The 72,089-nt window shown below is 32.5% G+C and overlaps 1 protein-coding gene and 1 pseudogene across 1 annotated transcript; both read right to left on the bottom strand.

Annotated features, from left to right (window-relative positions):
- Window positions 1-887: 887 nt before the first annotated feature.
- LOC128209959 (muscarinic acetylcholine receptor M2-like) lies at window positions 888-49,300 on the bottom strand. The gene is made up of 2 exons (XM_052914237.1): window positions 49,259-49,300; window positions 888-3,747 (listed from the first exon to the last, which is right to left on the bottom strand). Exon 2 carries the CDS (start codon window positions 2,784-2,786, stop codon window positions 1,335-1,337), a length of 1,452 nt encoding a protein of 483 aa, XP_052770197.1. The 5' UTR covers window positions 2,787-3,747; window positions 49,259-49,300; the 3' UTR covers window positions 888-1,334.
- LOC128209960 (nematocin receptor 2-like) lies at window positions 41,840-44,413 on the bottom strand (annotated as a pseudogene).
- Window positions 49,301-72,089: the final 22,789 nt, after the last annotated feature.

Consider the following 72,089-nt stretch of genomic DNA (forward strand, 5'->3'; position numbering starts at 1 on the left):
AATTATAACATGAATTGATAAAGCATTAACCATTTCTTTATATGCATTGTTCATAATTTATTTAATTTTTTTTTGTGTGTTTGATCATTGAATGCCAGCATAATCATTAAGTTAATTTGTGTTACTTACATTTTCATACTGGATTTTTTATTTTATATAATACTATAGGAACATTAACCTACAATTGTTATGACATCGTTTAAAAACAGCATAAGATGTTTTTGCATTTGTATGTATAAAAACATAATAGTAATCTTTTTTAATCTTTTAATACATTTTTCAGCCTGGATTGTCATCTTCGCCAGCTGTTGCGCTGGGCATTTAAATAGCCATTAGCCATTAGTGACACAGATAAGCACCGTCCATCCATTTAAATGCACAGCGTGTCGCCTTTCTATTATTCTGTATAAATATACCAAGTAGCTCACACTATGTCATGAATGTAACACAAAGACATCTATATTTTTGTTTTCAAAGAAACACTCGATTAGTTTTGTAGTGTGGAACCATTTAAATATGGCATTTATGCAACTTGAACATTTATATGACAACCTTAAGGATAATACAAAAAAGGTGCACTATCTAATAAAATTGCCTTTTAATAATTATGTTTTATTATGTACAAATTATGTTGTCTTGTGTCATTCTTTCAAAGTCTCGTCTGCAAAATCATTAACAGTAATAATTAAATTGATTCGAGAACAGTATAACCGTAATCATGTAATTGATACTTTAAACAAAAACAGCCTTGACACTTCATACAATGAAAACTAGAGGAAGAAGCCCAGGCGGTACTATAGACACTGTTTAAATGTTTCAGAAATAAACATATAAGCAATAAGTTATTTTATTATTTTATTTCAAATAGGCCATACATAAACATCCACAGTGCCGTCATAAATCGAGCTGTATTAACTGTTGAAAGCGTAAAACGAAATACATTCAACACAAAAACCAATCCATTCGTTAGCTGCTCGATTTTAAAAGTATACAAGGTAAAACGGTATACGACCGTTGAGAATAATGACTATAAATTGTCGGCACAAACACAAAAGCATGTTTATCCTGTGCATTGACATATACGGCCTTTCAATTCGAGGTGACCTAAACTATCAATTTCGCCTCGAATACAAAAGCATATTCATCTTTCGTATTTAAATGTACTGCCATTGAATTGAAGTTGGCTCTAGTATAGATTATGGGATGCAAAATAATCATTTATCAAGATAAATATTGTATTGTAAAAATATGTCGATATAGAACATTCCAAGTAGAACGAGGTGGCCTGTTTGGATATATAAATCAAAATCTACAACTAAATCGTGCACCAAATGTTACAACAAGCTTCTACTGCTTAGACGTTTTTGTTTCTTCATCATATCAAAACAGAATATCCTAAATTGAGAATTACAGAAGGAGTATATTATTGGATTAATTGCACTGGACAACAAGTAGGACCTCAGACACAAATGATAAGCCATGTAGCCAGCGCCGTCCATTCGTGATACAAAAGTACTGTCAGTCTGGCGAAAAATTGCTATTACATAAAACGGTAAGAAACTAACAATATACGCTAAAGTGATGAGAAACAGCATTAAAGTCGAGCGCCCTATTCGGACACGTATATGAATGCACTGGGAGCCGTTCGATTTAGAAAGAGAGTCTCGCAAACACATTTTCTTCTTGGTAAATCCGTTTTTATTGTGTTTTTGTCTTTCTTTATTACATAAAGATTTTCGTTGCACCTCTGGAGTGGATCTAACGGCAATTCTACCATCACTGTTCACCGTACTTTCATCTAACGTTACTACCGACAGATCGTTGTTAGATGTTCTTACAGGTAAGGACAATAGCTCTATACGATTATGTGATTGATGTTCGATTAAGTTTCCTGTTTGGTAAGTGTCATTGTTTCGATTTTCTGACTGCTCCGTCGTGTTATTCCTTACTTCTTTTGAGTCTGAATCTTGCAGTAAGGTGTCGTCTTTACTAATGCTTGGTTCACGTATCACTAAGTTCTGAGCAGCCGTTTGTTCCCGTTTTCTCTTCAATCTCATTCTTCTATGCCTACAAACTTGAATGCCGACAAAGTAATATAACACAGACAATGTCGTAAATATAACGACAGTGCTTGCCATCATCACGACGAAATAAACATGGGGATATACGGAATCATCGAATTTATTCTCCAATAAACAAGCCTTTCCTTCAACATTTCCTAATTTGACACTACGCGTGCCATAAAATAGTAATGATGGCCATGTTAAAGACAATGCGAGCGCAATACAGCAAATACTGATGTACTTTGAAGCTTTCGCACTGAATTGTGGACCGTGTGGTCTACAAATACGCCGATACCTGTCAACAGCAATCGCTACCAAAAGTGCTGCTGATGAGCTATTCATGGTGTAGGTTGAAAATCTAGATATCTTACACAGCCAGGGTCTGTCTAACATTACCGAGTATCTCATCATAAATATCTCCATTGGGAGAGTAGTAATGCAATTTACCAAATCCAGTGATGTTAGAAATAGGATGAACATTCGTGACGTGCTTTTCCTCCATTTGAAGAAATACACATATAAGACAATGGCATTCCCTGGAGTTCCAATCATCATTAATATGATAGTGTATATTATTGCCGGAAGTTGAAACTGAAACTGTTGTTGATTCACTGATTCAATCATCGCCAAATCGTCGATATCACTCGATGTATTTGTCAGCGTCCCATTCAAAACCACAAACTTGGTTAGTTCTTTAGTTTGCGCATTCATGTCGGTACTCATTAATAATAATAAAGAAAATTAATAACAATAACCACAAATAGATAACGGATGATAATATGTATATTTACTCTGGTTTGGTTTTGGCAAACAAAACATAAACAAAGTGATTAACAGTTTCTTCTGCTGTTGTTTATATTACACTTTATTTTGATTTGCCTTCCGAAGAAAATATCCCAAAATATTCCTCGTAAATTATATCGATAAATTAGACACTGGATGTAAACAAAAATGTAATCCTCGCTGATAAATTGTTAGTTTACATTGCAATTCTATCTTTATTATCTGCGTTCTTCATTAGTTCAAGGCAACACCTTTTTCGTCCAGATAAACTCTATAAACTTTATGCAAATGATCAGAAGGCTCTTTGAATAAAGTTTACTATTCACAATTTCTAAAACTTGGACATATGCGCGTTACGTGTTGGAACGTATATGCCGTAGATGAACAATGCGCAATTTTATAAATCAAAATCTGCATGTAATGCAGAGGAATATGTATCGTATTTCTTGATGGGATAAATTAAACATTCATCTATAACTGTTATAAAGTATTCTTAAGATATCAGCTTTTCAATCCTGCTTTATCCCGAACTGTCTTAAACGTTATTTGTTTCCATAGCAGTTGATGATTGAAGATATAACATCCTATGGACACTATTTTGTTATATCATTTTGGATTGTTTTCTCATATACCACTCGTCAGAATAGTCATTTTCTATACAGCCATATGCAAGTCCGCCTCTTTAACTTTAGCAAGTCTTCAATTTACAAATATCAATTCATATAGTTAATATACTATTAACTATATCCACCTCGTAAAAATTTGAAGCTGAGTCCTTCAAAGACGTCGCCGGAATGAAACAACGTGCACATAAAGCTTCTGTATAATGCTTTTCTCAAAGGTCACTTATTGCCAGTTTGTTGAACGGAGATTTATATTTCATAATAATGGGTCCATTTACCTGAAAAACAGAATAAGCATGGTTTTAATTGTGTATATATACATATTACATAATCTGGTCGACTGTAGTTAATCATATATAACAGGAGGAACAGAAGTATAAAGTGAATGGATTATCATCAAAATTAAATATATGGTTCTGTTATAGCTCCGAATCGTTTAATAAAACTGGTAAAACCATTTTGCCAGCTCTGTATTATCTGCAACATGTAGATTATGTTATCATTGAAACTGGAATGATAATTAAAAGTAGCTTCTAATTCAAGGAGGGTGAAATAATGAACAATAATTAAACAGTTTATAAAGAATGCACCACTGCGTTCAAATTCAGGAGTTATATAGCAATGTATTTTAAAACTTAAAGTCTTAGATTTTTCTTCTGAATATATATCCTACAATTAATTAAATATTATTTTTGTTCGCAGTCAAAGATTGTTCCGACAAATTAACATGCTCTTTAATATTGATACAGAGATCTAATGGTTTCAAGCAGTAAATGTAAAACTAATACTCTCGGTGTAAAATCAATTGTGCGTTATATGGCATGACATTAAAAAGAGGAGGCCGGGAAATTCATTCCATCTCCGCAAATAGTGCAATTTTGCACCTATGAGTTTTTGCGTTTAACGCACATTTTTGTCATGGAATGTAAATATCTCTTTTTGTTTTGTAAAAGTAAAATTAAATATGTTATTCAAAAATTAACGTTATAGATCATAAAAGTAATAATAGAACCATTATAATCATACAGCAGCTTAACCGAAAAAAACCTGCAAAACTATCGACAGAGATATACGTTAAAAAAGTATAAATCACTTACACCCTAGTAAACATGTCTTTAACAAGATTGAAAAAATGTTTACCACCTTGCGTGTCATCATAGTCCTAGTGTCTAGTGAAATGGACACAACACACACCTCGCTCAAGTATTTTCCTCAGAGTCTTCTGATTTCTAAACAATGTTCATTTTTTAACTGTTCATGTGCTTGAAGTTTGTAAAATATAACGATAAAAGGAGAAGTATTAAATAGTATTGATGTCATTTAAAGAAAAATAAATATATCCTCGAAACGTTTAAAGGGAACACGTTTTGCATAGTTAGAACTATTTTTAATAACCTTTTAGAAATATTTATATATTCGGTTGTGAGAGAAACTAGTTTAATCCAATAAAAATAATCCAGTAGTTTTGCATTCAATCGAATAAAATAATATTTACATAGACGCATACTAGTCCCATAGCGATTTCACAGTTGAAGGATGAACTGGTTTGTCTGCCATCTACCAATACTACAGAAAAAAAATCTCACCACTTCCCACTCTAGTAAACAGACTGAGGTTGATCATTGAGCTAACCAGCCTCCGTTTACCCAATAACCATACCTTCCCCTGAGTAGCCAATAGCAGCGATTCCCAACATTGGCGGAAAGTATAATTCGATATCTGAAAACACTCAGTGCACACTTCGTTTGTGTTTGGCAAGTCATTTACGTCATTTTATAACACTATTATAAAGAAGTGCGAAACCATAGTGATAGAGACACCTTTGGCGTATGCTTTATTTATGTGCTTCGTTGTGCAAATGGAACTCACTTTACTTTAAGTTTTTTTTGCCATTTTGATTATATTTCTAACTTAGAACAAGTTATTTAAGATAAGTATATTAATCAGGCCCGAAGCGACCATGCTATATTATTGTGTAAATCAAACTATAGCACTAAATGTGGCCAGCAACCAATCTCACTTACATTCAGGAGGAAACAGCTTGGCGAGAAGAAGAACCGGAAACTTTAGTGCCCGCTTGACTAAAAGTTAATGGGGAAAATGATAACATTGCTGTTTTGACCTATTGATATTCTACAAGCCATGCATAAAAGATTTTTATTCTGAACTAAAAGGGTTTAATTACCCATTATACATACGCGGTATTTGCCTTATAACAAGAGCTTAGACAGGCTAAGCTCTACTCATCGTCCAGGAAAGGATTTTTGGCAAATTAAATAAACGCCTGGTTCCAATATTATTTTTTGTTAAGAAGACATAATAGACGCTAATATAATAACACTGGCCTCAAGTTCGGCTAAGAATGTCAGTGATAATATTTTGAAATCGTGATTTTGATCACACTATCTATTAAGGGTTGGACTAAAGACACTATTCTGTCAATCTTTTTGACGTAAGAAGATTGAAAAAAACAGTCTAGTGAATCACAAATGTGTAGTTACATTGTATGTTTAAGTTCAGTTTAACTACGATATGCTTCGAAATTAAAAAGTCATTAAATCTACAGAAAGGTCCCGTATACATGGATTCAAATATTAACACTGTTTAGAGTCGCAAGGAAATGGTCTAAACGTAAACGAACATTAAACCTTACGAGCATTCCATAACAATAACAGAAAACAAGTTAAAGGGCAGTAGGGGCATGCCATTTTATATGTTCTAGTATATAGTGACGGTACGTTTAAGTCATAATAACAATAACGTTTCAACATTGACATTAACTTACTAGCAAAAAATCAAACAATGTGCTTATGGGTGAATATTGTTCTTAATCGTACCTGGAAATCAACCAACACGTTCACATGATTTATGTTGGCAACATTTTGATACGGGCTTGTACAAGCCCTCTTACGGTTTGTACGTGTATGCAAGTGACTACTTCTTTTTTGCCGGAGTGATAGGCATTAAAAAGTTTGGGCACCACTGAACCGTGAAAATGAGAACCAGAAAAGCTCGTCATACATTGTTCATATAAAGCGCGTGCATGCCGGCAAGCAAATTGTACATGTTAAGGGCGGGGTTTGACCTCCGTTAACCAATGAAAATCAATACGGAAATACCCGATGTACATATACAATCCACCTTCGGCACTTCCATAAAAGGAGTGGAGAACACATATAATGAATACACGTCTAAAGAGTACTTCTTTTAACCGGAAATAATATTTCATAACTCTACAATTATAATACAAAACGAACAGGGTTAGTCATTACAATTGTTTTTTTAACCCCACATCTTAAAAAATACCGTCTTAACCGAATATCTAAATAATTCAGATAAATGTATTTATGCGCATTTTGCGCAGTTGATGTAAACAATGATTTGCATATATCAATATCATGATGCAATAACACGGATTTAACATTGTTTTCACTGTGAGTTGAACTAAGAATTATACTTGTTATTGTAAATTCAATCGCTCATACGTTGCTGTTTGGACATCATAATGACATAACGTTGTTTTTTACGTAATGAACAAGCTAAAGTGATGCAAACGGTATCCACATCAATTCCAAAGTGGGTGGGGAAGGTCAAAATCTAAAACATTAAAAATGGTTGTTTTATTTAGATTTAAGAAACGATCTTTTTGGGGGTTGAAACATTTATTTTTGGCGAAATGTTTGGGGTTATTTAGGAGTTGAACAAATTTTACAAAAAAACGATTTGAAAGGATTATGGATCAAAAAGCATTCACATCATTACGAAAAAGTCTGTCAACATAAGTACTTCGTCATTATGTCAAAATGCCACAGAATACTTATCCAACAATGTCCTGAGAGATCCTGATAATATTTTGTCAAATAAGAATGTTATTCAGAAAAATGATGAATTTTCGCGGTTGAAATTCGTTTCCGGGTTACAAAAATGCATAAATCTTTTTAAAAATAGATGCAATCAACACAAATCCACAAGACATTGTTGATTAGGAAGTCCCGATAAATTTGACTCTCAAACATATAAATTTTGCTTTACGACATTTCCGGGAAAGCGTAAATTAATGCTTTTTGAATAGAAATCTAATAAAATATTATTTTCATAAAAATTGTTCTACTCCTAATTACAGTTTTTTATGTTGCATCGGATATATAAGCCATGCTTGCTAAATATTGAACCTCAACACTACATAGAACTTAATTTTTTCAATATTTTGGATTTTTGGTCCTTCAATCGACATTTTCATCGCTAAGTAGTGAAAATTAAATCTAAAAAAAACATTTGTTTTTTCATTAAAAATCGTTATGCATGATTATGGTAAACCTGAGAAGAAAATTGTGCCTGGTTTGGGGCACAGACCCACGGCCGCAGGGACACTAGCACGGCGCTCTTCCCAACTGAATTAAACGAACAGCTGGTCACACAGGCTAGACTCGTCCGCCCATTGAAGGGGCAGTCTCACAGATGATAAAATAAAAAATAATATTTTTGTCATGACAGAGTGGGGCAGATTACTCGCGAATACTTTAAGCGATAAAGATGTATGAATGAAATTACAGAAAACCACTTCAGCACATATAATGAAATCAAATGTTTAGTAATTCATAATTTGTTTTTCAGGGGAGGGTTCGGGAACCCCTCCAACAACCATCAAATTTGGCATGTTTGACCTGGTTTCAACAAGCATAATAATGTGAGTATTACAGATTATGAACCCAGGGGGAGATTTCAGCATAAAAGGCAGTGTTTCTTATTGGCAGAATTGCATGATAACACTAGAGCTACAGCGTCGTACTGGTGATTTTTTTACCAAGGTTTTCAGAAGGATACCTTTAGACGAGATGAAATGTATTGACATGTCTCGCTTAAACTTGCACATGTTTACGCACAAAATTTCTTTAAGTTAACATATTTTCAAAATTGTTCATCTGAAGGCATGTATAAGCATGCAAGACAGTTTAAGACAAACTCTTTCCTACAAAGTAAAAAAGGACATTTAAGTAATTAATTATTTAAATGGGGTGGGATCGGGAGGGGTTTCACCTCACGACAAGCAATGTTTATAATACCTTTTTTATTCTGCATATAATCAGAAAATGCGGGGTCATCAGTTCAGCACAAAAACAATGGCGGTTTTCGCAATATTGTTCAGAAGTTTTTAACATGCTTGTAGATAAGTGATTTTTCTTCGTGCAGTGTGCAATTTACTTTTCTTTTTTGTTTCGACTTGAGATAGAATATGGTTGATAAATATTTTCTCCTCAATTTAAACTCTTCAAACACAATATATATATGAATTACTTAAAAAGCGATATTGTTCATGTAAAATTAACAAGACATTTACAATGCCAGCTCTAACTATGACTAATAGAAAAGCATAGGCATAGGAAAATTCAAAACATTTTTATTATATATATATACTTTGTGGTGATTTATAGACATTTATAAACAATAGTAAAACAATCTTTCACTGTTTCAAACATATTGATATTTTTTTTTATGTTTGAAATTTCAGCCAGCTCTCAAATATATATTGAATGCCAGTGCTAAGAGGGCTGGGACACAATTTGAACAACTTCATTACCAAAATAATGTAACATTTCCTTACAAATTATAATTTGTTGCCCTACTTCAATAATTATAATTGAATGCCATTAAATACACTTTTAGGATCTAAAATTAAATTATTATGTTTGTGATAGATCGCAAAATATTTCAGTTCGTTACTCTTAAAATATAGCTTTTGATTCTCACTCAGTGAAATTCATGTACATCAGGATTTTACACTAAAACAAAACAAATTCCCTATTTATTCTTTCTTTAAGTTATAGCACATAGGTTATGGCATGGTATCAGCCTCTTTATTTAGATTGACAGAAAATGTGAATGCATCTCAGTAGCTCAGTTGGCGAAGAACTCGCCTTGTTTGCAAAGGGGTCCCGGGTTCCAGTCCCGCAATTGTCGTACATTTTTCTGTCCCAATTGTACTTCAATGGATAAATTCAAATTCTGACAATAAATAATGACAATTTAGCAGATGGAGCTATGATCCTATTCATGTCATGTGTTTACATTTCTCAGTGATTGAATTTAAAGCTGCACTCTCACAGATTTACCGTTTTTACATTTTTTTTTTTTTTGGCCTTGGAAAGAGTAATTTTTTGCGTAAATATCTGCAAACCAATGATAAAAGATTGCTGATAAAAGATCTGATTGCAGTTTTTAATATTTCCTTTAAATTATGCACCAGTCAATTGTAACCACGCCCACCCACCCCAGGTCCGGGGGTATAACGGGGATAGCCGGGGAAATGGTCTGTGTTTTTACTTTCCAGGTGGCCCCGCAGGGCCGGGTGACTGTGGTGGTTTTGTCTTAGCGCTAAATTTAGGGGAAATTGGGCCTTATATTGAGTCTTTTGGTTGCGGGGGCATTCGGCCGGGGTTTTATCACCAGTTTGTTTCCCCAGAGTGGGGATTTTACCCGGGGTTGGCTGGACCGAAAGTCAAATTCCACGCTATTCCCCGGACCTGGGAGGGGGCGTGGTTACATTTGACTGGTGCATTAATGTTTTATGTTTTTAAAACGTTACTAACGTTTAAGAAAAATGAATAAAAAATCATTGTTTTAAAAAAAAGATATATTAAAATCTGCGATCAATTTTTTTGTCAGCAATGTTATATAATTTGTGTCCATGCATTTACATAAAAATTGGCTCGTTAAAAGACAAAAATAAGAAAGTTGTCAATACGTTATAGCTGTGGGAGTGCAAATTTAAGGGACACCAGATTGTACAGTTGCAAGATAAAAGAAATAGTGAAAACCTTTGCTAATGGTGCAATGCTTCTTTCGCTGTTTTTTTTTTGTGTTTTACCTATTTAAAGTTTAACTGTTTGTGTACGATATAAATACCTGTTGTCAGTATATGGGTCTCTTCTTATCAAGCCACTTTTACATGCTAAATATTCACAATATGAACTGGGAAATAATATATTTGCTTATTTTTGGACCATCTAGTGTCTAGCCCTTTCATGAACCATCTAGCTGTCAATGTGAGGTTTAGATACATATTGGACAGTTTCATTGGAATTTATTTAGTATAAAAAATATGTTTCATGGCTAAAAGCGTAGTACTTACTAAGGGCTTTTTCTATAGTACCCACGGGTTCGACTTTCGGCCCCATTACCCAAGCAAAATATAAGATGTTTTTTCCAATCTTCAGATTATTATTTTTAGAAAGTCTTTTAAAATGTACTGGTTCATTTTCAACATCCTAATAAATTATGTGATGTATTTTTTTTTTTTGATAATTGTACTCGGAAATCATTGATTTTCATCACATTCATATATATCTGTATGAAATATTATCTGTCATGATTGATTAACTGCAATAGATATTTACACACAAGGACTGATACTTCAGCCATTATGGTTCTATTAAAGGGAAATAAACTAATATACAATCATTTCCTAATTCGCAGGAGACTAGACAGCTTTTTCTTTTAACAGTTCATTTTCCCAATTTCAGCATTTTCACGACGCAAACTTATCCAAAATGTCTAGAGCTTTTTCCCAAATTGGGTAGAGACAGGCCTTTTACTCAATAATGTTTTAGGAAAAGTGTAATTCAAGGGACAGTTTCATACACTTGAGATCTGTTTTTTGTAATGATACAAAAATAAGCTGATTCTTTCATCTAATAAAAAACTAAATAATGTCTAAACTGTCAAATGTGAGGTTGCATCTGTAAACTTCATATTTGTTTAGAAAATCTGTGAATATAACTTTCACCACCCAGAACAATAAGTATCAATATAAGAAGTATATAATATTCTAGTTACTATTTCCTCATGTCAGGGACAATTCAATTAAAAAATCGATGGAAAAAAAATACTATCTGTTTAATACTATCATTCCCTGTGGTCGGTTGGTTTGTCGGTCGTTGCAACTTTGTCCCAAGCAAAACTTAAAAACTACTGGATGGAATTGGATTAAACTTCATACAATGGTAGAGCATAATGAGAGGAAGTGCCGTGTACAATAACAATAACTCTATTCTTGCTTAATACTGAGTTATTGCCCTTTGTTACTTTTTTGTCTGTAGTATAACTGGATGGAATGCATTGGAATTTCATACAATGGTAAAGCAAAATGAGAGGAAGTGCAGTGTTTAAGAACCATAACTCTACTTTAACTAATTACTGAGTAATTGCCCTTTATTTGTTTTTTTTTGCTGTCATTTTTTTCCAGACATTAACTTGCAAACTACTATACGGAATTTATTGAAACTTCATACAATGGTAAAGCACAATGAGAGGAAGTGCAGTGCAAAAGAACCATTACTCTAATTTAGCTTATTACAGAGTTATGGCCTTAAACACTTTTTTCTTGTCCCGAGCATAACTTAAAAACTATTGTATGGAATTTAATAAAGCTCCATACAGTGATAGATCATAATGAGAGGAACTGCAGTGTATAGGGACCTCAATTCTATTACAGCTAATTACAGAGTTACTGCCCTTTGTTATTTTTTTTTGTCCGGAGCCTAACTTGAAAACTATTGGATGGCATTTAATAAAATTTCATACAGTGATAGATCATAATAAAAGTAAGTGCAGTGTATAGGAACCGCAATTCTATTTGAGCCAATTACAGAGTTATTGCCCTTTGTTACTTTTTTTTCCAGAGCATAACTTGAAATCTACCGGATTGAATGTAATAAAACTTTATACAATGGTACAGCACAATGAGAAGGATTTCAGTGTACATGAATCATTACACTATTTTAGCAAATTACAATGACAATAGTCCATAAAATAAAGCTGTCATTTATAGGTTAGCTTTCCAAATATTTCATATCAGGGCGGCGTTCGTGGGTATTAATCACCTTCAGTGATAGCTCTAGTTACCTTTCAGGTGGCCCTGCAGTGCCGGGTGAATGCGGTGGTTTTGTCTTTGCGCAAAACATAGCGGGGAATGGGCACACCAAGAGTCCCTGGGGTGCGGGGGCATTTGGCAGGGATTTTACTATTTGTTCGTCCGCGCAGTGCGGAGATTTTAGCCGGGGTTGGCTTGACCAGAAGTCAAAGTCCCTGCTATTCCCCGGACCTGGGGAGGGTGGTGGTTACAATTGACTGGTGCATAAATGCCAGCTTCATAAACCCAACACGAAGCCTTTAGTGAATGTCCTTATGAAAATAAGATTTTTAGTAATTACATCAACCAGGTATAGTGGACATTTTTTAGTAATCCATTTCCTTAATAACTTAATATTAATTTGTTATTATTTGCAACAGGTTAGAGATGGGGATGATGACAGACCAGCCAGCCGAACTCAAATTGGATAAGACATCATGCGGTAAATTATTAGTATTTCACAATCACTTTATGAAAATGTATTTAAACAGTAGCGGGTTTGAATCTTTTAAGTTTATCTTTTCTGTTTGTTTCATTCCTAAATAACATTGTTTCATGCTGGTTGTAAATTATTTCCGGTCACGCCCATGAGATTATATCATTTTCTAATGAACTATTTTGTTTGCTTTTTTTATAAATTTCAGGTGTTTGACTTATCCCTCAATACTTCTTAATGCATTTCAACATTCTGTAAAAGCACAAATGTATTTGTTCATGTTTTATTGCCACCTGGTTGCTGAAGCTCGAGAGGACCTTTATGGACCAAAAATCCTGTTCAAGATAGTTCTGTCTGGAATTCCATACCACCTCCAGAGAATGGAAAATGTCTTCAAGTAAGAAGAGATTCTAGGCAAGTGCATTTCTGACTACTCCAAAATGCTTCTTTGTAGTCAATTACCTTGGAGTTGTTTAATACTCGTTGCAAAATATTCAAACATAATATATTTCATATATTTTGTCTTGATCTTTGAATCCGTCAAATTACACCATGACTATCATTTTGTGACTATATCAGCGTTATCAACGTTGACGCCATTTGATGTTGATGTCATTTCCTGTTCATTACATACATACAACCTGATGAAGGCTGAATGGCCGAAACGTTGTTTCATAAATAAATAATTTGTGTTGAAGTTGGACTTCTTTAATTATCACCATATGTGACTATATCAAATTTATGACTACATAAAGAAGTGTGTATGCCTCAAATGATTGTTAACTGGTATTCCTTCACAGTAGTAGTTAGTACTTTTATTCATTCTGTTAAAAACATTGCATTTATGTTATTTGCAGATTCTGATGTGCCAGCAGCCTGAAGTGGTCAAACAATTTGAAACTGGATTTCGCACAGAATCCCATATTTCAAGAGAATGTCACCCCTGTCAAACTTGTTTGTGTGAATAATACAAAATGTGACATTTACAGCAAATATGTAATAATTGAGCAACGTATAGACAACTGCAAAACTCTGTTCTGTTAATTTTGTGCCATATTCAGCATTTAAACCAGATACTTTCAGTTTTGCCGGTTTGTTCGGTTTCTTTTATTCATGATTTTTTTCAAGAAGACACAAGTTCAGTGTATAGTAGTTATGGTGTTTTGACTGTCAATGAATCCAAGATCACTGTATGTTGTTGAACTGATATATATGTTAAACATTGAAGACCCAGCTGTCAGTACAGAAAACATTGATTGTGCTTTTGAGAACACTGAATTTTATCAACATAATTTGACACTGTACATATGGCAGGCATTTTTTTTAAATCTATATAAATTAATAGCAGATAACTGTAGCCTTATGTTGTGCATATTAACATATGTGAATAGTTGAATAGCCTCATGATGTCATTCTGTATAAATTATATAATATAATCATTTTAATTGTTTCAATTGTTTTCATATATAAATGGTTTACACTCAACAAATATAAAACATATATGAAATAGTGCTTATTGAGCTCAGCTGACAGTTTTTTACTGGGTTCTTATTTGGGTGTGTTCCAACAATATCACTGACTTGATTACTTTTATTGTATATTCTATATAGATGCTAAATTTAGAATATATTTTCAGCTCTGTTGAATGTTGACTGTAATTGCAATTTATCATTTCTGATTTTTTATCATTCCTGTGGGTTAAACATTATGTGAGGGTTAGAAGTCATTTGTTTGTAATTACACCTTGATAAGTTTAATCGTTAATACACTGTGTCTTGAAAGTCCCATGATATGAACAATTGGTTTTGACTATTTTTATGCTTCATTTAGAATATTCCTCATAAGAGGTCATAACATATTGGGCCTTTAAAAATTAGAAAATTTTAACATCAATTTATTTATACAAGTTTATTTCCCACCAGATGTAAAAAAAACAACAACCTTTTTATCAAAAAGCAAGACAAAAAGGTCACTGTTGGTGATCTGTAAAGAAATACATGTGTTGCTGCATATTTAACTGTCACAGGTCTTTTGGTTTATACCCGATTTTAGCAAAGCTGTTTACAATATTCATCAATTGTAATTTAGATAATTTTGATCATTAGACATGATGTTTGTCAGATTTGCCATTGCAGACACAAATTATTTTAAAGTTTATTGAAAGCAAGCAGAATTGTATTTGCCCTTAAGATCTAAACAACACATTTGTTCATAATTAACATTTTGCAACTTTTTTAGCGGGGGTGTGGTGTGCTTTTGTAACAAAAAAAATAAGAAAATAATTTGTATTCTCACTGAGATATTTTGCAGACAATTTTCCAGAGCTGCTTGGCTACATATTGTTCATATACAATCATAATTATTAGTAATTGATTAAATGTTTTGCCATGTTTTACCATCATATTTAAATAGATTTTTGCCCATTCAATTCTAGTTAAAATTATAATTACACCTGCTTGTAATATACTTCAGTGCAACATTATTGATATGTGATCATTTTTAGCTTGACTAATCGATGAATAAGGAGAGCTATCCTAGTCACCCGAGTGTCAGCGTCAGCATTAACACTTATGTTAAAGTTTGCGTACCACCTCAAATATTTTCAAAGTCCATTGACATACTGTTTTGAAACTTCGCACACTTGTTCACCATCATTCTCCCAACCTGTACACAGGAGAAGGTCACTGTATCATGCATCTTGACAGAATTATGCCCCTTTTTTACTTAGAATTTACGTGTAAGTACTTGATCTCAAATGCATAGTAGCTTTATTTAAGTTAATTAAGAAAAATAACTCTTAACTTCATATAAAATATAAAATAATGCATTATATATAATGTATACACTATTATTGAAGATTGTTGCGTATACACTAAATAAATTCCTAACAGCAACAGAACTGCTTGTTATTTAAAAAGTTTTATTAACATATACAAAAAATAAAACGTTTTCCCTTTTACTCCTAGTATGTTTCACTTAGTCATTAAGTACACTTAAAGTGTCCGGCAATAGCACTTCAAGCGTGTTCATATTATTTGATAAAACTTTGCTGTCCAAATGGAGTTCTTTTATTGAACTTATAATACACCTACCGCATAAACAATCATTACCATGTGTTATTTAACTGTATCACGCCTCCAACATAAATGACGCGACGCTATTGGTCCAGAGCCGGGGCATCAAATTTATAACGTACCAAAATGGCGTCTATTTTCCGAGCCTTATGAATAAATGAAAAACGTAAACAAGTATACAGGATGTCGAAGTGATATATCCGTTACAAGGTTAGTAGGTGACCCGATATGGGATAAACTGGGCGCAATAAACCATATTCGGGTGAGTCAATAAATACGTGAAATAAAAACGGAAAGTTTATTTGAGGGTTGTTGTTGTGAGGTAAACTAATCAACTGGAATATGAATAAGTGTTATAAAAGTCAAACTGTTCCAAGCAAAGATTGGTATTATTATTAATTTGACACAATCAAATGTTTGTAACATAACAACATATAATTACATTCACTGTTTAATAGACTCTACATTGTACATTGAAAGACAACGTTCAACAACAATTACAGTCGACTGTAAAATCGCTATGCTGTTGAGATCGATACACGGTAGTCAACAATTAGTGGATAATAAAAAAAAACAATACTTAAGACGCAGGCTTTGATATTAACATTCCAAGAGATGATTGGCCCATAAGATCAAAGGCAAGATAACCTTGTCTATTGAGAAACAAAAATGTGTACCAACAATTGAGAAATAGCATATTTGATTGTTTTATGTTTATCTCATATGGAACATAACAGAGTCAGGCACGAGAGTTTTTCTTTACATGATACACAAACGGGTATTCACTGAGGGTAAGTCAATGGATATTTATTAAAAATCAAATTCATTGATGAGGCCGGCCTTCATTGAATCGGGTTCTTAAAATGATCGGGTGTGTTGCCTTCTTTGTCTTTCACTTCGAAGTAGGATAGTATGCATATCTTCAGCGTATTTTCTTGTTTATGATTCCAGTTTGCAGTGAAATGGTTGAGTACAACAAATGTAAAATAACACGTATACAAGGGTGAAAGCCCGAGATAAAAGAGATAGAGAAGGATCAATTACCACATACAAGACAGACTCATTAGTGAAAATGTTATTTAGCGCACGTTCTTTGAACTATCAATCTTCATTACGCAAAACTTCAAGAGAATACAAAACAGTTATATTTCCATTTGAATATCACATACATCAGTATAAAAATCACTGTCTAACGGGTTCTTGGAGTTACTTTTAAATTTATCAATTATTATGTTGCCAGAGAAATGTTTATTCATTCGGGAATATGTTGAATTGACTACAACAATAGTAATACAACAAATAGACAATACGTTGGCTGCGAAAAAAAGTAAATGCATAATAATTACTTCATTAACGTGACCATCTTTGCAGAAGCAGCATATTTTCGCGACAGCGTTATGGTGGCATATATGATGCTCATATATCTTTATATTTAGGACATCATATTTACAGAAAACTCAAAATTAAATAAAGTTGTCATTTTGTTTCTTAACATCGTTTCAATAAGACATAGTATCATGTGCGTTCTTACTTATTCCTAGAGTCCTTTTGTGATTGTTTTGTTTACACATCGTAGACGTTAACGAGAAAGATAAACAAGTTCATTTTATGTCTATTTTGTCGCTATTTGTAGCAGCAAAACATAACTAAAAGTTTCGTTTAGATACAAAAGAAGATGTATTTGCTAATGTAAACATAAATAAGTATTTATAATTCGATATGGCGTAAAATCAAAACAAACAAATATTAACCAATATTTATAGGAAAAAAATAACGGGAACAAGTGCAGCAGTCGAAAATTTACATAAATTAACCCTGTTTAATTGCACAAGGTGGATGCCAAAGACAAAGAATGCGTAAACAAACAAAACAAAACAACAGCGATGTTTATCAAGGATTGATGATATTAAATTGTTTTACGTATTCACTTTTTCTTATATATACAATGACAATATGTCAATAAGCTTTCAAAACAAGCGATATATGTCAATGATTAGAACAAAATCACTTCCAAATTAAGGTAATGTGCACTAAATGTACCATTATGTCATGAAAGTTTCTTCATCATATTAACTAATAGAACCATAATAGTCTAAGTTCTTTTCAGTACGTTAACTCGAAGAACTATAATGCCCTCAACACTTCATTCAGAACACTAACTTGTTGAACAATAATGCCCTCAATACTCAATTCAGTACATTATATATCAATGCGTGCATCCCATCGATGTAATCTTTCTCATGTTTACTACCAGTACCATGATGACTTGATGACTTCCTTCAGTATGAACAATTAAAAGAGTCATGATGCCCTCGACAATTCTTTAGGCCAAATATTAGTAGCATCATGATACCCCCAATGTCTCGTTTTCAATCAGGAGAATGATACATTCGTGTCTTTCATAGCACGTTGACTAATAGAAACATAATGTTATCGTGACTCAATTCAATATGGTGACTGGCAGGAGCATGGCGCCCTTGAATCTTTTAAAATATGTTTACTAGCAGGAACATGATACCCCCAGACGCCCTTGACCTGCTGACTAGTAGGAGCATGATGCCTTCTAGACGTTATTCAGCATGCTGAATAGCAGGAACGTGATGCCCTCGAGACCATTCATCAACATGTTGATAAGCAGGAGAACGATTCCCCGCGACTTCCTTCATCCTGTTAACTAGTAAAGGCATTATGTCATCGTGACTTCATTCATGTTTACCAGCAGAGCATTATTAGGGCGTGGGGGTGAGCTCCCTTCATCCTGTTGAGTAGTAGAAGCTTCAAGGTTATTTGCAGGAGTTTGGTACTCTTGTAACGTATTTAAGAATGTTAACAGAAGGCGAATGATACCCTCGAGACTTTCTTTGGAAATGGGATATTCGATTACGGTCATTTCAGACTAGACTACAAATATTGCATCTGTATAGTACTTCATATGTTGATTGAATGTTTTTGTTTGATACTTTATGTTCTTTATTTTGATACTACCTCGAATCTGGTGTATATATGTACAATCGTGTTGAATTTAATTTTCGAAGAATGTTTCAATGGGGATACCACAGTATTTTGTAATAATAATAAAATCAGTTTTTACTTAATACTTATGTGTGTGTGTGTACATGTGATCTTTTTTATGACTTGTTGAGTGTAGCTGATGCAGAGATCCTACTAGTTATAAACCAAACAACGATTTGTATTGTCTTTTAATTCCGCCACCCGTTTAATCCTATCTTTGCATAACTATAAATGCACCCGAACGAAGGATGGTTAATTTAGCTGTCATTCTCAAACAAAGAATGTCTACCAAATATGTCATGCTCAAAGAAAGGATGGCAATCTTCAAAAAAAAAAACATTATGGCAAGATTCTACACGGGGGAAATGTGTCCAAGAGCTGTTGTTTTGGTATGTTATAGCTTCCCTAAAAGTTAAATTAGGAAATATATGCATTATCGTCGTGCTTCCTTGCAGAAAAGACCTAAGGTATCTAGCATTTGTATATTTTGTGTCTGTCTTGTCATTTCTTTCATGTTTTTCAGTTGATTGCAATGCTTTGTTAGGTTAACTAATGCAATAAGTTAACATAAACTAAGGTAATTTGCTGTTATCATGCAATCTGTCTCAGTTGTACTTTTTGTTATAGATTTTTGATTCGTTGGCCAGGAATGAAGAGTGCAGTCGATCTTGTTTTTAGTTTATAATTATACTAATTTCTTTGTAGAGGGAAGTAATATAGAGAACATCGTTTTCTTTTATGATGCCAGTTATAGCATTATCTTAAAATATTATGAAGAAAAAGAATGTAAACTTTATCTGAATATCACTTTGGCAGCAAAACTGATAGTATTCTCATTTTACAATTGTATTTCTATGTAAATGTATAAGCTAACTACAGTTTCACATAATTTATTTATGTCATATACGGACATGTTTATTTCCCTGACCATAATAGGAAGTTGTAAAGATAATATTTAACGGGGAAACAATCTAATTTTACAATTTTCTCATGCTAAAAAAACGTACTAATATTTATGCATTTTTTTGTGTAACAAATATGAAAAAAAAAATACGATTTATGTACAGATATCGCTTTGTTTCTCTTTCACCATTAAAGTCAATTGAGTTTAACATAATAATGCAATTAAATTAAAAATGTTTTTTTAAAATAATACGTTTCTTTTATTTCACGTAAAGTTTAAGGCTCATGAATGCATTTTTTTCGTTCTTGATACTCAAACCTTTATCCATTGTGTTATAACGTAGTTTTATAAAAGACAATAGAAATGGAAGGAATAATAACAACAGCCAATTACGTATTTTACTTTAAAAAAACAACAACAACATCAAACGTAGGGCAATAAAATCGGAAATCAATTATATGAGTTGGTTCATCAAAACATTGAGTGAGACTATATTGTTGACACAATTTCAAAAGTTTAGGATTACCAATTTGAGGAGAGACATTTAGGTTAAAATTTCCAACAAGTATGACTTTTTTACCAGTTTTAAGAGAGAAGTCGATTGGTTTTTCAAGGCGCACATCTTTTGGAGCTGTTATGTTTCGTGGTCGATAGAATAGGCCAATCGATGTTTTGAGGTTGCGTTTTAACACTAGTTCTGTCCATATTCATTCGATACCCAAGACCTGGATATCTTGCTTTCTCCTATTCGATATTTTTTCTTTAGTATACAAAAGTTTTGCCTTGATAAGAAATAAACTGTTGATTACATACATTGTATTGAAATACTTCAATAATGACAAGGATTTCAAGAATGGCAAAATAATTGGATCTTCTTGTCTAGGGTGGGAGAAAGATTCATCAGTCGATCAATATAAAAATGAAAGTAGCTTAGTGTCATAATTTTGTTATCTACTTACATAATTATGTGAATTGAATTTGAGTATTTATAGAAAAAAATGAACATAAAGTTAAGGAATGAAGATAAAAATATGTGGTTTGTGACCTTTCTTATATTTAAGGTAATAGAAGTTCAGACTAAGATCCTATGGAGCATGCTTTTAAACACTGCGCTGTAAGTAAATTCCTTTTATTTTTTGCAAATGATCAACATGATATGAAGATCAAAGGCGAGGGCATTCTTTTGAAATCTTGTTTGTTTAAAGGAAAAGCATAATTCAACTTAATTTACTAATGAAATAGGCTATTAGTTTCTCCGATGTTTGTAAATTTCCCATTTTCTGTTGTCGTCATTAGTAAGTATAGCTATAATGTAAGGTAGAATTCAGAAACTAGTTATTTTATGTTGAACGCATGCCTATACTATTAAATGTAGAATGATGTTCCTTTTGTTATGCAATTAGAGTATCCGATACTCAATAATATTATTGTTAGATGCGTAATGCCAGGTGAATATTATTGGCTACAGGTTATCGTTAGGCTCGTGTTCTCATTAAGATGATTTAAAAAAAAAGATTAGTTGGCTTATTTGTATTTTCGGATAAATATTGCCCAGTCAATATTTATTTAAGACAATTTTAATTTAACAAAGTATTTAGCCAGTTTAAACAATTAAAAGCTGGTGACAATAAAGCCAAAAATATGTAATACATATTTTTTGACGTGGAAACAAATCCAAAAGGGTGATTTCAGGTTCGATTGCAGTTAAAAAGAAAATAACATTATTATCTTATAACTTTGAGTTTTATTATTTTGATAACGTTCATTTTTTACAGATAATTAATCAGCGACCATCATAAATAATATGACGTCACCAGGGATAACAGTTTAACATTGAGTTAATCAGGCTGACATAAAATAAGCTTCATTGTGGGATAGATTCCTAACATTGTTTTCGATGACTAAATATAAATCGTATTTCATAGATCAAAGTACTTCAAAAAACTGCTAATTCAAATAATGGTTGAAATTGACAAATGCTCTTCCGACAATGAAATATACAAGTTGATTGTAGCAATATTAAACATTGTGCTTGTTCTAGAACAAGATAATGTTTGAAACAGCACTTCAGTCAGGTTTACAGATCCAATGTATAATTTTGAAATATTGCCATAATACAGTTGACCATGCTTTAACTTTTAAACTGTAAATACGTAACACCGATTTTGAAGAAATTTATATAAGCATTTTCTTAGACACTCTCGTCACGATATTACCAGAGAGTGTAGTTTTGTACTTTGGGGAAAAACTGGAGGACCAAGAGGAATCCAACTGGTCCGGCCAGACGACCATAGCCCAAACTCACAAATAACGAGTAGCGTTTAATATACTTATAGACATTATTACACAGAAACACACATTTACTCAACACAAACCTCAATGTGTCTTAATATGCTGACATTAGATGGAAAATCGAAAGCTCCAAACGTGTGCCTTTTTGAGTAGTATCAACATTTTCAAATGGCGTTACACGCATATTGTGTCTTAACTTATTTCCGCTAGGATATAGACTAAAATGCAGTAACGCTTACACAAATAGTTCTCATTCCATGTTAAATAGTCATGGAAATTTAGAAATGTTTAACGTACCAATCAAGGGAGTGTAACGATAAGAACAGAAATCCACGTTACTTACATTAATAAAAATCTTTCCCTCATGGCTTGGAACGGTCGTCAAACCTCTCTGCGTAAAACAATTTTATATGATGTAAATGGTATGAATTTCCTCGTTACATGTATCATTTTGCTACGTAGCAAAGACGACAGACACATTATGTTTAACTCTTTATTAGCGTATTATCTATTAACAGGTATTCAATATATTACATTATCTCAAAGACATCAATAAACATATCAAATGATGTCTTTAGCCAATAACGGGGCAAGTTGTTTATCTGCATGATTCGACAATAGCAACAAGAAATACGGCAATTTTAGTTTGGGGTTGATGTTGTGAGATAGCAAAATTTTATCTGGAATGTCATAGTTGTTATAAAGGGCAAATTATTCCAAGCAATTCTCGTAATGATATTGGGTATTCTTATTTATTTGACATTTAAAACACTTCCACTCGTGTTAAAACCTGAATACTTAAGCTGTTAAACAATTCAATAAAAACAAAAACACAATCTTATCCTATATATTTGTTTAAGATAACACGTTTACATTTTAAAAACGTTAACTGTTTCCTATATTTTTAGAGCGCATTGAATGGAATTAAATAATATTAATTCATTGAGCGAAATGAATTAATAACAACCATTTCCCCATTTTTTCGGTGATAAACCTACCTCTCATGTTTCCCGTAAGCAGAAAAATATGGAACTTTTATTCGATATTTAGAGTTTTTTCTTAGCAATCATATTTTATTGAGAGTTCTGATATTGACCGAATACAAAGAAATTGAATATTATATCTTTTAAAATTGAGCGAAGTTTAAACAATGTAAAATGGAGCGTTTTACGGTGTTTGCGACCTCGACGTTAAATCTGCCTGGTTTATTTACAAAGTCCAAAATTGAAACGAAGAGCTATGACTGAAATATGTTATACATGTATACATAGTATATAAAGAACGTGAGCTGGATCTCGTGAACAATATGTTTTAAGACGAGTATCATAGCTTTATAATGGTATTACATATTTCTGTGAATATAAAACGATTTTTAAAAGCAACACAAAGGTGTGGAGAAAAAACAATCAATGCGTTGTTATTTGTGACTTTCTTTCAGACTCAAAGACGCTTTTAAACGGGCCTTATGAGTCTACAAGTCTCAGATTCGCGGAAGCGCAGCAATATACGATGAAGTCATTTGTACCCTTGGAAAAAAGCAAACCCCTAACTTTCCTGTGTGTATTTGATAAGGCAAGCCTTTTTCAAAGAAATTAATAAACAAGTTTACGTTTAAAAACCGTTCGTTCTTTCACACGTATCAGCGAAGTAACATTTCGAATAGGTTTTTGTTCAAAATGATTCAAACAATGATATTGCAAAAGGAATCAGGAATAGCTAATTGTAAACAATATTCTGATGAAATATCTGTAAGTCAGAACATGAGTCGTTCAAACACAGGTTTTAGCTAAGTTCTTTTGCGAAGTTTCTCATACAACCTGTGGTTGTAGTTCCGTTGATACTCACATTCATCATTTGTCTCATATAATCATCAATGCCATACTCAAGTTAAGATGTTTATCACGTACATCTATCTTAACGACGTATTCCAGAAAAAAACAGATTTGCGTGTTCCGCAACCCTTCTCCTGTTGAACATACCTGGATAAATGTTTCATACAGTGCAAACATTTTGAGCGTTTAAATCGTGTTTTTTGAGACTATTAAGTAAGGCAACGTATATATATTGTAGTTTTTTTATTGACTTATTTGAACCATTCTCTTTAAATACAGATATGTGTACGTTTTACGTAGTTATTGTCCTGATTAATCATGTCGACATGTCGCCTAGTGCCTTAGGAGATTGAAACATGTTTCCGTCAAAGTATTGATTATGCTTTATCACCTAAGCATTAAAAATATAAGTTGATGTTTTTTTTTGTTAAGATTGGAATTTACTTGCGAGCAGTTATTGTTAACATATTACGGGGGATCGGGGGAACAACTTGTTTCATGGTAACTTGCGAATAAATTGTGGGAGATCGGGGAAATCGGTTGTGTTAAAGCCAATTTCCGAAGAAGCATTATTATTGTTTTGCGGAAGTCAGGGGAACTCCTTTATGGCCTTTTAAACGACACTGATGTTACTGACGGTAGAGCTATATTTCCTGGGATACAGTCATTGATTTTCCTAACGGTTTATATCATTCGACCTGTGTTTTATTAACAAAACAAACACAGGTCGAAAGAAAAGAAGTCTAAATATCAAGTCTAAAAGCTCAAATATAAAAGCAAAAAGCTCATAATACTATGTGGAATCTGAAATAGTCATCAATTACACATTTAACGCATCAATATTCCACAACAGCATCAGTTACTAATACCATCCCTAAGCCATAGTCTGAATGTTTTGAAGGCTTACAGACTTTCAAACCCCCACTGTTTACTGATAAAAGAAGAGGACAAATCAAGGCACCGCCTGAGGGACCTGAAACAAAAAGAACCATCGAACGTTATTCGATAGACGCATCTTTTTTAAAGGACACACTGAACTGATGCCATTAATCTTCGTATAATGCTCTATCATATTTTACAGCACGAGCATTCATATACTTTCACATACAGGAACCTTAGCGTTACTCGTATTATCCAGATCAAAATAGATTGATTTATATGTACGATTTAGATAAAAAGGCCATTACCAATTGGCATTACCATTTTTTATAAGAAACTCATGTCAGATTTAAACCACTTTTATTTTAAGTTATAATTATTTCGAGAATCTTACCATATCGGTACACGCAAGCATATCCGTATTGAACGCTAAGAAATCAACCAGTGTTTCAATGAAGTGAACATTGTTATATAATTAGGCTGAAACAAAATCAGTAAGAACAGACACTCACTTCAAATAGAAAATACCAGCCTGTGATTAGTCTAGGTTAATGTTGTCTCAGACTTACAGAGGCTACAATGTGATGGCAGTGCAGTTATCCCTCGAAATTGGAAACAAAGAGGTATGTGCATAGTTAAACTAGAGGTTTAATCTTGAATGTCAATGAAATTTTAACTTATTTACAATTAATCATTTCCTTGAACCGTTGAACAGGTTACCGCGATTTAATTCATGTTTGAAACCTACCATCAGATAAGAAAAATAGTAAAGAAAAACCCTGCTCTTCAGCGATACAAGTTTCTTTCGGCCTTTTTAAAATATCATTTGGTTAGACGGAATGGTTTTTATTGAAAGTGTTATTTTGAATTATGCATTCAATCATATCATGAAAAGGAAATTAACACTTTTCAATATGTTGATTTAAGTTTCTCCTGGTCTGCTGACACACAATGACAAGATAAACAGTTTTTTTTTATTTTAAAGTATATTTATACGCGATCTGAGCATATCCGAAGATGGTGCGTTCATCGGATGATAATCACAATACATGTATGTTTATGTGGTTTACTGAGTTGCCTTGTCGGTTTCATTTTGAATGTTCGTTAAGTGGTCTTGCCCATGTAGTTCCGTTGTATAATTGAGACTGAGATTGAGATCAGACTAAAGTCATGTCTGGAATAAATGCACATGGCAAATACTGACATGGCCGAATAAATATCGTTTGTACAATTTTTAAAAACGTGTATGACAAACAAAGCAATGCGGAGGCGTCAATCATTGTTATATTTATTATTATTATTATTATTGCTAGGAGCTTTGTACTTATATTATGAGTGATACTGTTTATTTAATATCTGCATAAATCTTTGATGTACCACCTGTTATATGTAACTTAGTCCTCTAGAAACTGTTCGGAATAAACAATTAACCCTGTGTTTATTCTATTTTTCAGGACAGTCGGTCTCATCATTATTGACGATAAATCATAGGTCAACAAGCTGGCAATTAGTGAAACGTTGATAGAACTTCTACGAACTTTTGCCTGGAGCTTAATTATTTCGTTATAATTTTAGACATGCTGGCATCATCTTTGAAAAACTCAACTTTATTTTCATATTTTTACAAGATGGATATTGCTAATTATCTGTGAAGTAAATGATATGTTGTGAAAAAAATGAAGCCTTTGAAAAGTTAAAAAGAAACACTTGCAGATGGGAGGATAGAACATAACTCTATTGAAAACTGATTTACGAAATAGTCATCGCGTCAGTAATTGCAAAAAAAGAAAGAAGTGAATATTTGTATATTGCTTCTTCAATCGTCAATTGTAATGGAATAAGTAGTGCTGCAGATAATTTCCCACTGCAGAGGCGTTATGCACCACATTGTTTGACGCGAGTATTCTTTGAATACTTCATTCGTACTAGAATAACGACAGCCAACACGTTAATACATACATATCAAAAGGTGAAAGTGACGTTTTTTATGGGAATTAAATTGCTTCATGAAACGTTTTGAAATTATGCTTAATTTCATGACGTTGAGCATCATAAAATGTATGCTCTAGATCAAACACAACTTAAAACCTAATGAAGAACGCAAATGTACAAGTTAAAATTACAATGCAAAAACACCGTAAAGATGTAAGAATACACAGGTAATCTACGTTCAGTGTCGGATTTACTGATGGTTTTGAGAAGCAATGATTTTCTCTTGAAATATGTTTTTATTAAAAGACATCAAAATGGAGAGCAATTTGATCAACTGTAGAAACAATTCAGAAATGCCATGTTATTTTCAAATCAGTCGTTGCAATTATTTTTGCTATAAGTTCAAAGTGTGCTTATTCCTTTGAGTCTAACAAATATAACATATTGTTCTGAAAGTGTGGCAAACTATGTCTTTTTTATTGAACACGTTAAATGCGAGTGACCGTACAAAAAGTGTTATTGCAGTCCGATCATCTACGACTCTTCTCAGGAAAGATATACATTTTTTTGCAGTCAAACGTACCTCGATACCAAAGCTACTGCGAATCATTGAATCCAGTATAGATTTTTTTATTCTTTTGCTCTGAATACCGTTTATTTTATTATGTGTTTGATAATATCATATTAGTGTGTTATTATTCAATTGTAATAGTCGATGTCTCAAGAGTGATAATATATATGTATGTAATTATTCACGTTTTGAAAAATATTAACTTCCTTGATTTCAGGAGATTGTTTCAAGGACGTGTAGTACTTAAGAACGTTGATAAGTTTGGCGGGACACCAGTCACATGATTTCCTCGAGATTTTGTTGGGTATATGGAGAAACTAAATAATTCTGTTTCCGTCACTCGAGGTTTTGTGTTTTGTGAACTAAGAAGTTATTTTGAAATATTTGAAAGTGATTATATAAATTGTGTAATATAGCCCTCCCATCCCATCCATATATTCAGGTTAATTTGTTACATGTGTTATATTACTATGCATATTTATTTTCATTTTCAGAGATCCACTGTATGATTGCCTGACATAAGTCAGTAACGTATTTGTTACTTTTATTATTTATGATTTACCGTATGTTAAGTTTCGTTCCATTTGTTTCATGATGTTTTATAAAATACCAGTCGTTATTGATGTTGATGCTTCTTAGGACGGACGTGGCCACGATTACGATCCGGCTGTACTAAGACGCTGTAACCAATCTTTCAACATCCGAATACTGCCTTTTCCTGTGTACATGTTCACAAAATACATTGGCAATTCCTAAACTGTTTGTGATGTTGTATTTTGAGATAAGTGAATAATTAGTTTAATAACGTATTGAGAATGAAGTACACTTATTCCTATAAAGACAAATTTCGAGTACTTATAAAAATAAACGATTTTTTGATTAACACAGTATGTATTCATATGATGTTAATATATCAGCACTTTACAAGTAACCAGGAAAGAGGTTGAAGAGATAGTTGAGAGCTTATATTATACTAAGACTTCTCTCATTTAAACTATACTGACATATAGAGATATTTGTTGAATTCAGTGTAAGATCGTATTTTATCCAATAGGCCACTAGTGAAAATATTTTTTTCTGAGACCACTCGTGAAATAAAATACGATCTTACACTGAATGCAACAAATTTTCTTTTTATTTCATGCATTTACCGTGGCCTCTTTATGAAGGAAAGTAACCGCTATGTCAAGGTTAAATCCTATTCGCGCGAGCAGTCCGCCCACTAAAAGAGTTTCACACTTTATGGGAATGGTTGTCACAATTGAACTATTTTTAGATAAACCCTACCATCAACTAAACCTGTAAGTTTTAACATTTTATTGAGGCATACAACAAGTGTTATTATTATTATTATTATTATTATTATTATTATTATTATTATTATTATTATTATTATTATTATTATCTCACGTTTATAAGGTTGCCCCTCTGCGTTTAATATGTGTCAAAATTACGTACAATTAATATATGCTATTTGACTTCAGATTGCTCTCTGTCTTAGTTTTAAAAAGTGGTGTAGTTAAATTTATATTAATGCTGTCCGGATTCATAATGTTAATTTTATGTGAATTAATTGCCTGGTATAAGCATATGCCAGGTTATCATAAACAAAATCGTTCTACAAGGTACATGACCCGAACTGTTGCTATTAGCAGGTCCGTTTATATAATATTGGCAAGATACTGCAATATATAAACAAAGTAAATCCTATTTTTCTGTGAAAGACAGCACTCATAATTATGGACTATTGGTTTATTAGCGTAGCTTTGATGGGATAATAAAACAAGCAAATACCTTAATAAGCTGGCGACGACTTTAAAGAACTCAACATCAGATCAATATTCTAACAGGATGTATACAATTAATATTATATTCAGTTATTAATGAATTGTTGTTAGACTAATGCAGACATAAAATGTATTAGATTAGTATGATTTCTCTGAAGAGTGATTTTAAAAACATTCACCTCATTAGTAAATGAATAAAATAGTTCGTAAAAGTATGGACATATATTGCACATTTATTTTAATTCTTCAATCGTCAATTGCCAAATAAAGCAGCTTTTGGACAGCTCTATGTTATTTAATCTTACAGTTTCCTTTGAATTGTTGGGCCAAGAAATACGGTACATAACGCCTCTGTACGTGCAGTTAGAAATAATAAATGCATAAGTATCAAACTCGCATTGTAATCTACAGAAAACACATTCAGATAGAATATTATATAGATTTAGAAACAAATAAATGTGGCATTTTTGCGACATTCAGAACGATTTATGAGCCGCCGCGATATTTCGCTTTATTTTGTAGCGTTCAATTTGGTCATTAATAAATCATGGTTGACACATTAAAACATATTTTTAAATGAAGAACACGGATGTTAAAGTTAGAATTAATATTCAAACAAACAGTCAAGCTAATAGTAATTAAACATATACATAATGATTCCAGGTGTAATTGACAAAGGGGAAATCAGTATATCTTCTCAATATAGACATACAAGTGTTTTTTTTTTATCGAAACACGACTTTTTAGACATTGAAACACATCCATTCTGCTTTCCGATAAACAAGGAAGAAGATATGAGTATTTGACTTGTATAAACTGAGGGGAATCTTTTTAAACACATTTTTTTGCGGCTAACTTGGCGTACATCTGGAAATTAAAGCATATTTGGAAATTGTTTATTCGGAGACCATCAGAATAGTTCCGCATTAAAGGGCAATGGCGTGATAAAAAGACGTACGGATACCTTAACATGACATTTATTATTAATATTAAATTGTTCGTGACAATATTTGCGCACATTCAGTTGTTACCTCTACCTCAATATCGAAATGATGTCAGTGATTTTTTGTCACAAAACTTCTTTTGCTTCTATTCAATTCGCCAAAACCGATACTTAAATTTGATTTTGATAAATAAAAACAGTTTATTGCGATTAGCAAAAAAGAGTATTCGTAATTAAAGTGTAAAGACTTCTAAAGAAGCAAATGGTAATTATCTTATATTTAAGTAGGCTTTGCTTAATTATGTTATAATACACATAAGAAGTTTAATAAAGCTTGGTCTATAACTTTTGATTTCTACAAACTTTCCAAATGGTATCACAATATCCTTTCACAATTTTAAACACAGCTATAGACCACAAGATTGCTTATAAGATAATTAACTTTGAAAACAAAATACTGTCACAAACGTTTGAAACTTTAATAGATTGCCAGAGATCGTCTGCAAGAAAACTTTATACAGCTTCATCTGGAAATGCCACACGTGATATATATGTAAAACTGGCCTTTTCTAAAATGCAAAAAAAACAACATTCAAGATGCGTCGACTTTTAAACTCAGTACTAGTCATCTCAAAAATGTTAAGTTTAAAATACTGACCTCAAGCTTAAATATAAGTGTATTAATTCTACTGGCATATGCCATGTATATTTTATGACACTTTACGGACCGTAAGAAACTCGAAAAGCGCAGAATTGTCATATAATATTTTTCAGGTTTCTCCTTATCAACTATCCCGTTCATGAATATGACGTGTTAACTATCATACAAGTGCAAATGAAAGTGTGTGTGTACAAGGGACAAAACTTGTTCACTGAGGTCAACTCAAGACCCATATTAAAAACCAATTCTGGTTAAATACGCATACAGATAGTAATGTGCGTCTGATAATAATAAATTGACGCCAACACTTGTTGGATATTAAGTGTTGTTATAAAGTAGTCATAACAAAGATGTTGGGGAGCTAAAAATATCCTCTATATGTAGCTGTCAAAAGTTAATAGATAGTTTGCAATTGACAGACAGGTGATATTTAATGTTACCTTCCAATTAACCATAGCATCAAATATTTGGTATCGCTTTCGCTGATTTCGTTGGTTCAACAATTATCATACCAAAGCGTTACTTGTAGGCAGTGCTCTTAACGTGCAATTAAAACTGGACGATGCCCTTGACAATACGGTGTAAAACAATTACTACACACACCAGCCATTATACATACCGTATTTCGCTTTTGTGTATAATTGCAGTAGCTCGGGAAGTGGTTGCAGTTACTATAATCTGCATTGCTTGTTTCATAATATTAACCAGAGTTTTCTACTTGATAAACCAAAGATTCATGTTAATATGTCGGATTGAAAAAGGACAGTTTTGGTATGTTTTAAGTGATTGGTGCTGATCATATTCTCTGTCGAATAAATTTTAATTACTGCGTTTACACATTAATAGCGCAAAGAAACGACGCCAAAAAAGTTCCATTTTGAACACCCTGCCGTGAATTAATATAGGTATCTGTCTTTCGGTTGCTCTCTATTCTCTGGTGTGGAACTGTTTATGTTTATTATTAATAACATGAAGGTTGTTTCCTTTACATAATAGAAATTGGAATGCTTGCCAAGCGCTTATTGTTTATTTTGAAAAGCCTGTCAATTCCAACGGCCTGATAAGAATATTACAGCGAAGTTTGCATTTGCATACTTGAATTGTCTGTTTATATAATGATTGAGGGACATCAACATTAAAGTGTAGATGGAATCGGTTGAAACAGGCATTTGTTTGCATATCTAAATGATAATCATGCAATTGATGTAACAATACATTTTTCAACCCATAAGTGAACACATCGAAATGTTAGTTAAATAGCAAATTATGGAACATATCTTTCAGATCAGAACTTATAATACATGGCAAAAGAGAACCAAACTGCAATACTCATCAGACACTTAATTAAACGAAGTCTTGTTATTGCAGTCAATAGTGAAATGAAAAGTTCACAATATGGTGCTCGGTAGAGATGAACAAGGTTTATCACTGAAACAATAACACTTAAAAGCTCAACAATAGCTCCGAGAGCGATTGGGTCACACTGTGGACATATAACTAAAGTCAGTGTTTTGGTTTCTTCATTTAACAAATAGCCTATATAACGATGAAAACAGTTGGGACTTGATATGATGCTTATCTGATTTGTTTCAATACTTAATCGCTTGCTAGAAAAGATCTGCAAATCCTAAACGCATACCACTTACGAATCTTACGAATGAATTATAATACATTTGAATTGTGATCGTACCTTCTGTGAAGTGCGTTTGAAATACTTTGGTTTATACAAACATTTGTTATTAAGAAGTCCATGATAACGGTTACAATGCATAAGGTTAAAAACAATATTCAATATTTCAAAATGTATGTATTCGAATTACTACTGATAAGCGATTAAGCATTACAAAGGTTTACTGAACAATGTATAACTAATCGAATATGACAATATTTATTTATACAGACATCGAAACCCTGAATATTGGAGACATAAAAAACTTTTAAATTTTGAAAATTAAGTTAAAACATGTTTTTTTTGTCTTTAAACAAACATTAAAAAGAATGATCTCGTCTTTGATCTTCAGCTAGTCGTCAATATCATATACAAGCAAACGCACTAAAAGCTATTCAAAGGTATTTACTGCGAAGTTATCAATAGTTTATGCACGAATTTTAAACTAAGCATTTCAAGAAAGTATTAAATGCATATCTTTATTATTTTCAGATATTTGATACCCTTCAACTTATGTTAAAAACAAGAATACTTTAACTGATAAACAATGCAATAGAATTAAAAACACACGCTCATAAAACTCGTGCTTGTACTGCCGGTGGTAGTCACATTAATCGTTTGTCTAATCCCATACTAAAATTAAGATGTGTATAACGAACTACAAATCGGGCCTGTGCGCTTCCTCTCTTTTGTTGAACATACCTGGATAGATGTCAGACATTTAAAGCCTTTGAATAGTGTTTTTTGAAACTATCAAGTAAGGCATCTTTCTATTCTAGTTTTTCATTGACGTCTCTGAACTATTCTCTCTAAATACCGATATGTGTACTTTTCCCGCAGTTTTTGTTTTGGTGAATCATGTCGACATGTTGCCTAGTGCCTTAGGATTTTAAACATATTTTCGTCACTGTATTGTTTAGGCTTTATCACTTAAACATTCGAACAAATTATAGTTGTGTTGTTTCCAATACATTTTTAATGTGAAAATCATGTGTCTTCGTTAATAATTCAGACCCACTACTGAAACGTAAAAAATCAACTACAGTGACAAATTACATAGATTAGGTCTTGATAAGAACAAAATACTTCTATCATATTGGAAAACGTTTTCTTTGTTTACTTTCATTAATTAATGCTCATATCGCATCGGTAAACACCAGACAGTGCTCTTGTCGTGCGAATATTAGATTGCAGAACTATTGCAGCGGTATTCACTATTATATTAACAAAATGGTACAAAACAAATTATACAAACCAACACATAATTTCAATACTCCGGGTAATGGGTGGAATAAGCGGTGACCGTTACATTTGACGTGATATTTCGAGTAAAAACAAACACTGAACAAGAGCGCATTACAGCACAATTCAATACACACCGACTACATATAAATTTAAATAACTTCATTAACGTCGTTAATAAAAGTGTGCATTTAATGTATAGATTTGTTTTCATTGGAATTGTATGTCCATGATAATCACATACAATAGCTAAGAGTACTGAACATGTGTTTGTAAATTCTGGAAGAAATCAGATGTTATGTAAACATATTAAGTTCACAATGAACAATGTATTTAAAAATACATATGAAAACGATAGCAAAAATAGAAGCTTTAAATATGAAACGATTTTGAGGGAGTTCTTCAAAACAATCTTAAAACGAATGTGTATAGCACACTTGTTTATTGCAAAGAACAGACCAGAGAATAAAACTTTTCATGACCACTTAACATCTACGCAAACGTATGCTCTTTCCAAGACAAAAAATAAAGGAGTTGTGAAAGTGTTATATCTGTGAGAGTGCAGCTTTAAAGGTAAGAATGAAGTCATAACATAATGTTGAACTATTCTATTTAAAAAACGTGGCCTAAGCAGATTGAAAAAAAACAATAGCCTAGTAAAATACATATTCGAGCTTCCAGTGTGTGCTGTTTGTTTAGTAGAGTTACGATATTCTTCGAAATAAAAACAAACTGATAAAATTAACAGACACAAGCCCAGTATTCATCGATTCAAATATAATAATTCCACACTTAATAACATAATTATATGTCCAAACCTCAAAGCGATACAGTACGTGATTTTATAGGACGAATTGAAAAAGTCGAATCCTGATGTGTTACCCGTTGTTTTTCCTTCATGTAGGCAGCTACTTAGCAAAATAATCATATTTCCACGTACACCAATAGCATGTAATTTAGACAGAAGGTCTCCATAGCAAACTCGGCGGATTGCTTTGCAAATATCGCAGAGAACAACTTGAACTTTCTTCCTATTATCAAGATCCTAACGATATGCATAACATAGAAGCTAAATTGGTTAATATTTGAATCTTAAGTTCTAAAACCAGACTGGAAATCAGTCAGAATATTTGATTCTCACATTAATAATTTGCCTCATACTATCCTAAATTCCATACTAAAATTAAAATGTTTATAAAGCTCAGCTATCTTAACGACGTATTCAAGAAAAACAAATCAGACTTGTGTGTTCTGCAACCTCTCTCCAGCTGAACCCGGAAAGATGTGTCATACAGTGCGAAAACTTTGAGCTTTTGAATTGTGGTTTTGGGACTATCAAGTAAGGCAATTTATTTCTATTATAATTTTTATTGACTTACTTTGAACTATTCTCTCTAAATACTGATATGTGTACTTATTCCGTAGTTGTTGTTCTGATGTATCATGTTGACATGTTGCTTATAGCCTTGAGATATATATATGGGTGGTCTGTTTCCAATACATTATTCAATGTGAAAATCATGTGTCTTCTTTAACAATCCAGACCCAATTATTGTTACTACTACAGTGAAAGCTTTTACCCATTAATAAGACCAAATACTTCATTCATATTGGAAAACGTTTTCTTTGTTTACTTTCATTAATTAATGCTCATATCACGTCGGCAAACACTAGACAGCGCTCTTGTATTGCAAACATTTGATTGCAGAAATATCGCAGCTGTATTCACTAATAATTAATCAAGATTTTAGAAAACAAATTCTACAAACCAAAACATGATTGCAATAACTCGGGTAATGGGTGGAGTAAAGGTTAACCATTGCATCAAATATCCACGTTAGGGCTCTCGCTTCTCCCCTAGTCAACCGAGAAAGGATTCCCGGCCTGAGTGCATGTCAGTTTGGTTATTAGTCACCAAGCCGGACATGCGGGTTTCCTCAGGTTTCCCGAAAACACAGGGCTACACTCACGCGTTACATATTGCCAACAAAAAATAAGCATAATGTTGTTATATTAACTTGTCTCACATTTTTTGTAAAATAAATAATATTCATCTAAACATCAACTATCATCTTAATTATATCCGGAATTTGGAACGCTTGAGACATGCTGCTTTGCGGCTTATATTGAAGGTTTGTTCATTAATAAAACTTTTAAAATGCAAAATAAAATTGAACCAGATTGGATCTTTATGTTTGTGTGAAATCTATAGTTTTTCTTTTGTTTTTGTTTATTCAATACAGTTGCTAGACAAAGGGTTCTTCAACATTAAATGTTAAGGGTATGGTCTTTTGTATTGGTCTAATTTGTTGAATATGTTAAATTGTTTATGGCAAAAGATGATTAATTCATTTTTCTTTAATTGTAAATGTTAAGTATTTAGTAAAATTTGACGTGATATTCACAAGTGGAGGCATAACTGATTGTGTCGCTATCCCAACAGCTAACGGTTTAACAATAATGCTTTAAGTAGGTTCAACGTTCGAGTCAAAACAGACATCATCTCTAAGACAATTTGAAAAAAAGACAGTCTCATTACTTTTGAAACTACAATAAATAGGAACAATATTGTATTAAAAGACTTAATTGCAAAGCTTTAATTGGAAATGCCTTACTCTATATATTAGTAACACTATTCTTTTCAATATGTAAATCACATTCAAATCAATACAAGTCACTTGAAAATTATGGAGATTTTAAATACTGTTCTCACGCTTTCATTTTAGTTTATTATTATTACTGGCATATGATATGTATTTTTATTAAACAATACCGACCGTAAGATTCGAAGAAACTCCAATGGCGCACAACTGTCATATCAATCGTTCACATTTTTCTCCTCATCGACTATTCTCTTTATCGATATGACGTGTAAACTACTATACAATTGCAAATGAATGTTCAAGGCCCTGTCTACAAGCAACAAGAGTCTTACATTAAGATCTATATTGAAAACACTTCCTTGATATTTACGCAACAGAGTAATTATAATTATGCGACTGAAACCATTGTGCTGTTTGTGGAGTTTTGTGCTGTTCTACCATGGTTTTTTTATGTTTTTTGTTTTGTTTTATGTATGATGTCTTTGGCGTTTACCCAGTGTCATTAAACTGTATTTATGTTTAAACCTTTTGCATCTGAGCTTGTTTCTGTAGTTTTTCGCAAAAATATCTATATTAAATACACATCATTGGTATTAACACAACACAGTAATGAATGTACGACAGAAACCATTGACGCCAACAGTTGCGTAGAATAATTAGTGAGGTTAGGAAGTCATTATTACACAGATTTTGGATAGCTTAAAACATATCCCTTGATGATTATGTTACCTTGCATTTTACCCTAGCAACGAATGTTTTATATCGCTTTCTCTGATTCCGTTCGTTCAACAATTATCATATCAAAGTGGTATTTGTAGGCAGAGCTCTAACTAGAACGGAACAGAGCATACCAGTTTTTTATTCACGAAAAATACATAGTTCTATTTATATATATGTACAATGTAAATATATTTAGATAAATCAAAAGATATATATTTTTTTTTCATATTGGTTGGGAAACATGACAAACAAAGTTAAACATGTAATTTATCTTCAAAATTTGCAGTTCAAATCTGGCAGACAAGCGAAAGTATTTCTATTGTATTTTGGCCATACCTTCTTGTATGTACTCATTGACTATGAGCACGTGTAGTGTTGCAAGGCCAACTCTAAGTTGCATTGAGCTATTTTTTTCTAAGTACGGTAGTGTTTGAAAATCGGACTCCATTTGCTATCGATAATCGAATAGAATCGGACCAAGCATTTCGATTTACTATCGGAAAATAATCAAACGAACATTATATAAGTAAGGAATGCATTCTTAAATACTTAGTATCATCGTGATCATTTAAATTGTTGAACCTGTAATGCTATGGACATGCATTTTGCAATAGAAAGTAAATTTCCAAAATCTTTTTCTGCCTTTAATAACTTAACGAAAAAAATATGAGAACACAACACATACTTAATAATTGCACATCGATTGCAAAATGATGCACACCACATCATGTAAGTTATCTTAGATAGAGACTGGATATTAAAGAAGGTTTTATGAAATATATAAACAAAACAATTACTTATTTTGAGAGAGTTTTTTAAGCTAAAGTGTTAACATTCACCGCATTTGTATAGGAGAGTGACCTTCCATGTTAAATTGAACTCAACTAGACGGAATATAAAACATTGACTTTACTCGACTTTTACCACAAAAAAACGTACTTACCGGAAGTAACATTAGCGACATCGATTTTGGACACCCACTATCGATTGCCGACTACATAGCATTGTCAGTGACGATTTTTCGATTGTACTCGATAATTGTTTCATCTCAAATATTCAGTGAAAACGCCCGAACTCTTCGTGTACACTAACGTTGCTAGCGGATTGCCTTATACCATGTACTAATTCTAACAGGACGCTACCTCTTGCAATACGGTAGAAAGCAGTATCTTACGCATCAACCATTATGCAATTGTGTATAATTTTAGTTACTCGAGAAAGTGTTGATGTATTACCTGTAATACCTTTTCATTACACTAAGCAGACTTATCTTCCAGAGTTATGATAAGTCAAAGAATCCATAATAATGTAATTATGGCGAATTGATAATGGCAGTTGTGGCTAGTCTTAAGTGAAAGGTATTGGTCGTGATCTCCGTCGAAGAATGTGTAATTATTGCGTCAAAACATTTATAGCGCAATAACAAGACGACAAAAATGTTTTATCTAGAAAAGCCTGCCATGAATGAATTATCTGTCTATCGCTCTCTCTCTTTTCTCTAGTCTCAAACTGTTTATGTTGATTAACATGCACGCAAGACAAATTCATTCGTCTTAACAATAACCACATTTCTTTCTAAATTCTTTTAAAGATTAATGTAAAGTTGGTTTTCTAATGTTTAAAATGGAAGTAAGGGAATGTTTGCAAAGCGCCACTAGTCGAATTCGAAAAGCCTGTCGATTTCCCTTGGTTTTGGCCAGTGTATTTGTGTATATTATTCACTAAATCAGAAACATGTTAATTTCAGCAAAGTCACCACCATTGTTTATTGTGTAAATATGTTACATCCAACCATTGCCTTTCGTTTTACAGTAAATATAATCCTCGAATGCATACAGAGAATGTTAACGTTCTAATCCTTATATTTACTCAGTACCTTTCTAATATCCAATACTACTTTAAATCAACAAATTCATGTTTTTTTACACCACCGCCTCTTAAAAGCTTAGCTAGTAGCCAATACAGTTAATATTGTGACCCGACTACGTAATAAAATATACCAATCCTTGTTTTTAAGTTACCTATTACTGGTTGAATCATGTGAAATGTGGCTACTGCATTAAACTTCCATTCAGTAATTTAAAAATATTTTGTCATCACCGTTGGCAGGTCTTGATATAGAAATGTATTATACCTTGCCTTTTTTGGAGTAGCATATACCGCTTACATTTATCAAATGTAGCAGTATATTGTCATTTATGACTATGACAATAGGTTTGTTGAATATACATTTTAAAAACAAGTTAACATAATATTAAACATGCTATTTTCTCCAATTTTTGCCAAAACGACGCTTGTTTAACCCTGATCACCACCATTTCCTTAAAAGTGGAAAACCCAATGGAATGCAATAGCTGTGTCTGTCTTAACATTGAAAAGACAGACGTTAAGTTGAGAAGCCAAAAAAACGCATGCGCAAAGGTGACGTAATCAACACGAACGATTCCGACTGTCAACAAGATTGAAAATACTGTTCTGATAAATTTTGATGTAATAAAGGTTTTTTTTTTACCCTAAAGAGCTACATAATTATTGAAAGTTTAACGTTGACATAAGCCGACAGATATTGTAAACGAATGATATCGTAAATTATCTTCATGAACTAGGTATTCGGACTATTCGGATCGGTTACCATTGTTTTTTGTACGTTTGGGATAATTAAAACATTTTCGTCAAAATTGAAGAAAGGGTATGTGTACGTGAATTATTAAAATAAGGTTGGTTGTTTTATCTCAAAGGTTATAGCCTGCACAGCCTACGCTATTTCAATATGCCTTTTGAGAACGTTATCAAGAATTATTCTTTGCATTTTGAAGGTTAACTCATAATTGAGTCACTATAACCTCTATTGAAAGTAGAATACGAAACATTTTATGCATATGCATAATATGGGGATACCACTTGCAACTTGTAAATATTTTTTTTGAAATTGAAATTGTCTTAAAATACCATTTTTCTACAGATAAAAGGCTAGTGTAGGCGTTTGCTATGCGGCGCTCCTCTTTCCTTCAACATTCAACATTAATTATTTACGTCATCATTGTTAACTTTTAAGTCCTTACTACTTGTAGTATATTGTCGTTAAGTAAGGGAACTACCTCTGTATGTTATAATGACGTATGTATCCTTTAAATATAGCTTGGTGAATAAATATGGCGATCTTCAATTGTGACTTATTTAATGAGTTTGTTAGTAGAAGCTAATTGGCTTCGAGCCAAAGAATAATGTTTATTTTGACAAACATAAAACTAAAAAAAATACATACAATTAAATATAGGAAATATAACAATAAAACAGTTTTTTGTCATTTCATGTTTCTGTTGTATGTTCGTTTGAAATTTGATGAATGTGTATTATAAAGTCATGTACAATATCTAGATTAACTAATATATTGGCAATTACCCTTTGAAATATATTAGCCTAAAAAACTTTCCCTGCCATGTATATTAACCTGTAGTAACTGAGTATATCAAGTGCATAATTGCCCATGATCGATACAATCGATTTATTGATTATTTATTGATAATGGTTATTTCAGCAGTTTGTCTTTAATTTGAGGATATTTGCACGCTACATATTTAATCCTGAAATAGAATGATTAAGCATTAACCATTCTTTTGTATGCTATGTTCATAATTTATTGAATAAAACGACTAGTGTTTTTGATAATCAGTAAGTTAGTATGTGTTAATTTCATTTGCATACTGAACGTGTTAGATTATATTATTACATAGGAATATTAACCTAAAACTATTATGGCATCGTTTGAAAAATGGCATCGGATTTCTTTTGCAATTGTTTGTATAAAAAACATGATAGTTATATTTTTGAGCAAATAATACAATGTTCAACCCGGATTGTCATCTTTACCAAATGTTGCTCTGGGCACTTAAATATCCATTTGTGACAATAAGGACCGTTCATACATTCAAATGCACAACATGTCGCCTTTCTGTTGTTCTGTATGAATATACGAAGTAGCTCAGACTATGTCCTGAAAGTAACACAAAACAATTTATGGACATTGGTTTTCAATAGAAACAATTGATTATTTTTCTAGTGTTGAACCATTTAAACAATTATTTCTGCAACTTACACATGAATATGACAACTTTACGGATAATACAAAAAAGTGCTCTATCTTTTATAATGTCCTTTAAAAAATATGTATTTAAATTTTACAAATCATAGTGTTTCAATTTCTACATAATGTGCATAACTTTATCAATCTCGATTTACTTTATATAAGAAAAGAATATGCTTCGTCGATAAGATTCATTCTCGGACCTGAACTAACCAAAGAAAATGCAAAACACTTGCCAGGAGTATTACCACTGTGTTATGATTGAAATATATCAATAATGCAATAAGTGTAGAGCAATGATATACTTTTAAACCTGTTTCATCGTAAAGTTCGCCGCAGCCTTCGCTATTCTTTTGTAAGCAAATTACAGCTACGAAGAAATATTAACCAGAGTGAGACTTGACTCATTATACAATGAAGATTATAGGAAGAAGCCCTAAAGAGCCTGTTTAAATATTCATAAATAAGCAAAGTTATTTTAACATTTATTTCAAGTTAGCCGTAAATAAACATCCAAAGTTACAACAAAAACGTAACAAAATGACTGTTGAACGTTTAAAACGAGAATCATAAAATGCAAAAACCAATCAATTCGTTATCTGCAGATTTTTTATTATTCTTAGTACACAAGGTATAACGGTGTACGACCATTGAGAATAATGACTATAAATTGTCCACACAAACACAAAAGCATGTTTATCTTGTGTTTTACTGCCTTACAATTTGAGTTGACCTAAATTATAAATTTCGCCTCGAATATAAAAGCATATTCAACTTTCGACTTAAAATATATTGCCTCAAAATTGAAGTTGGCTTTATTCTAGAATAAGGGAAAAAAGTATTTTGTTTAATAATATATCTGTTGTAATTAAAGAATAACGTAAATTATGTCGATATAGAATATTCCAATTAAAACGAGATGGCGATTTATCGATACTGTGATTATTCCATTAAGAACGAGATGGCCTTTTTTATTTATAAATCTTCCAAACTAAATAGTACATCAAATGTTATAACAAGCTTCTTCTACCGCTAAGATGTTTTTGTTTCTTTATCATATTAAAACAGAATATTCTAAATTGAGAATTACAGAAGGAGTATATTATTGGATTTATCGCACTAGACAACAAGTAAGACCTCAGACACACATGGTAAACCATGTAGCCAGCACCGTCCATTCGTGATACAAAAGTACTGTCCGTTTGGCGAATAATTGCTATTACATAAAACGGTAGGAAACTAACAATGTACGCTAAAGTGATAAGAAACAACATTAATGTTGAACGCCCTATGCGGACACGTAAATGAATGCACTGAGAGCCAGTTGATTTAGAAAGAGAGTCTCGCAGACACATTTTCCTCTTGGTAAATCCATTTTTATTGGGTCGTTGTTTTTCTTGACCACATTTAGATTTTCGTTGCACCTCTGGAGTGGATCTGACGGTAAGTCTACCACTATCACTATTCACCGTACTTTCGTCTAAAGTTACTACCGATACATCGTTATTGGATGTTCCTGCAGGTAGTGACAATAGCTCTATATGATTCTGCGAATGATGTTTGGTTAAGTTTTCTGTTTGATAAGCGTCGCTGTCACGATTTTCTAACTGCTCTGTTGTGTTCTTCCTTACTTCTTTTGAGTCTGAATCTTGCAGTAAGGTGTCGTCCTTACTCACGGTTGGTTCACGTATCACTAAGTTCTGAGCAGCTTTTTGTTCCCGTTTTCTCTTCAATCTCATTCTTCTATGCCTACAAACTTGAATGCCGACGAAGTAATATAGCACAGACAATGTCGTAAATATAACGACGGTGCTTGCCATCATTACGACGAAGTAAACATTGGGATATATGGAATCATCGAATTTATTCTCCAGTAAACAAGCCTTTCCTTCGACGTTTCCTAATTTGACTCTACGCGTGCCATAAAACAGTAATGATGGCCATGTCAAACACAATGCGAGCGCAATACAGCAAATGCTTATATACTTTGAAGCCTTCGCACTGAACTGTGGACCATGTGGTCTACAAATACGTCGATACCTGTCAACGGCAATCACTACCAAAATTGATGCAGATGAACTATTCATGGTGTAGGTTGAAAATCTAGATATCTTACACAGCCAGGGTATGTCTAACATAACCGAGTATCTCATCATAAATATCTCCATTGGGAGAGTAGTAATGCAATTGACCAAATCCAGAGATGTTAGAAGAGGATGAACATTCGTGACGTGCTTTTTCTCCATTTAAAGAAATACACATATAAAACAATGGTATTTCCTGGAGTTCCAATCACCATTAATATGATAGTGTATATAATAGCCGGAAGTTGGAACTGAAACTGTTGTTGATTCACTGATTCAATTATCGCCAATTCATCGATATCACTCGATGTATTTGTCAGCGTACCATTCAAAACCACAAACTTGGTTAATGCTTTAGTTAGCGCATTCATGTTAGTAATAATGAGGGAAATTAATCACAATAATCACAAATAGATAACGGATATGATGTATATTTACTCTGGTTTGGTTTTGGCAAACAAAACATAAACACACTGATTAGCAGTTTCTTCTGCTGTTGTTTATATTGCACTTTATCTTGATTTGCCTTCTGATAAAAATATCCAAAAATATTCCTCGTGGATTATATCGATAAATTAGACACTGGATGTAAACAAAAATGTAATTATTTCTGATATATTGTGAGTTTACATTCAATTCTATCTTGAACATCTTCGTTTTACATTAGTTCCAGGCAACAGCTTTTTCCTCCAGATGAACTATATTAAGTCTATGCAAATGGTCAGAAGGGTCCATAATAAATGATTTCTATTCACAATTTTAACACTCGGATATATACGAGTTACGTGTTTGAACGTGATTATTGCAGATGTACAATGCCAAATTTTATCAATAATGATCTGTATTTAATTCAAAGGCTTTATGTATCGTATTTCCTGACGGGATGAAATAAACATTATCTATAACTGTTATATACTATATTTAATATAACAGCTTTTCAATCCTGAAGTATGCTGAACAGTCTTCAACGTTATTTGTTTCCATCACAATTGTTGATTGAAGAAATAACATCAAATTGACACTATTTTGTCATATCATGTTGGATTGTTTTCTCATTTACCACTCGTCGGTAGAGTCCTTTTTTATCCAGCCATCTGAAAGTGTTCCTTTTATAATGTACGAAGCCTTCAATCTACACGCAACAACTCATATAGATGGTATAGTATTAACTATATCCAACTCGTAGAAATCTGAAGCTGAGTTCTACAAAGACGTTGCCGAATTGTATATTACTACAACGTGTTGATAAGGTTTCTGTTTAATGGTCCCCTTATATGTTCTCTAATTGCCAGCTTGGTGAACGAAGACTAATAGTCCATTACAATGAGTCACTTTAGCCACAAAAAGCATAAACATGGTTTTAATTGTGTGTATATATGTATATTACATTATCTGGCCAGCTTCGTATTATCTGCGATCTTAGCAATCTTTAGTTTAGACAGTTACAGTAATCAGATTGTGTTATCAAGGAAACAGAAAATGTTAGAGGAGAACTTAAATTAAAGAATTCAATTCCAATCAAATTCGCAAACTTGAATGTGTGAAGAGGATTAATATGGGGGCGTTTTTTTTAAACATTGATGGATAATGGTTACTATCAGAGAATGCTGTCAATGAGTTTCCTCACTTTGTTTAAGGGATTTTGTATTATTTCCTAAAGCGCATCCTGACATTAATGGTGAGACTCATTAAGACGTTGATTTTTTTTATGAAAGCAATGAAATTTTACATTCAATTTTATAAATACAAAAGACTTCTTATATGTATTCTTTCTTTCTTCCTTTATTTTATTATGTTATGGGTAAACGTGTAGAACTAACAATTTCAAACAATCATAATGATGTATATTAAAATGCAAACATGTCTCTCTTTTCACTGAAGGTGTAGACAACAATATGTAAAATCAAATTCCCACAAACACATTTCACGATAATGTCACCATTTTGGAACGTTTTCAACTACGTAACCACTTGATTTTATTTTTTAAATCGAAATTTTGCCATATAATATTTTTTTCATTAATGATGTATTTCGTAAATTAAATCATGTAGACACTATCCATGATAAACAAGAAAAGTCCAAAGTGTAAACAAATAGTATTAAGCAAAATGGCCTGTACTTAACAAGTTAAATTTAAAAAGGATTTCGCAAATGGAGAAAATAAAATCAAAGGCGAATAAAATCAGTGCATATTTTCTCCAAGAGTTACTTTCAATTTGTATTTATCCTCTATAGACAATTACAACCTACATTTTCAACCAATGAAGTTCCAGATCATTGATTATAAGGCTAATTCATTAAAAACTTCAGCTTTCGAGGCTGTTTAAAGGTCTGCCATCTGCCTACTGTCAGATAATATCTGTGTGTGTCAATTTTCGTTTTAAAATGAGGTTGCAAATGAGATTGTTTTATAGTCAATAAGGGCCTTAATGTAAACTTGCTACACTAAATCATCCCAAACTTTATCGTTATGATTTAATTTGATATCAACTAACTATTTTGAGATAAAACGATATTTTGTTTTCATTCTATTTCCAATATAATATTAATGCGTATACTAGGAGTATATAAACGTATCACCACAGGGCTGTATCGCAGTATATTGGTTTATCTCATCTCACACCCCTACCTTGATTATTTGTATTATATATCTTTTAGGGGAACACCGTGATGCTTGTCGAAAGGTTAACATCGGAACAAAAACTAGTTTACAACCAGAATCAAATGTAAAAAAAAAACTACTATCACTGCCAAATATCAATATGGTATTTTTGTTTACAGATCCAAATAAAGTTTTTGAAATACAACCAATATACAACCAACGACATCATTGAGACAGATGTGTCTTTGTGAACAAATTCCAAAAAGCAAGTTCCTATTGACAAAATCCAATTAACGGAGGATGAAATAATGAAGAATAATAAAACAGTTTATAAAGAAGACTTCACTGCGTTCCAATTCAAGAGTTATATAGCAATGTACTTTAACGTCTTAGGTTTTTTTCTGAATACGTTTCCTACAATTAATTAATATATTTTCGTTCACTGTCAATGATTGTTTTGTAAACAATGTTCAGATATTACATTTATATTAACAAATACTCAGTAAGGTTGTACCAATCAATTTCATGACATCTGCTGTCAATCGATTTCCCGAACTGTATTGTCTTCGCCTTTTATAAAATTCTCTCAAGACCTTCCAAATAATGGCTGAATAAAATACGATTATCAATAAAAGAACGTCAAAGAATTGTCTTCTACCTCTGACTGAACAAGCAATTTGTCATTGTGATTTCTCAATAGAAACAAAAACGTGACACGGAGCATTGGGAAGTTCTTTTAAAATCGACGTTGGGAGTTTGCTGTTGTTAGACAGAAAGCCATTTATCGAGGTTATATGCTAGTACGTAATTAAAGGACATCATATCCCGAGCACATGTGGAAATAATGTAATATCTTAGGATATCTACGATCATGAGCATTCTGATGTAAAAGGTTAGTAATACCCTTGACGTCTTTCGTCTGTTTGACGTATGAGAGTGTTAGTATATTGTCGATATTAACTTTTATAGCATAAGTATATATGACTTTATCGCGGAATTTAACGGCTGCACACCTATTTCCTTCTGTTGGACATGGAATGTATCCATGTTGTTCGGGTTTCGGATATTATAGGGATAGTATTATATATTTCTTTTCAACGCTTGAGTTGAGCTTAATACAGGTCCCTTATAAATTCCTACATTGTAAATACAACAATAGAATATGTATTACTCGGCCAGTGCATACAATATGTGTATCAATTATCATTTTAATGATGATTGTATTAAACGCATGATTTGGTGTTAACAATCAAAACGTTTAGATTGACACTTTTTTCAAAATCAACACATAAACATGTAAAACAACATAAATATTTAGTGATATAACCTTAACATTTAACTAAATAATTCATTTATTGAAAATATAAGTTACTTTAAACAATATTACAACTGTGTGTATAATAGCTGAAAACGCAAGAAAATTAAATGATTGGTGAATGCTAAAAGATTTACTGCGATTTACTTTGGTCTCACAAAGTAGCAATACCGTGATTTCTGCACATTTCTTTTAAATTAAACTCAGTATTCTTCATACGAACCATTGTTTTTGACAAAAAAAAAATAATATATATATAGCAAATATTGATAGATCATATGTTGAAGTATAAATATTGAACATGTATAAAACTCGCATTCTATCTGGTGAACTTCTGATATGCTTTTACCTTTAAAGTATAATTGGTTTTGACACTAAACAAAAGCAAAAAATATTAGTCATTATAGTACTCGCTATTAGTATCAAGTGAACTTGTTATTTTAGACCAAAAAAACAAACAAAAAACAACAACAATTAAACCTAACAGGACTTAACAGGCAAATAATGTACAAAAAACAAAAGATGTTAATTGAATTCAATACAATTTTTAAAAAAAAAATCAAATTTTGCTTGAACACACAATTTAATATGGCAAAAAAGTGTGCCACTACGATTCCAGTGCACTCCATAATAAATTGTGTTTGGAAGTTTATAATAATTATTATGTGGAAGATCCTGCGTACACAATCCCGGAGACTTATTTTATGAGTATTTTTACTGGCATATGTTCTTATCATCACAATTGTTGCTTTCTTCTTCTTATTTTTTTTTCGCTCGATATTTATTTTCTCTCGCTCGTTTCAAATATAGAAGCTAATCTTTCAATAGTTGCTGCTTTTACAGATGGGTGAGATTTTGACAAACAGGCAATATATTAACACTTTCCTTAAAGCTGACATTGACTTTTACGAGAAGTCACTGTTTTATGTCCATTTGCTCATGAGGTAAATTCACCTATGTTTTTTGGGGAGATGTTGTACAGCAATGAGAACCATATTTTAAATAAAATGGCAGTGGTTTAGGTTGAAACGTTATGGAAAACTAAATTAGATTTTTTTTCTTAACAAAATACTTATATATTTCGCTAAGCGATATCAAAGCATAGTAATTTCGGATTTTTTCTGCGTCCTCCAACTAAAATTATAACATATATGATATATTTTAATTGTGTTTTTAACTCTAATAAAAAACTGAAATGAAGATAAATACAAGTGTACGGTTTAAAACTCATCCCTTTATTGTACCCGCGTAAGCAGTGTGGAAAGTTTTAATTTAATGTAAAATTTGTTGTCTTGGGCCGGTGGCCTTTAGCAAATAAAAAAAAAATAATTTTTTTTATTGAACTTGTATTGTGAAAGCTTAGTTATCCATTTTGATATGCATATCAGTTTCAAGAATACCACAAGCCCATTGTTAAAAACCTTTTAAACATGGGATTAAAACGTCATTTAAGCGACAGATTGCGCGAGACTTTAACTTGTTTAAATGAAATCAACATGTTTTTTTTTTAATATTTATACAGAAATCTATTTTTCAAGCATTATGTATCAAACCCAGAAAAACGCGAAATACTGTCGGTGTTAAATTAATTGTGCGTGGCATGACATCAACAAGACGAGGCCGGGAGATTTATACCATCTCTGCAAATAGTGCAAACTTGCATTTACCAGATTTTGCGTTTAAACGCACATTTTGGCCAAGAAATGTAAATATCTCGTTTTGTTTCATAAAAGTAAAATTGAATATTCTTTTCAAAAAATAATGTTATAGATCATAAAAGTAATGACAGGAACATTATGATGCTACAGAGGCCGAACCAAAAAACTCCCTGCAATTCTTTCGACAAAGTTAAACGTTTAACAATGTATATATCACTTACAACCTGGTAAACATGTCTTTAATAGAATTGAAAAAAAAAAAATGTTTACCATCATGCGTGTCATCATAGTCCTATTGTCTAGTGAAATGGATACAAAACACACCATGCTCACGTATTTTCCTCTGAGTCGTTGATTTCTCAACAATGTTCATTTCATTTTTTGTATCTGTTCATGTGCTTGTAGTAAGTAAAACTTTACGATAAAAAGTGTTAAATAATATTCATGGCATTTTAACAGAAATATATATATCTTCGAAATGTATCCTAGTTTAATCCAATAGTTTTGCATTCATTCGAATAAAACAGATTTACATAACAGCATACTAGCCCCATAGCGATTTTACAATTAAAAGCACGTACTCTTTTGATTGCCAGCTACCAATACTCCAGAATGAAACTTCATCACTTCCCACTCTAGCGAACAATCTGGGACTGTACATTGAACTAACTAGACTCCGAGTTTCCAATATTCATACTTTCCCCTGAATAGCCAATAGAAGCTCTCTCCAACATTGGCGGAAAAATATATTTCGATATCTGAAAACACTTAGTGCACACCTCGCTTGTGTTTGGCAAGACATTTACGTGATTTCATACCACTTTTATGCAAAACTGCGAAATCATAGTAACAGTGACCACCATTGACGTTTGCTTTATTTATGTGCTTTGTTGTACTAATGGAGCTCATGTCTCTTTAAGGTGTTTTGTCCTTTTGATTACTTTTCTATTTTAACAAAGAGTTATTTCAGATATACAATGTATTCAGGCCCGAAGCGACCATACTAGATTACTGTGTATATCAAACTATAACACCATCTGTGGTCCGCAACCAATCTCACTTACAATCAGGCGGAAACAGCTTGGCAAGAAGAAGATACGGACACCTTAGTGCCCGCTTGACTTAATTTACTTGGGAAAAAATAATATCATTACCGTTTGAATTATTTGTATTCCACAAACCATGCGTACATTTTAATAATGCAAACAAACAGGGTTTAATTTCGCATCATTTTTACGCGGTATTTGCCTTAAAACAAGAGCTAAGACTGAAAAGCTCTACCATGGGTCCAGGAAAGTTTTTTTTGCAAATTAAACAAATGGCTTATTACAAAAGTATACCAACGATTTTGATTATAGAAATGACTTCATTTAATAGTACTTATATAAGTACATTGGCATCATGTTTGGCTAAGAATGTCAATGATACTATTTCGAAAACGTGATTTTGACCACACTGAGGTGTTTAAAGCTGCACTCTCACAGATTGAACATTTCGACAACGTTTTTATTTTTGTCTTGGAACGAGCCAATTTTTGCAAAAATCCATGGAAACTTTGAGTAGGGGAGGAATTGAACGTACACTTGAGTTCGAATATGTGAATTGTTTGACAGTAGAAAACCAATCCTAAGAGTCATTGTGAAAACTGACTAATATCAATGTGTGCAGTTCAGCCTCTTCTGATTTTGAAATGATAGTGTTTCTTAATGCTTTAACTTATTCAAAAAAGAAGTTAGGTTATGTCGTTTAACTTCTCTGTATAATATTTTTCTTTAACGAATAAGTCTTTTAATCTCCGTAGTGGTCCATCGATCCATCATTTTCAAAATGTATTCTGAAATATTCATAATTGCCTTGGCCGAAGAGCCTAACTAAACGAGGATAAGACACAATTGTAAAACACAAATTGGAGAAAACAACAACAGACTTTGTGCAATAAAATCGGAAGTCAATTTTAGACGATGGACTTTCTGTAAAATGAGTCGGTTTATCAATACATAGAGTGAAACCATACTGTTGACACAATTTCTAAAGTTTAGGATTAGCAATTTGAGGAGAAGCATTGAGTTGAAAGTCTCCAACAAGTATGATGTCTAATAAACAAGTATTAGGAGCCACGTTGATCGATTCTTCAATGCGAACATCTTTGGGAGCAGTTGTGTATGGAGGTCGATAAAATAGACCAATCAACATTTTGAGGTTGCGTTTTAGGACTAGTTTTATAAAATATATACATTCGATACCCAAGATCTCGTGATATCGCTTTCTCTTTTACGATAAATTCCCCTTAACATAGAAAAAAACAACGCCATGGTTTTCAGAGTTACGAAATTTGAGAAATAATGTTGACATTTTAACTAAGTCTAGATTCCGATTTAGTTTTGCCTTAATGGCATTAATGGTATCAAACCTCTTCAATGTTGTTGCTATACCTTTTGACTTTCTTTATCTTAGGTAATGGTGGCTGAAAATAGTATTGTAGAAAGTCAAGTAATTTAGTTATAGAACTTAGATTCTTACAAAAGAGCGCAAAAACATAAAGCAGTTTTATATTTTTTATATCAAATATGATTTTCACGCGTGTATCAGGTCATAAACCTGGTGCTGTCATATTTGGTCTCATATGAATCCTCACCGAAGATATATCAATCAACGGATATGGCTTTGGAATGGGATAAATGGGATTAATATGCGACACAAACACAATTATCCGATTTATGTTTATATGGTAATGATAACTACGTTAATCAATCTTCATCTAGGGTAAGAAAAAAAGAGAATGTTGCTAAAGTAAACAAAATTCGATACTATCAGACTCACATGCAATAATGCATAATTTAAACGCGAAATAGACAAGCGAAGTGAACACAAATGAATATAATTCATGGTTTATGGCTCCATCTTCAGTTGTTCCACATTTCTGTTGTGTTTAACGATTATTTAAGCAAGTGGTTTGCCCGATCAACTCGCAAACTTTTACAGTGCCAGTTTGCATGTAAACCTTTGTTTCATAATGACTGTTGTAAAAACAGAACGATATCATCGTAAGACACCGATCTTCAGCGCTTTTTTCGACTGTGAAATCGTACTGTTGATGAGACAGATACACGGAAGTTACACATTTATAGATAACAAAACCAATGTTTAGTCTCAGGCTTTAATATCAGCATTCCTAAAATTAATTTACTAATAAGATCCAAAGAAACATATTTAAAATGAGATGCATTTAAAAGCACTTTAATGTATAGACTGCGAAGTGATAAAAATATATGCACGAAGTGTTTACTCAGTATTGCAAAAAGCTATAAAATGCACATCTTTATTCTTCTCAGACATTTAAAACCCTTAAACTCATGTTAAAAACAAGGATAATACTAAAACTGATAAAAAATGCAATAAAAATATGACCCTATATATCTGTCTAAGATAACACGTTTACATTTTCCAAACGTTAACAGTGTCCTATAAATTTTTAGAGCGCATTGAATGGAATTGAGTTATACTAATTCATTGAGTATTATGAATTTAATTAATCACAACCATTTTTTCTCCTTTTTCCGGTGATTTAATGCTACGGAACTTTCATTTGATTTTTAGATTTTTTTTTTCAAATCAGTCAGTTTTTGTTGTGATTCCTGATATTGACCGAAAATGAAGAAATGTTTTAAAATGTATTATATGCTTTAAATTTTAGCGAAGTTATTACGTTGTAAAATGTAGCGCTTTTCTGTCTCTTTTATTTACATAGTCCAAAATTTAAATGAAAAGCTTTGCATGAAATATTTTATAGATGTATAGATAGTATATGTAGTACGTTAGCTGGATTTCGTAAACAATATGTTTTAAGATGTGTACCATCATTAACTTTTTTGAATTTAGATTTAAACATGATAATATGGGGGTTTTTGTAATCTTATTTGATTTTAGCCGTAAATTGAAATTATCTAAGTATGATTATGGTATTACATATTTCTGTGAATATAAAACGATTTTTGAAAAGCAACACAAAGGTATGGAGAAAAAACAATCAATGCGTTGTTATTTGTGACTTTCATCCAGACTAAAATACGCTTTCTAAACGGGCCCCATGGTTCTACACGTCTCAGATTCGCGGAAGCGCAGCAATATACGATAAAGTCATTTGTACCCTTGGAGAAGAAGCAAACCCCTCACTTTCCTGCGTGCATATGGTAAGGCAAGTTTTTCAAAGAAATAATAAAACAAGTTTACGTTTGAAAATTGTTCGCACATTAACACATACCAGCAAAGTAACATTTCGAATAGGTTTTGTTCAAAATTACTTAAACAACAATATATCATAAAAAATCAGTTATGGCTTCTTTAAAATTCATGTAAAAACAATCAGAACTTGAGCCGTTCGAAACCAAGTTGAAGTTGTCTTTTTGCAAAGTTTCTCATTAAACCCGTGTTTATAGTGCGGCTGATACTCACATTAATCATTTGTCTCAAACTATCTTAAATGCCATACTAAAATGAAGATGTTTATAACGCTCAGCTATCTTAACGACGTATTCCAGAAAAACGAATCAGACTTGCGCGTTCCGCAACCCCGCTCATGTTGATCATACCTGGATAAATGTGTCATACAGTGCAAACATTTTGAGTGTTTCAATCGTGTATTTTGAGACTATCAAGTAAGGCAACTTATTTCTTTTCTAGTTATTATTGACTTACTTTGAACTTATTTCACTAAATACAGATATATGTAATTTTCCCGTAGTTATTGTTCTAATGAATCATGTCGACATGTTGTTGCCGAGTGCCTCATGATATTGAAACATGTTTTTGTCGCTTTATTGATAAGGCGTTAATACTTCAGGATTTAAATAATTCATATGTGTTTTGTTTCAAGTACATTATTATTTCAATGTCAAAACACGTGTCTTCTTTAACAATCCAGACCCATTATTGTTTCTGTAAAGTGGAAAATATACTACAGTGGCATACAGTGTTTTACTCTTATGAAGAATCATAACTTTGTATTTATATGGAACACGTTTTCTTTGTTTACTTTCATTAATTCATGCTCATATAGCAATAGCATTGGTCAACAATAGACATTGCTCCTGTCGTGCGAATATTAGATTGTGGACATATAAGTGATATTCTCTTATATCTTAACAAAATGGTACAAAACAAACTCCACAACCAAAACATGTTTTAACTCGGGTAATGGGTTGAGTAACCGGTAACTGTCACATCAAATATCCACGATAGCGCTCTCGCCTCTCACCTAGGCGACCGGGATTCGCTTCTCGGTCTGAGCGCATGTGATTTTGGTTTAAAGTCACCAAACCGGACATGTAGGTTTCCTCCGGCTACCCCGGTTTCCCCAACAACAAAAGACCGCTCTCTCGCGTAACATCGTACCAACAAAAGAGATAACTATAATGTTGTTATTTGTTATTATTGTACTTGTCTCACAATCGTTGTGAAGTTAAAAATGTTAAACTAAATATCAACAATCATCTTGAATTTATCCGGGCTTTTGTAAGCTTTGAGACCTGCTGCATGCGGCTTTTATTGAAGGTGTGTTCATTAATAAAGCTATAAATACTCAAAATGTAACCAGATTGGATCGTTATGATTGTCTGAAATCTAAAGTGTTTTGTTTTGTTTATACAGTACAGTTGGTAGCAAAGGGTGCTTTAATAGTTTGCCCTGTATGGATAATTCTGTTTGTATCCCATCGTTGAAGCCATATAATTTTAGTTAAACTAGATTGTATTTAATTTGACCTCTAGGTTGTCTATTATCTTAAATTATTTATGGTACAAGATAAAGTAACTCATTCTGTTTCCATTGTATATGTAAAGTATTTTAAAATTTGACGTGAAATTCAAAAGTTGTAGCATTATTGAAACAAAAGAGAAACTGAACGATAAACACATTACACCACAATTCAACACACACCGACTACATTTACATTGAAATGTCTTTATTAACGTCGTACCTATAAAGCGCAATTTACATAAAGTTAGTTTTATTGGAGTTTTATATCCATGAAAATCACATAGAATAGCCAAGAGTAATGAACTTGTGTTTGAAAGAATCAGATTTAATGCACTACAATCAAATTCACAATAAACGTATGTTTAATGATACATACATAAACGAGTTTTGCAAAAACGCCATGACTATGAAACAATTTCGATGTTATTCATTTTGTTTCAATTGTATATGTTTAATATTTTAAAATTTGACGTGATATTCAAAAGAAAGTGGAAGCATTACTGACAATGTCGCTATCCGAACAGCTAAGACTTTAACAGTAATGCTTTTAAAAGGTACTTCGTTCGAGGCAAAACAGACACTGCATGAGAACACATTACACCGCCATTCAACACACTCCGACTACACATAATTTGAAATATCTTTATTTACGTCGTTTCTACAAACGCGCATTCAACATATAGTTTTGCTTTGATTGGTATTGTACGTCCTTAATAATCACATACAATAGCAAAGAGTACTGAACTTGTGTTTGGAAATTCGGGAAGAAATCAGATGCTGTGTTAATATATATCAAGTTCGCAATGAACATATATTCAAAAATACATATAAAAACGAATTTTGCCAAAAAATAGCTATGAATATGAAACGATTTTCAGGGAGTTTTTCAATACAATATAAAAAGGAATGTGTATAGCACATAGCACATTTTTTATTGCAAAGATCAGGGCAGAGATAGAATTATCTATGACCACTGGACATCAATTGTGCTTTTATGTAAAGATAGGAATTTTATTACGAGCAGACATAGTTAATATATTACGGGGGATCGGGGGAACAACTCATGTTCATGTTTACTTGCGAATATATTACAAGAGATCGAGGGAATCGCTTGTGTTCAATGTCACTTGCAACAAACATTGTTATTATCTATCGGGGATTAGGGGAACTCCTTTATGGTCCCTTAAAAACCACTAAAGTTCCTGATGGAGCAATATTTCCTGAATTTTCTATTACTGATGGTTTAGCTAAGTTTCCTATGATACAGTTGTTGGCGTAACTGGCTCTGGAGCTACCTTTCTTTGAATACAGCCATAGGTTATACTGACGGTGGAGGTATATTTCCTGGGATAAAGTCATTGATAATACTAACGGTTTTATATTATCTATAATACAATAACAGGTCCAAAGCCAGTAGCCTTAACGTCAAGTCTAAAGGCTCAAGTATAAAAAGCAAAATGCTCTATTGAATCTGAAATACTCATCAATTACATTTTTAACGCATACATATTCCACAAGTATATCAGTTACTAATAACCAACATAACCCCTGAGCGGAAGTATGAATGTTTTGAAGGCTAACGGACTTTAAAAAAACACTCTTTAATTTAAAAAAAAAATGGAGAACAAATCAAGACACCACCTGAAAGACCTGAAGCAAATAGAACCAGCGAAAGTAATTCGATAGACTCATCTCTCTCAAAGGACACACTTAACGTTTACTATCAAGCCTTTGATCTTCGTTTTATGCTCTATCATTTATAGCAGCACGATCATTCACACACTTTTATATACTAAAACATAAAGTCACTTGTACTTTGCAGATGAAAGTAGGTTGATTGAACGATTCAGAAAACCCACCATCTCATTTCCCCATTGGCAATTACCATTATATTATTTTTTATGGGAAACTCATGTCAAATTGAACCAGTTTTGTTATTAATATAATTATTTCGAGGGGCTAACAAGTACACTAAACGCGAACATATCCATACTGAGCAGTTTATAATTGTTAAGTTCTATTGTTTCATATGGAAATTATTTATTCATGTTGTTGTTTGTTTTTTTGCTTAAAAAGTGATTCCAAGAAATATTGTTATATAATTTGACTGAAAAACACATCAGTCAGAACATACACGACTTTAAAGAGTCACTCTTACTCCCAGATAAGATTTACCACATTTGATAATATTGTTTTAATATTCCCACAAACATGAATAAATGTCGGAATAATTGTTTTTATGAAGCATACCGAGTTTAATTAGAAATAATTGAGCATAAAACACGGTATTTCTACATTATGATACTATAGAAGAACACAGTAAATATTTTAGCATTCACCAATCATTTAATGTTTATGAGCTTTCTGCTATTAAATGCACAATCTTGTTCTCAGTTATTAATATTGCCCATAAATGCAATTTTTAGTAAGTAGTTAAAGGTTTATCAGTCAAAATTAATGATTGTTGTACATGTGTATGTATTGATTTTGAATATGAGTGTCACTTTAAATATCAGCATGCAATTTTTCATGATTAACGTTGTCTTAGACATACAAAGCCATCAAGTAAGGATAGTGTAATACTCGCATGATGTTTCGAATAAAAAATGTGTGTGTATAATCAAACTCGAGTTTTAGTCTGTTTATGTCACTAGGCGTTTAAGAAACTTGCAAATAATCCTTTCTTGAAACGTTGAAGAGTTTACCGTGGTTCAATTCATGTTTGAGACGAACCAACGGATAATGAAGTATATAAAAACCTGCTTTTAAGCAATACAAGTATCTGTCAACCTTTTAAAAATAACATTGCATTAGACGGACTGTTTTTTTTTTGAAAATGTCCTATCAAAATTGCATTTAATCATGTGATGAAAAAGAAGTTACAGTAAATATATATTGACACAGAGGTTTTCGGATTCTTCATCATGCATGGCAGCAGATCACTCGGCATTCAATAGGAATTTACCAAAGTACTTTTGTTGTACGTCGTAAGAACACATAGTCGCACCAAGCGTCTTTCATTTTTATTTTTGTTATAAGTTTTTTAATCGTTATAAAATAAGCAAGCTTTAAAAAATACTACGACGTAACCCTGTATTTGTAGATAAGGAGGAAGGAAATGACTGTTTAGGTCTAATATAAATATGAGACTGTTTGCACGTTTGTGCAGTTAAGAGATTTAGATCTGGAATATTGATAACTGGAAAAGGAAATAATGTGTTTTGAATTTGATAATCATTTCACGGAACAACTTAGCTTCCATGGTAATGTTTATTTAATCTAATGACTGCAACCAATTTGAATATTGCTTTTATGATTAAAAACTCATATTACGATAAGTTAGATTAATTGAAATAATATTTTAAGAATCGCGTATGTGTTTACTCTCAATTATCTCACAGAATTAGCTGATTAATATCCTTTAACAATCGGCTCAATAAAAAGGCAAAACAGTATTTGAACTACTCTGTTTCTTTTTTAAACGGTTACATTTCCTTTGATGGTCCCCAAGGGGTAAATTCTTAAGTCAACAATATTCATTTGATGCTCACCAGAGAGTAAACAATTTAAACATATATTACACTATTTGTAAAGGAAAGAATTGCCTGAGTAATGTTATTATCAGGGTAAGAAAGCAGTTCGGCTGGTTAAAATGTATGGACTTCACGCGTACTTAAATCAGCTCAACTGCTTTCATATTACCGATAAAAACTTCAATCCCGCCATTCATTACTTATTTTTACACTAATTGTTCATTATTTGTTCCCGAATGGTATTTATTTTCATTTAAGAAAACCTTTCCCTAATTGTTTCTCTCGATTTCTGTAATTAGAGCGACCCAACCGTAACCGGAAATGTTTATACACGATCCAAGCATATCCGATGATGTTGCGTTCATTAAATGATAATCTCAATTGCCGGAAGGCCGTTCATATAAGAAATGGAAGTTAAGTTGTATAGTTATACAGATTTGAATTAAGTTTAACTGCCTTCGTCTTTCTTTTCCTGCATTTTGTCCCGTTATTAAGACTAGAATCTCGAACGCATGCAAAGCGGAAACTTTAGGTATATGTAATCATAAGTGAGTAATAACCTAGCATCAATGTTACGAAAGTCTCATTTTACCGTCACATCATAACGAATTATTAAATATCGTGTATGTATTTACCGTCTTAAAAGAATATAGTAGGACCGCTGACTTATATTTCAAAAATATATTCTACAGCGAAAAGGGTAATTTGAGTACAACAATGTTGTTTAACAATTACTCAAATAAATTATATTCCTTGCTCTAGAAACAATGCATACGATCTTAATTATAATATTTTTTGTGGTAAACTGAGTTGCCTTGACCATCTAAAGTAGGTTTAATTTTGTTTTTATTGTTAACTGGTTTTGCCCACTAGTTTCATTGTATTATTTAGACTGAGATTTGGATCAGACTTAAGTGTCTGGAATTAATGTGCATAGCAAATACTGAAATGGTAAAAAAATCATCTATTAAATTTCGAGAATCGTTTACAACGATCAAAGCTAGACTGAGGCGTCAATATTTTCATATTAAATATCTAGTTCTTCCTTTGAAAGTATCGAATGGGCAATATATGAAATTATACTGATTAAGCTTAGTAAATATGTATTGTGTGTGCACAACCAAAATGAACCTGTAGTTCATAACAATCAATGTTACTGTGACTTTAGTTAATTTCTAAATAACGTATTATGATCTATTATGTTCAACATGTCAATATCAAATGACCTATGACTAGGACATATAATTCGTGTTATCGTATCATTTCTAATCCATCTTAGATATTAAATTAAGCTCAGTGATGCTTACTGCACACTTGTTTATGATTCTAAGTTTTAATTTGCAATGGTCAGTTTGTTCGTTTCTTTTATAACTTTCTTTTATAACGTTGTGAAAAATACAAACCTCTTTGATTTCAGGTGAACGTGTTCTTCGGGTTTTTGTTGGGTATATGGAGAAAAATTTATAATTCCGTTTTTCGTCACTCGAGGTTTTGTGTTTGGTGAACTAAGAAGTTATTTTCAAATGAGTGCAAATAATGATATAAATTTTATAATATTCCCCTCCCATCCAATCCCTATATTCGAGGTGATTTTGCTTTTACATGTGCTTTATTAATATGCATATTTATTTTCATTTTCCACTGCATGATAACTTGACATGAGGTAGTAACGTATTTGTTACTTTTATTATTTATGATTTATCGTATGTTAAGCTTCGTTCCAGTTGTTTCATGATGATTTATAAAATACCAGACGTTATTGATTTTGCTGACTCTAAGGACGGACATGACCACGATTGACCAAGTTTACGATCCAGCTGTGTTTAGACGCTGTAACCAATCTTTCAGCATCCGAATATTGCCTTTTACTGTGTACATGTTCACCAAATGCATTGCCTATTCCTAAACTGTTTGTTTTGTTGTGTTTTGAGATAAGTGAATAATTAGTATACTCACGGATTGAGAATGAAGTATTATATATACATATTCTTATAAAGAAGAATTGCGAGAATTTATAAACAGAAACGATTTTTATCAAGTAGAAATGCGAATATGAATAATGACTTCGCATTAGATATTAGATATAATATGAATATCATGCATAAAACCCAACACTTATGAACACTTGATATTTCCTCTCGACTTTATAATTTGTAAACGATATTTAATATGAATTATTAGTCTTATCTCACGTTTATAAAACTGCCCTCTGCGTTAATTGAGTGTCTACATTTCGTACAATATGCCGTTTGGCTTCAGATTGCTATTTATTTTATTTTTTTTGGTTGGAGGGAGGGAGTTAAATTTAGATTAATGCTCTCCGGATTCATAATGTTAATTTTATGTGAACATATTGCCTGGTATAAGCATATGCCAGGTTATCAAAGACATAAAAGTTAGAAAGGGTGTATGGCCCGAACTGTTGCTATAAACAGGTCTGATAATATAATATTGGCAAGATACTGCAATATATGCACACAGTTAATCCTGTGTTGTTGTATATTTCTGGGAAAAGACAACACTCATAAGTATGGACTATAAATATATAAGCGTAACTTTGATGGGATAATAAAGCAAGCAAATACCTAAAAAAGCATAGTGAACACGACCCACTGGCGACGACTTTAAAGAACTCGACTTCAGATTAATATTCAAGACAAATGCAGACTATAAAACAAAACAGAAAAACAAAAACAAACAAAAAATCCATTTATTAGATTACCGTATGATTTCTCTGAAGAGTGATATATAAAACATTAATCTCATTAGTTAATGAATAAAATAGTTCGTAAAGGTATGAAAATATATTGCACATTTATGTTAATTCTTCAATCGTCAATTGCCAGATAAAGCAACTTTTGAGACAGCTCTAAGTAATTAAATCCAGAAGTTATACTTTTCTAAGAATTATTGGGCCAGGAAATACGGCCTCTTTACACGCATTTAGAAATGATGAATGCATAAGAATCAAACTCGCATTGTAAACTACAGAAAACACTTTCAGACAGAACATTATATAGATATAGAAACAAATAAATGTGGCATTATTACGACAATCAGAACTATTTATGAGCCGCTGTGATATTTCTATTTATTTCGTAGCGTTTCACTTCGTGATTAATAAACCATGGTTAATACATTAAAACTTATCAATAAATTACGAACACGGATGTTTAAGTAAGACTTACTATTCAGACAAACAGACAAGTGGTATGAAAACTCTTTATTTACATACATGATATGATGAGAGAGTTGTCAAGCAAAAATCTATAATTTACATGAACAACAATTTTATTTACATCCAGTGTATAATAAGATATTTGTCGATCAATTATTCATTTTTTTAAGTTCGGTGGTGAACACATTGAAATTGAGACTTATATGTACTTTATAGCAGTAACTGCGAACCCAAAATGTTAAGACAAGTTCAATGCTTGAGGAATTACACAACACTTAATTTCGTAGTTATGTGCGACATTGTGATCACTTTCGACCATAATTGCACTTTAAGATTTCTGACATATGTGCGAACAAAAGCATCGACCAAACTTTTTGCCTTGAATGAAACATTTAAATAGAAATCGACTGATATAGATAAAAAGGCGGTAACTGGGTCAATGAACCTACAACATTTAAATCCAAATTTCCGGCAATACTATACACAATCATATTGATGATAATTAGAACTCCAGGGAATATCAATGTATCAAATGTGAATTTCTGCAAATAAAATCTGGTTACATCTCTACCCATGAAGAAAAATGTGTTTGTGGGGTGTTCGGTACTGTTACACAGGCATTGGCTGTTTTTATTACAATGAAACAAAACAAACGGATTTTTCAGGAAGAAAATGTGAATGCGGAAACTCTTTCTTTACAAACGGCTCCCTATGCATTCATATTCCCGTCTGTATATGACGGTCGACTTTGATGTTGCTTCCCATCAGTTTTGCTGTTAGCCATGGATACCAAATAAGGGCAACTTGGTTTATGAGGCACTATCTATCAAGATTATACACATAATATTTCATGTCTTATAACATTACTTTTCAATATCATCGGTCGGATAATGGTTTGCCTGCGTTCTTATTAAATTCAGCCATTTTTGAAAAGCAACAAACAGGTATGAAAAAACTAAATCGATGCGTTATTATCTGTAACTTTTATACAGATTCAAAGGCCTTTCTTTAAACGGGCCTCATTGGTCTACATGTCTCTGATTCACGAAGAGCATCAATTATTCGATAAAGTAAATTGTAGCCTTAAAACAATTAGCAGAACGGTCACGTTCCCTTGTGTTTTTGGTAAGACAAGGTGTTTTTTTCTATAAAGAAATAAATAAACAAGTTTACGTTTAAAACCTGTTCGCCCATTCACACACATCAACGAATTAATATTTCGAATACGTGTTTGTTCAATATGACTCAAACACTGATATTGCAAAAGGAATCAATTATGGCTAACAATATTCTGATAAAATATATAATTATGTAAAACAATCAGAAAAATCATAATTTCACTCGTTCAAATCCAAGTGGAAGTTTTGTTTTTTGCGAAGTTTCTCATACATGATGCTACTGAAAGTCACAATAATCATGCCATACTAAAATTAAGATGTTTATAACGTTCACCTATCTTAATGGCGTTTTCAAGAAAACCAACTTGTGTGTTCCTCAAGCCCTCTCCTGTTGGACATACCTGTATAAATGTTTCAGAGTATAACCATTTTGAGCGTTTAAATCGTGTTTTTTTTTTTTTTGAAATTATCAAGTGAGTTGAACTTTTCTCTCTAAAAACGGATATGTGTACGTTTCCCGTAGTTATTGTTTTGTTGATTCATTTCGACATGTTGCCTATTGCCTTAGGAGATTGAAACATGTTTTCCTTACGGTATTGATTAGGATTTATCACTTATAAGCATTCAAAACATTCAAAGGTCATAGGTGTATTGTTTCCAATACATTATTATTTCAAAGTCAGAGTTATGTGTCTTCCTTAACAATCCAGGGTCATTATTCAATATTGATATTATCCGTATCCTTAGACACACCTCAGTGATTCCATTGTGCCTATTGGTCAGCTATATATACAGGCCAATCAAAACAATTAGTTTTCAATCTTGAAGTCCAATCTCAGTTGCTTATTGAATACTACCCCAGACCCATTATTGTTATGTGGAATATCTTCTACAGTGACAAGTTAAACATCAAGAAACATATACTTGTATCGTAATGGAAAGCGTTTTATTTGTTTACTTTCATATAAATGCTGATATTACATCGGTAAACAATATACATAGCTCTTGTCGGGCGTATATTAGCAGCGATATCTTAACAACATGATACACAGAATGGGTGGAGTAACCGGTAACCGTTCCATCAATTATCCGCGTTATCGCTCTCGCTTCACACCTAGGCGACCGGGATTCGATTCTTGGCCTGAGCGCTAGTGATTTTGGTTTATAGTCACCAAGCCGGACATAACGGGTACTCCCATTTACCCCACACCACAAGACCACACTCTCGCATAACATCGTGTCAACGAAAGTGATAAATGTTATTATGACAGCATGTCTCACAATCGTTGTAAAATGAAAAACAACAACACAACTATCACCTTAAATATATCCGGCGTTTTAAGTCTTGAGACCTGCTGCATGCGGCTCCTATTGAAGTTGTTTTTATTATTGAAACCTTAAATATCAAAATTAGAAGTAAGCCAGGATGGATTGTAATGCTTGTCTGAAATCTATAGTGTTTTGTTTTGTTTATTCAATATAATTGATAGACAAAGAGTTCTTTCAATCTATCATGTAAAGGTTAGGTCATGTATGTATCGTTCTCACTGTATTCCGTTTTTAATGCCAAATAGTCAAGGTTGAACTAGATCGTATTAGATTTGGCTTCTAGTTCGTCTATTATGTTAAATTGTTTCTGGAACTAGATAAAAGGAATTCATTTTGTTGCAATTGTATATGTTTAGTATTTTAGATTTTGACGTTATATTCACAAGTTGTATCATTATTGGTCGTGGCGCTATCCCAACAAAAAAACTGAAGATTTAGGGGGACAGCGTTCGAAACAAAACAGAAACTGAACCAGAAGCGCATTACACCACAGTTCAACACATATCGACTATATATACATTGAAATGTCTTTATTAAAGTCGTACTTATAAAGCGCAGATAACATAACGTAAGTTGGAATTTAATATCCATGATAATCACATAGAATAGCCTAGAGTAACGAACGTGTGTTTGGAAGAAATCAGATGTAAATTACTTATATCAAAATCACAATGAACGTATATTTAACGATACATATAAAAATGAATTTTGCAAAAAAAGCCATGACTATGAAACAATTTCGATGAAATTCATTTTGTTTCAATTGTATATGTTGAGGTGCATGACCCCAAATATCCTACCGGACAGCAACTACGCCTATATTGCAGAGAAGGCGTGGTTAATCGGGTTTATAAGGTCTGCTCTGGTCAGCAGTTTGGATTGTAAACATTCACATGTCTTGTGGTGAAATATGATTCTGACAGAGTGGAATTTGGTCCATTGGTTTCTCATTTGAGATTAGATAAATGAAGTTGCATATACCATGACCAATTCACGAATTGTGCTGTAACAAGCCATTTCATAGTATATATCACCCAGATGATGGATGTGTCCCACCATATGACAGTTACAACCTCCTACTATGATAGTAAACCTGTAGCAGACAGGAATTGGTAGTGAAATTCAGTTGGATGTAAAGGATCAATTAATCAATCAATTAATATTGCTGGGAAATTTGAATTTGTTGGACAGTTATAAAATAAATTTGTTAAAGTAATATTTTAAGCTGTTTTAGACACTTGAAGTTCACAAAACATGTTTCTGATACATTTAATAAACCAGCTTGCAAATTTGAGCAGTTTGATATATTTGAAAAATAATCAACTGGCAGTCTGTACTAGCAGACAGCTCTGTGAGGTCAAGTGATGTGGCCATTTTTATAAATGTCTGCCTTTTATATTATTACCCTGGCCTTTAAGATTTTTAAAAATTTGACGGGATATTTCGAGGAAAAATAAACACTGACCAAGAGCGCATTACACCAAAATTCAATATACACCGATTACATACAAATTAAAATATATTTATTTACGTCGTTTCTATAAATATTCATTTAGTATATAGTTTTGCATTGATTGGAATTGTATGACCATAATTATCACATACACTAGCCAAGAGTACAAAACTTGTGTTTGGAAATTCGGGAAGAAATCAGGTGCTATGTAATTATATCAAGTCCACAATGAACATATATTTAAAAATACATACAAAAACAAGTTTTGCAATACCAAGCTATGAATAAGAAACGATTATGAGGGAGTTCTTCGATAAAATCTGAAAAAAGGAATGTGTATTGCACACTTTTTTATTGCAAAGAGCAGATCAGAGAGATAAAACTTTCCATGACCACTTGACATCACTTATGTTTTTAAGTTAAGATAGGAATTTACTTGTGAGCAGACATTGTTAATATATTACGGGGGATCTGTGGAAACTCGTGTTCCTGTTCACTTGCGAATAAATTGCAAGAGATCGGAGCAATCGCTTGTGTTAAGGGTCACTTGCAAACAAACATTGTTATTATCTATCGGGGATAAGGGGAACTCCTTTATGGTCCCTTAAAAACCACTGAGATTGCTGATGGAGTAATTTTTCCTGAAATTTTTATTACTGATGGTGGAGCTATGTTTCCAAGGATACAGTTGTTGGCGTAGCTGGCGCTGGAGTTACTTTCTTTGAATAAAGCCATTTGTTATGCTGACGGTGGGGTTATATTTTCTGGGATAAAGTCTTTGATTTTACTAACGACTCGATATTATTTATAATTCAATAAAACCACATGTCCAAAGCCTGTAGTCTAAATGTCAAGTCTAAAGGCACGATTATAAAAAGCAGAATGCTCTATTGAATCTAAAATACTCATCAATTACATTTAAAATAAGCAAGTTTTAAAAAAGACTACCACGTATCGTAAACAGAACACGAATGGACACCCTGCATAAGTTCAAAATAACACGAATTAACAATTCAATGGGTGTGACAGTCATACAAATATTGTCATTGTTATGTTCTGCAATTATGTAAAGCAGAGATATGAAATCACGTAAATGTTTGCCCAGAAGCGAGGCGTACACTGATTGTTTTCTGATATCGAACTATATGTTCCGCCAATATTGGTGAGAGCAACTATTGTAGATAAGGAGGAAGGAAATGACTGTTTAGGTCTAATATAAATATGAGACTGTTTGCACGTTCGTCAAGTTAAGAGATTTAGTTCTGGAATATTGATTGGTGGAAGGCAAACAATAACGTGGTTCGAATTTGTAAATCACTTTACGTAACAAGTCTGCTTTCATGTTAATATTTATTTAGTCTAATGACTGCAACATATTTGAATTTTGATTCATTGATAAAAAAAAACTTACGATAATTTAGTTTATTTGACAAATTATTAAAAAAAATCGTGTATGTGTTAACACTTTTCAAAGCGCATTATCTCATATAATATGTTGATTAAAATCCTTTAACAATCGGCTGAATACAAAAACAAAAACAAAAACTAATATAATTGTACTTTTTATGTTAATTTTCCTTTGATTTTTCAGAGAGTAATTGATTTGAACGCTATTACGTTGATTGTCTACATGGAGTTAATAATTTAAAAATATATTACCCTTTATATAAGGTATGTAACGCGTGATTGATGTCCTTATCGGTGTATGAAAGCTGTTTGGCTGGTTAAAATGCCAAGCGTACTTTAACCAGCTCAACTGCGTTCATTTCCCCAATACAAAAAAAAACAAAAACATCAGTCACGCAATTTATTAGATTTAATTACACCAATTGTTCATTTTTTCCAGAATTGTTTAAAAATATTTCATTATCTTTAAGAAAACTTTCAGTATTTTGTTCTTACCAATTATGTTCATAGAACGACCAGACCATAACCGGAAACAGACTGTCATATGACTTCATAACAACGCAGGCAGAATAAAACATTATTTTTTTGTAGATTGTTTACGTAAAAATTTAAATGCTTATGGCAACAATATTTTGACAAATCATAAATTATCACTTTTCGACATGTTGATTTAATTCTTAGTAGCGTTCTGACAAAATTAAAACAATAACAAGACAATCAATGTTAAATTAAATATACAGGTTTGAATTCAACTTAATTGCTTTTGTTTTTATTTCCCTGCGTTTCATCTCCTTAATAAGACATGAATCTCGAGCGTACATGCAATTAGGTATATGTGATCAAAAGTGTGTAGCTTCCTACTAATGAGGGATACAATATATCATAAGCAAGTTATGATGTTCCACCTGTTAAATCTGGTAAATCACAGTCTTCTAGAAAATGTACCGAATAAACAAATTAATCCCGTGTTTATTATATTTTTCAGGAAAGTCGGTCTCATCATTAATTACTATAAAGCTAAGGTCAACAAGGTCACAATAAGTGTAACTTTGATGGAAGCATACTACGAACATTTATATGGACCTTAATTAACACGTTATACTATTAACATTGATGTTGGCGACGTTTGTGAATAACTCAACTTCATATTCACATATTTACAAGTTAAATATGTTTTTTTTCTGTGGAAGTCAATGCTTTGTTGTAATAAAAGGTGGACTTGAAAAAGTTTAAAAGAAGATCTTGCAGATTGGAGTATATAACGTTATTCTATTGAATACGAATTTACAGCATAATCCCCTCATAACTAAATGAGAAAGCAGTCTAAAAGAAAATAGTGAATATTTCATGTTGATCGCCAATTTCCATGAAGGTAATGGTGTTGCAGATCATTTTTAACTGTAGAGGCGCTATGCACCACAGTTTTTGACGAGCTTATTCTCAGAGCACATTCTTTAAAATTTAATAAATTACTAAAATTATTGAAATGCGCATGGAATGCCGACTGCAAACACGTTGATACATACAGATAACAAAGTGAAAATGTCATTTAAATGTGAATTGGATTGATTCATAAAACGTTTTGAGATTTTGCTTAATTTAACAGCGTTCAACATCATAAAAAGCATGCTCTAGATCAAAATTAAAGCCTAATGAAGAACGCAGCTGTTCAAGGTAGAACCGCAAAAATTGTTTTGGTAAGATATATATAAAATTTGAGAGCAATCTGATAAACGGTAGAAGAAATTCACAAATGTGATTTTATTTTTAAAACAATCGTTGCAATTGTTGTTGTTTTTTCTAAAGGTGCAATGCGTATTATATACTTAAAATCTAATTCATATAACGAACTGTTCCGATACTGTGGCAAACTTTGTCTTTTTTATAGCACCAGTTGAATGCGATTGCCTTTAGGAAAAATATATTTTACAAAATCAGCTGTTATTACCCTCCGAACATTTATGACCCTTCTCAGAAAAAGAGACACATTTTTTTTGCAGTCAAACGTACCTCGACACCAACACTTCTGCGAATCATTGAATCCAATATGTTTTTTAGCGATTCGACACTCAGTGGAAACATAACTACTATAAGTTTCTTGGTTTCATCATTTTACAAACAGCCTTTAATACGATGAGAACAATAGGGACTTGGAATGATATGTACCTCATTTGTTCCAATACATTATCGCTTGCTAGAATGGTTCTGACAAAATCTACGCGCAAACCACTAAAATGAGTTATAGTTAATTTGAATCGTGGGCGTACCTTTTGTGAAGTACTTTTCAAATAATTTTGTTTATAACTAGAATTATTATTAATAAGTGCAGGATAATGGTTACAGTGCATAAAGCAAAGAATTTTATTTAATAATCCATGCATTCGAATTACTACTAATAAACAATTACGAATTACAAAGGTTTTCTGAACAATGCATAACAAATGGAATATGACAGTATTTATCTATACAGACATGGAAACCCGGTATATCGGAGACATTAATAACTCTTAAATTCAGCAAATTAAGTTGAAACATGCCTTTTCTTTAAACAAATACAACTTACAAAGAATGATATCGCCTTTGATCTTCAGCTAGTCATCAAGATAATTTACAAACTAACGCACTAAAAAGCTATTCAAAGGTATTTACTGCGAAGTTATCAATAGTTTATGCACGAAGTTTAAACAAAGTATTGCAAGAAGCTATAAAATGCATATCTTTATTATTCTCAGACATTTAATACCCTTAAACTCATGTTAGAAACAAGAATACTTAAACTGATTAACAGATTCAATGCAATAAAATTTAAAACACAAGCTCATAAAACCCGTGTTTATAGTGCGGCTGATACTCACATTAATCATATTTCTCATACTATCTTAAATCCCATACTAAACTGAAATATTTATAACGAACAACAAATCAAACCTGTGTGCCTTTTGTTGAACATACCTGGATAGACGTGTCATATAGTGCAAACATTTAAAGCGTTTGAATAGTGTTTTTGAGACTATCAAGTAAGGCATCTTTCTATTCAAGTTTTTTATTGACTTCTCGTCACTGTATTGTTTAGGCTTTATTACTTAAACATTCGAACAAATTATAGTTGTGTTGTTTCCAATACATTTTTCAATGTGAAAATAATGCGTCTATTTTAAATCTGCACTCTCACAGACATACCATTTTTACAACTTTTTTTTATTTTTTGTATTGGAAAGATAGAAATTTTGGGTAAACATCTTCAAACCAATTATATAAGATTGCTGAAAAAAATCAGATGGTTGTTTTTCATATTTACGTTCGAAAATTAATGTTTTATGGCTTAAACCATTACTAACGGTTTAAGAAAAAATGCATAAAACATCATTTTTTGAGCTTAAATATACAAATTTGCGATCTAATTTTTTTGTCAGCAGTCTTATATAACTGGTTTCCATGAGTTTTTTGTAAACATTTGCTCGTTCCAATACAAAAAAAAATAAAACAAGTTGTCAAAACGTTCAATCTGTGAGAGTGCAGCTTTAATAATCCAGACCCACTACTGATACGTAGAAAATCAACTACAGTGACAAAATACAGTGATTAGCTCTAAGTAAGAACAAATACTTCTATCATATTGGAAAACGTTTTCTTTGTTTACTTTAATTAGTTAATGCTTATATCGCAACGGTTAACACTAGACAGCACTCATGTCTTGCAAATATATTATTGCAGACATACTGCAGCGGTAATCTTAACAAGATTTTAGCAAACAGATTCAACAAACCAAAACATAATTTCAAAAACTCAAGTAATGGGTGGAGTAGAGGGTAGCCGTTACATCAAATATCCGCGTTTGCGCTCTCGCTTCTCCATTAGGCGACCGGGATTCGATTCTCGGCCTGAGTGCATGTGATTTTGCTTAATAGTCAAGCCGGGCATGTTTGTTTCCTCCGTATACTCCGGTTTCCCGAAGTTTAACAATATAATGTTGTTAATACAACTTGTCTCCTCTTACTCGTCGTGAAATGATGTTCACTAAATCTCAACTATCATCTAAAATATATCCGGACGTTTGTGAGGCCTGCTGAATGCGGCTTTTATTGAAGGTGAAACATAAATAAAACTTTAAATACTAAAAATGGAAGAGAACCAGATTGGATCGGGCCAAAGGGTTCTTCAACATAAGTTGATACAAAGATAATTCCATGTATAAACTTCTTATTGTATCCTGTACTTGATGCCATACGGTTTATGTTAAACAATTTCGTATTAGATTTGGCTTCTAGTTTGTCTATTATGTTCAAACATTAATGGAATTAGACAAATGATTCATTTTTGTTTCAATTGTATATGTTTCAGTATTTTGCTATTAAGTTTAAACTTATCTATGTTATAACGATTGTGAAACAATTTATTACAACATTACATTAATCACTCTTGTTGGCACGATGTAACGCGAAAGTGTGGTATTGTATTGTGAGGGAAACAGGGATACCCGGAGGAAACCCACTTATCCGTCTTGGTGACCACAAACCAAACTCACATGTGCCCAGGACAGGCATTGAACCCGGGTCGTCTTGGTGAGAGGCGAGTGCGTTAACCACTGCGCTAACCGGACAACTATTTTAAAATTTGACGTGATATTCACAAGTTAAAATATTATCTCGGCGCTATCCCAACATCTAACACTACGCAACGATAACGCCTTTTAGAGTTACATCGTTACACGCATAACACCACGATTCGAAAAACACCGACTACATATACATTGAAGGGTCTTTTTTAACGTCGTTTTATGAATTAGCATTTAATATGTTGTTTTGCTTTCATTGATAGGAATTTTATGTCCACGATAATTCCATACAATAGCCAAGAGTAGTGATTTTGTGTCTGGAAGGTCGAACAAATCATATGATATGGTTTTTTTTTATCAAATTCACAATGAACGTATGTTTTACAATACATAAAAGAACTATAAAACGATTTTGATGGAGTTCTTCATTTAAAACAGAAAAAGGAATGTGTATATAACTCTACATTTGTTTAATTTAAAAGAGCAGAGCAGTGATAAAAAATACCTGGCCACTTGACAACACTTATGCTTTTTTGTTGAGGTTGGAGAAAACATTGTTAAAATATTACGGAGGATCGGGGGAACAACTTGTTTCAAGGTAACTTGCGAACAAATTGCGAGAGATCGGGGGAATCGCTTGTGTTACAGCTAATTTCCGACGCATTGTTATTATCTTGCGGAAGTCAGGTGAAATCCTTCATGGTCCTTTTAAGGGCACTGACGGTACTGATGGTGGAGCTATATTTTATGAAATTTGATTTATTGGCACTGGATCTATATTACCTAGGATAGAGTAATTGGTATCACAGGCGGTAGAGCTTTTTTTCTGGGATAACGTTATTGATTTAACTAACAAGTTGATATCATTTATAAAGCAATAACACCACGGATCGAAAAAAGGAAGTCTAAGTGTCAAGTCTAAAGGCACAAATATACAAACGCAAAACGCTCATGATTCTCTATGGAATCTGAAATACTCATTATTACACATTAAACGCATCAATATTCCACAAAGGCATCAGTTACTAAGTATCAATATTTTCCCTAAGCGGAAGTCTGAATTTTTGAAGGCTTACAAACTTTCA

Source organism: Mya arenaria, chromosome 11, assembly GCF_026914265.1.
Source record: "Mya arenaria isolate MELC-2E11 chromosome 11, ASM2691426v1".
In the NCBI taxonomy this organism is placed as follows: Eukaryota; Metazoa; Mollusca; class Bivalvia; order Myida; family Myidae; genus Mya; species Mya arenaria.

What these genes read in the sequence shown, in the direction of transcription:
- LOC128209959 (XM_052914237.1), bottom strand. Translation starts at nt 2,786, where the DNA reads ATGAGTACCGACATGAATGCGCAAACTAAAGAACTAACCAAGTTTGTG.